Source organism: Stegodyphus dumicola, chromosome 2, assembly GCF_044657685.1.
Source record: "Stegodyphus dumicola isolate Sdum_Otavi_A_Nest chromosome 2, ASM4465768v1".
Lineage (NCBI taxonomy): Eukaryota > Metazoa > Arthropoda > Arachnida > Araneae > Eresidae > Stegodyphus > Stegodyphus dumicola.
The window spans coordinates 160,870,628-160,935,048 of NC_140769.1; the positions used below are offsets into that span (position 1 = coordinate 160,870,628).

The 64,421-nt window shown below is 30.9% G+C and overlaps 1 protein-coding gene across 1 annotated transcript; it reads left to right on the plus strand.

Annotated features, from left to right (window-relative positions):
- The first annotated feature begins 12,849 nt into the window (after positions 1-12,849).
- LOC146998629 (charged multivesicular body protein 4b-like) lies at positions 12,850-47,551 on the plus strand. Its single transcript, XM_085811384.1, has 6 exons — positions 12,850-13,276; positions 13,635-13,809; positions 26,464-26,578; positions 31,161-31,281; positions 33,931-34,009; positions 44,186-47,551. Exons 1-5 carry the CDS (start codon positions 13,093-13,095, stop codon positions 33,987-33,989), a joined length of 654 nt encoding a protein of 217 aa, XP_085667510.1. The 5' UTR covers positions 12,850-13,092; the 3' UTR covers positions 33,990-34,009; positions 44,186-47,551.
- The last annotated feature ends 16,870 nt before the right edge of the window (positions 47,552-64,421 follow it).

A 64,421-nucleotide genomic window follows, 5' to 3' on the forward strand; every position in this document is an offset into this window, starting at 1 on the left:
CTACAACAGCATTCAAAGAGCAGAGTAAATAATAGTAAATACGAGGCGCCTTCAGGGAAATGACGACATGCGCAGTAATCTGCGCAGATGTTCAGGGAGGAACCAGGAGGAAACTAGCGTCTGAGGGGCTAGACGCTTGTCAAATCGACTAGTTTCGCCTGGATGGTAATTCTTGAGCATGCGTTGAAGGGCGAGACGTAACATAAACAGAACTCTGGCTTGCGCTTCTAAACAGTCTTAGGTATATTGTCTGAAAGTGTATTCGTTTATGTAATTGCATAATTTTACTGTTTCTGTAATAAGAAAACTTCATTCAGATAAAATTTATTTCAATAATATTATTATCTGGTTATAGGATTATACGAAATGCTGAATATTCTAGGTACTATCTTAATCTTGCATAACCCTTCACATTGGATTTTGCCTTATCATTTTAAAATATATTGTATTATAAAGATTAAATCAAAGCAAATTACTTTGTTAGAGATGTGAATTTTCTTTTTATCACTCATTATTTATTTCCTCTTTGAAAACACATTCATATTTGACAAATAATTATCTCCACAGAAAATTTTTTGATTGTTTAAAAACCATATTTGTCAATAATGTAATAAAAACTCACTAATCTAGTGCTTCATAGATCAATATGACAACGAATTCAAAATGTTTTAAAAACAGTTCTTTAATCTTTATTTTGTAGATGCAACTAATGTCACAGAGAAAAAATATTTCAATAAAAAAGTTCTCCATGTTAATTCAATAGCAAAATTATTTCTATTTCAGTGAGAAATCCACTTTCAATGCTTATATAACATAAAAATGTAACATAAGCATTTTAGAAGTTTTAAATATAAGCTAAAGGTTTACTGTACAATTTTATGTAAGAAACGTAATAATTTACTTTCATTCCTATTAAATCAGCATATTAGTTTCCAATCAACTAAAATTTTTGGCAAGTTAGAGACTTAACTTAACATGCAGTATTCCGTCACTTAAAATATGAATTAATGGTTCTTATTCATTTAGAGATACATTGGAATTGAAAATACCAAAGGCAAAATGGGTCACAGATCCAACCTAATTCCTTATTTGGAAATTTTTCAAAAAAATTTCTGTCAATTTTATCATATGTTTTTTTTAAACAAGAAATCTGTATTATTTTCTTTAGTAAATTGTGAAAAAGCATGTTTCTGTTTTTTTTTTTTTTTTTTTTTCAATTCTCCTTGCCAAAGTATTGGCTTAGTTTTAAAAGCTTACATGAGTACAAACTGCGACACAGTGTGTCTAGGTAAGATTATTTGTTTTAAAATGTCTGTTAATAATTTCAAATATTTTCTCTCCAGTTGCTTTTCCTTCCCAAATATTACAACATAAAAAATATTCTACTGCATCGTTTTCTAAAACATATCTCACATAAACGATGAATTAAAACATTTTAGTAATGTTGGTAGTTTCATCAAGTTTTATAGTAAAGACTGGATTTTGTATTCTATAGTGTATAGATATGACAAAAATTTTGTGAGAAACAGTACCTTTTTTAATGCTATTGTTTTTAAATCATTACTACATTTTTCTGCGTGCATAAATGATGTCATTTTAATTGCTGAAGGAAGAATGAGCGATTCTCCAATTGTATGAGGTTTTAAATTTTTTGCAATTAAATATGAAACTTTTAAGGATGCCTGTAAATCCTTCTCAGGAACTGTCGTATATTTTTTCAAAAATACATTTTAATTTTTCATGCTCTCAGCTCATTTCTTAAAAAAATTCTTCAGATTTATTTACTTAATCTTTATGTTTAATTTCTGAGGTACTTTTCAGTTTCACTGGCGCAAATCTCGCCAACTACATAGAATTGACTTTGTTGACGACAACATACAATATACGCATAAAAAATGTTAACAAACGTTACTTCTAAGAATTTTTTATTTTGAAGGCACAAACATTTTAATATCTTTTAAAATTTTGTAAAAAGTCAATAAATAAAGATAATAAATTTGTAAAAAGACATTAAGAATTTACTATGTTTTCATGGTTCAACATCCTGATTTGCCGGTTCATATCATGTAACACCACGTGATCTCATCTCGTGTAAACAACGCTACAGAAATCTAATTCTCTCAGTAATTATCTACATTAATTTCAAGTTAAATCTTAATTTGGAATACAAGTTTAAATGCAAGAATTATTTCAATTCGTACAAATAGCTTATGTAATATATATATGTAAAACCGCAGTGCTTTACTTCGCTACTGCATTCTCATTAGAATTGATGAATTTAACCCTTGATTTTGCCTTTGGGTGAGTGGTGTGATTGCAGTCTAATTGTTTTAATTACAGCGAATGGTCTCGGGGCATAAATTTTAATTATCTTGTAAAAATTCTATGTAGTTGTATGCCAGTATTGAAAGAAACAATCTGATAAGAAATGGCTGTAACTTGTTTCGAAAATGAGGCGTAAAACGTTGGCAGCGAAGATATTCCATTTGGCATCAGTAGTATCGTTGTTGGCAACTTTATTGTTTGCGGTGGCAAAACGGGAAAAGTACCGTTTCTAAATGTATTTTTAAGTTCGCAGGTTTCATGCTTTCCACGTGCCAAGTTTTCACTGCATTTAACACACAATGGTTATTCTTTTTCCATCGATGCAACATGTAAAACAGTATAAAATAAACTCTTCTTGATATTTACTCAATTTTTTTTTTTTTTTTTTAGAAGTAGAAAGAGAGCCAATGGTTACATTTTTGTTTGCATTTTCATTAATAGTTTTTCTCTAAGTTTATTTGATGTTGGTGCATCCATCCCATTTCTCTTACAAGAGATTTTGGGCCATTTAACCATCATGAAAAAAACTACAACGAGAACAAAATTGTTTTTATTATCCTTTGAGACACTACTGAATTTTCTAATGCTTTGGAAATGTTATGTGCTTACTTGACAACAAATTTGATTAGAAATAAGAAACATAGTTTATAAATGATGCGTATTGCAATTACAAATTGCATGCAAGATACTACTAAGATAGCCGAAAAAAACTAAATCTTAGCTGCGCGTATGCAGTTGCTTTGAAATTTGATTCGAGCTGTTTGGAAATCATCAAACATAACACATGAATCAAGTGGAAAGCAATAAAATCAGAATTCAAATATGGAAATGTTTAATTTAAAATTCCTGGCAAATGTTAAAAAAATCCAAAATTCTCTTCAAATTCCGTATATCTTTTATTGTCAAATAAATTTCTTTGACTTTGGTGACCCCCCACAAATTTGTTCATGACTCCCAAGTTAAAATTTTGTAAAAAAAAACAATTTATCAATTACATTTTGAAAAAAAAAAAAAAAAAAAAAATCAGGCTTGTCTTCAATAGAACAGCATGCAATAGAGTATTTTCAAATTTATGGTTATGGGAAAGTACGACTTATGTGAAAATTAATAAACATTGGCTGTCCAATGTGAATTGCGGTTTAATATGTTATGTTCATAGCTTGTGTATTTTGATTATCTAACTAAATACAGAATAATCCGTTCCTTCAAACTTCTGCTGGAATAACTGCTAGAATATCTATCCCATTTCAGATGAACAGAAAGCAAGTGTTGTATTCTTATTCAACAATTACAATACTCTTGCATAATACTTACAAGGAATGAGTTAGGTTATTTAACTAAAGTGCAGTCAATTTTATTTCTTATTTACATGAATTATGTATCACACAATGCTGTGTAGGCTGATTACCTAGCGATGATGACTCAAAATGCATCTTTGCATTCAGGCATACACTCCTTATAAGAATATAACCACGCACTGGAGTCCTAGCTTCAGCAGGTACATTTTGTTGTGCTATGTAATCTCTGTGGGTCCTAAATTCTAAAAACTTTTCCACTCCTAAATTCCAAAAATTTTGCTACTTGATATTTCTGTAAATTCCAAAATTTGCACACCTGCCATAACTGCACTGGTTGTGGCTTCAGTTATCCAATGTTCCAACAAAATCAAATATTGCAACGTTATTTTAGACCAGACTTTCTTAAACTGTAGATCGCAACCCCCATCTACAGCAGGGGGTAGCAAAAAATTTTAGTAGTTTTGGTATTTCTTAAACTTAATATAATAATTTTACAATTACCCAATATTTTTACACAATCTATCTGAAAATAGATAAAGAAAAGACAATACAGACAAAGAGAAAAACAAAAATGTTTCAATGTATTCAGTTTATAATATAGATGTTCATTTTACTTGCTTTGCACGTGACGCTGTTATTTCGTCTGTTAATTAATTAAAATTTTCACATTGTTCTATGTCTTAAAATGAGAAATTAAAGAGAATGACCTAAAACTGCAATACTATCTTACAATACAAGTGAAAAAATTGACGGTTTCACTCGCGCGTGTGTCAGATTTTCGCAATGCTTATGGGGTCCTACAAAATTTTCATAAATATTTTGGGGTTGTGAAAAAAATCTATGATAAAAAAAGGGCCACGACTGAAAAAAAGTTTAAGAAGCCCTGTTTTAGACCAATCAGTTTCCTGATGCCAACCCATTTTTTTGCCTGTTTTGTTTCTCAGCCGAATTATGTCTCTGTGGGAATTTTTCTATATTTTTACTGTTTCAGCTGAATGGAAAAACACGCTAAAATGTTTCAAATGACTATTAGGGGAAGAGAATCAAATATCGCACATTATTATGATCTCTATTTATCTCCTGTTTTGATTCTGAGTTATGTTTTTTGATAGAATTTTTCCATATTACATATTTCAGTTCAACAAAAAATCAACTTTTAAAATATTGAGGAAAAGCATGTACTAAAATGTTTCAAAATGAAAATTTGGGATAAATAAATATATAAATTAGTTTTTTCTAGGAGTGTAGTTCTTATATATAGTACGAGTATATAAAGAAATTTAGAAACAACTTTTCACAAAGACTAAAAAATTGAAGTTCAAATGATCTTCATAAAATCCTATAAATGTGGAACAAGAATAATTTAAAATGTAAAAATTAACACGTTGACTGGCTCGTGCATTTTACGTGATTTGCGCATGACGCCAACTTGAAATTTTTATTATGCGATATACATTATGTCGAAATATCTACAGAACATAATGTTATATAATTGTGCTTCATGCTGGGGGTCACCAGCGACCTCCAAACATCTGTAGACCATTTTTGTGATTTATAATTTAAATTTTTATGATTTATTATTCTTCAAACCGTAATAGTAACAATGGTACTATTTAAAAATTTATCAGTATCAATATTTATTCTAATTATGTATTTTACTATTGGTCGCGTTGCGAGTGGCACTGACGGCGCTGTAGCCAAGTCGAGTGCAGGTCACCGGTGACCCCCATGGCAGTCAACATATTAAAATAAATCATCACAAGAAAAACCAAAAAAGTAGTATAAAAGAAAAAGAAAGGTGAGGAATCCAACCAATTTTAACATAATATCGTCAAGAGGAGGTATGTTGAATTTAATTACATTTCCCCTTCTAAAACAAAATCCTTGCTTTTCTGTATCCAGAATCAGCTGATGAACCATTTCAATATATTTTTTATCTTAATAGTTCACCAAAAAATTCTAGTCCTCCTCAAAGCGAAGGAAAATCATTGAAAATATCTTCCGATTTAAAAATATTTTTCTAATCTAAAAAAAAAAAGAAAGAAAACATTCCCTTAAAAATGTAGAAAAAATTAAAATCATGCAGTGGAAAATCTTTGAAAGTTCAAAATAATTTTAACACAAAACTTTACTAGAACCTCTTATTCAAACAGCAGTAGCAAAGGAAAATGGGGGGAAGGGGAAGTAAAATCATTAAAAATATCTTCCAATTTAACTAGTCTAAACAGGATTTTATCAAGTTAATTTGAATTTCAATTTTTATTCTTTCTGAAAAATTGGTTCTAAATTTCTTTCTTTATATATTTACTGATCAATTTTTAGCAGCATAATGCACAAAAATTTTGGAAGGATTATAAATTTTCCTTTTAAAAAATTATTTGTATATTCATAGTCCAAACACATCTGTATACAGTGGAATACGTTTAACGCGGAATATCGGTTAACGCGAAATAATGCAACGGTCCCGACAAACTACTATGTATTTTCATGCATTTTGTTTTTCTTAACACGAAAAGATATCCTTTCTGGAAATGAACAAAATACAGAAAACACTGGCATCGCTGGCGAGATTTAAGCGGGTTGTGAAATGAAAGAGAGGTGGTTTCACATGTTTCGTAGAAAAGAGGCTAATTTGGCTTTGAAATACCCTCGGAATAGCCTGTGACACGAGCCAGTTTTGTTTATCTACGGTACTTTCGCCTTCCACATCTACAAACGCCACACAATCATCTCATCTCTCAACAGTTAGCTTTGGAATTCAGTGATGAGTACATGGCAGTGTGAGTAAAAATTAGTGAGTTTGGCTCATATGTTGCACTGCATAGAATTCAGCAACTCCAAGGATGAATGAAAATTATTTTCATTACACACGATTCTCAAAAGTATCAGATTCTTCGGCGCCGAAAGAAATGGATAAGTAGGATATTGAAACTGAGCTGACACTTAATGAAGTGTTTGAGAAAGTTTCTGTATTAACGAACTGTCCTACTGTACTATCGGAAGAATTCGTTGCAGTAGTTTATGATAATGTGTAAACAGCCACAATTATGGCAGACAAAGTTATTTTGGAATTTGTTCAAAGCTAAAAAGGTATCATTGATACAGATTCTGATGACGAAAATAAAATGAATGCAGTTCTTGTTCTCACGTCATCCGAAATGAGGAATATTATAAAAAGTATGGACAGTTATTTAGACGCACATTCCAATGGTGAAATGAATAACAAAATGTTTGACATTGAACAATTTGATGCTAAAAAAGACAATGCAAAGAAAAATATCAGATTATTTTCCAAAAACTTGAAAATTTTGTATTAAATTCTATTAAGTTCTTGTGGATGTTTTTGTTTCATTGGTTTTTATTAAATACATGCATATATACATATCTATGTAAATAAAATGTACTCTAATAAGCTTAATTTTGTTGAATATATGCTTTTTCTTTTCAATATTCTTTAATACAAAAAATATTTCAGTCCCTTCAGTTTTGTGTTAAATGATTTTCACTGTATATCTGTTGCACATAAATCCCTTTCTTACATAAAATATAAATGCGTGTATAGAATAACTAAATAAATTGTAAAGGAAGTTTAATTAGCAACTATGAAATCTTAAAAAAGTACATAGTGTGAAATTTATAATGGCAAACATTAAAAATAGATGAAAGTAAATAAAATTTAAATTATAGAATGTACTTTATAAAATTAAAAATAAGTGGTTAAAAATATATTTTTTAATTACTTAAAACATGGAAGTTATTTGGCAGAGATTGTTGGATATAGAATTACTACTTCAAATTTTCAGATTACTATTGTTCATATTTAAAGTCTCAACTTGCAGTCTTAATCCACATAACAACAATTGTAAAAATCACCCGTTATCATATCCCAAAGATCAGCAGCATACATTTTTTTCAAAATTGTGCATAATATTAAATATTGGCTTTTGATAGTCAAGTTGATACAAATAAGATGAACTGTTTTTATGATTTTAGACTAGTAGTTTATTCTTCCATTCAGTTATTACAATATTTCATTTTTTATATGCTCGGCTATCCAAAATTTCAAGAGCTTTCCGGATATTTTTTTTGTTGAAATTTTACTATACATACATTTCAGCATTTACATTGTCAAAATTGCACAGACACATACTTGAAGTGAATTTACTTTTACCGCTAAACACAGGAACTCATAGACTCCAACCTTCAGCAAACCTTGTCAGTAGTCAACGCGCGAACAACATTTTTACAACTTTGAAAATGTGCGCGTAGCGTATGTTGTAATTAACCATTCATTAATTTTAAATTAATAATTAATTGTAATCAATTTTATTACATTTAAAATCCATATACATATAAAACTGAATAATTAAAAATATACCTTGTAAATTATATGCACATTTAATTAGAAATTTTCTTTTAACTCCTCAAGCATTCACTAATAAAAAGTACTTCAAATCACTACTAATCATAGAAAAAATCAGAAGCTATAAATCATATCTTTATTCTGGATATGATTTCTACAGGGAAATAAAATTTAAATAACCAAGAATGATACATATAAGTATTAAACAAAATACGCATAATTTATGAATGCAAAGATTTATATGTAGCATGCTTAGCAAGCTTAAGTTCTGATTTTGAGAATGTTTTTTTATAACACAGTTCTTCATTTGCCTGCATATTTATTTTTTCAATCAAAACTGCTTCAAGAGTTTTAAGACCTAAATTTGGTCGAAATTCCGTCTGATTTTTTTTAACAATAGAAAAAATTCTTTCGCAAGCTGCATTTGAATGAGGTATTATTAAGACAGCAAGCATTACAGAAGGCAATACTTTGTATTTAATACACCCATTCATATTTTTTAATTTGGCAATTTCTCCCCATACTATATCAATACGCAAATCTACAATTTCTTTCAAATCATCTACTTGATACATGGAAAATTCAATTTCTACTTGATTAAGACATTTTTCATCAATAATGGATGGAAAAGTATTCATCAAGTAAAGAACAGATGAAAATGAGACTTCAGTTCTCAAGTTGATGTCAGCAACTTCAGCATGTTTTAGAAATGGATCACTCGGTGGAAATTTATCAATTATATATGAACATGCAGTTACAAAAAAAGCTCGCACAGAATTGAAAAATGATTTCACTTCACTTTCATTCAACTTGGCATTTTTTAAATATAGTCTTGTTTCCGCACCAATCACTAAATTTTCATTTTCTTTTTGCTTACTATACTTCTGAAATGGAATAGACGTTAGAGTAACATCTTCATTTTCTTTAGAAATTACTGATGGTTTTACGAATCTAACAAATAAATTCATTAAAAGTTCAAAAAGTTCTCTTCTCAATTTATGTATATAAGGAGCTTGTTGTTGCAAATTAATATTTACTGTTATAAACAAAGGCAAAGTATTTTTCAAAAATAACAAGTACAATTTGGTGGTCGGTGACTGTAAAATTTTTTTAATGTTTTGCAATCTCTTTCCTTCATTCTCACTGTTATCTCCAAAAAAATTTATCACAGCATCCCACTGTTCCAAAATCCTTGTTATAGATTCTAAAAGAGACAACCATCTCGTTCTGCAATATTTCAAAATTTTATGAGATTTTGCATTCTGTCCCAAAATTTGTTGAGCAACTTTGAAGCTATGCTTCCGTTTCGAACTTTTCTCCAAATAAAAATATATATCTATTATTAACATTTCAATTTCTGAGCCAATTAATTTTTCAGTAGCTTTTTTTGCAGCTATATGCAAGAGGTGGCACGGATAACCTCGGGTGATTATACTTGGTTGATGCATTTTGATAAATGATGGTACACCTTTAAACTTTCCAATCATATTACTAGCATTATCTGAAGAAAATTATAAGCAATTTTTCCATTCTAAACCTTTGTTTTTAAAGTTTTCATTTATACAATTAAAAATACCTTCTCCTGTATTATTTGTGCATTCTAAAATAGAAATCAATGAAGTAATTATCACTCCCTTTTCTTTACTGTAGTATGTTATAACCAATGGGTACAGTTTGTTATCATTACTTCCATCAGTACTTAGAGAAAATGATGTACTGCACACTGATTTTATAATATCAGCAACAGTATTTTCTGCAAGCGTTTTCACAATAGCAGCAGTTTTGGTATGACCGCAGCTAAATTTTTTTGCTATGGCAGAATCCGGAAACATTGCTTTGAAAAGCTCTTTGGAATGATCCGAAACAGAAAGCGGTAGATTATGTTCAATTAAAAAACGAACAAAATAGCATTCGACTTTTATAGGATCTGTTTCATCATCTTTATTAAGAAATTTGTTATTTCTTTAGATTTTACGGTGCCAAGTTCTATGTGCTTTTGAGAAAACACATGCCGTTTACAGTCATCTTTTCCGCCATGAGCAACTGAGAAGTCTTTGTTGCATACACTGCAGTGTGCGTGATTCACAGAAATTTCGGACGCTTTAATGCATGGAAATTCTGAAGAATATGAATCTTTAAACTTCTGCTTTGATAATTTTGGCTTCTTCGTTCGAGGCAGCATTATGATTAAAAATCTTTCACCTGATTCACAGTTCACAAGACACACGCTAAGCTCTCGCCGTAAACTACACAATGCAGCCTAAACACGCATCAGCGAGGACCCTGGGAGACAGACTATTGGGTGGAACTATTGATAAGTCGTTAACAGTTGGAGTTACTGATCTACGATTGGCTAATTCTTCAAAACTAGGAACGCACTCAACACGTGATATATGATAACACGAGTATTCAGCCAATCATCGGATGAATTAGTTGGTTCCGTTTTGCGTACTGGTTCTCCTGCTCTTATTTCTGTAAAATCTGTAGTTTTTTCCATACTTTTCGTAGCTCGTAGTTTTTCATGAATTTCCGTAGAAACTACGGAGAATCCATAGTAGTTGGAGTCTATGGGAACTGGAAAACAAGAAAGTACTTATTTGGAGATTGTATTTCTTTTTCATTCATGAAAATCAAACTTTATTACACGAACATGCATTCACACTGCACAAGCATGTATGGAAATTCTTAATACATTTAGTAATCCTGATAATTGATTATGCATTTAGTAAATAAATCAGAAAATATTTTAATGTATAACAAATGAATAGTAAGTAATTAAGCTTTTAGAAGTAGTTAAGCTTTTATAAAACAGGGCATAATACCACAGTTACGAAGATATTTAATGTCATAAAGTTAGGTAATTTAGTAAATTTCAGTTGTTCACCAAAGGAATGAATTATGAAGTTCCTTGTATATTTTTATAAATGAACTTTATTGATGTTTTAAGCAATTAAACACTTGTTCAAGTTATTTTAATAATTTTGAAATATATACACTAAAAGAAACAATAAAATGTATTAATCTATTTGTCAACCTTGATTTTGGCACGAAAGTCTGAAGAATGCTTCGTAGTTTTTAAGCACATAGAGGCACTGCAATTCTTTCTTATTCCTTGATCTGAAGTTTTCTGCAATTGTTTTTTTATTTTTATTTTTTTAAATTTAAATTGCTGTATTGGCACACATACAATTTTTATCTAGTGGCTTCAGATGTAGATAAGTTTTTCGAACACTTTCGTTTGTTTTACTGGCGTCGCTGAATTTTGCGATGAAATGCAGCACATTTATTCCCGAGAATAACCTTCCAAATTTTTCATACTGTTAATGTATACATCAGCAGTGAATTATTCTCCTCTTTCCTCAAATACACTACGGCGATAAACAAGAACCATTCACTAAAGATTTTGCGTAAATTCCCACTCATAATAATTTAAATTGCGAAAATCTCACAATTAGCACCTAAACACACTATTCAGCAGCACAATTCTTTCGAAAGCGCGCCGTAGTAGCAAAAGTGGGGTAGGCGTCTTGCCAGGTGAAACTAGTCGATATTTCCGTGACGTCAAAAATTCGAAAAGTGGGGTAGGGTTTGGAAATACGCTTACGGGACAAAGAAAGTGACCCTGCGAAGCTGAAGTTTGATACATTGAGTGAGAAGAAATACTTTTCCCATCAGTTAATTTTCACTATGGAGAAATTTTTCTAAACATACAAAAGACATTTTTTAGGCTATTTATTTCAATTAATAATGAATACGACCGAATAACCTAATTTGAGAAACTTTTTATCCCTAATATTTAACACAAAAAGAAGAACACTGCGTTTAAAGAAGAGTTTAAAAATATTTAATTTTACTATATCCATCAGTTAAATTAAATATTTAACAGTTGGGCATAACAGGGGTATGTATATTTAACAGGTAAGAGAGGTATGCAATCTGAAACTAATTAGCTCATATTGTTCTATAATCGAAAAGATTAGAAACTTGTAATACTTTTTATACCATTATTCATGAATGATAAACTTCGTTATTTTCTGAACTGGAAGTTTGTTTATGCAAAATATTCTCAATCAATACAAACTGTTCTAAGCAGTTTAAAAGGAAATGACTGAGAAATTAACATTACTAAAATTTGAAATCCATAACTCATTATTAATGTTAAAGTACTTAACCTTTTTTATGCTGTTCATATTAAACTTTTTCACTTAAAGGATTGCTTACATTAACTGTAGCAGAACGTAAATTTCTGCTGATAAAATAAGTATAAAGACATAATATACTATATGTGTGTGTGAATCAACTGCAATGATTTACACTTCAATGCTCAAATATGCATGTTATTTTACTGCGAGGTGCACACACATGCTAACTATATAAACGAGAGAATAATTTTGAAAACATAAGCAAAATGTTCTTTACGAGGAAAAACGTAATCAGTTTCTTGAAATATTAAGAACAACATAGGTTCCTTGAAGCTCGTGATCTACACTGTGGTACACAACAAAACGTGTGGTTTGTACTTATTTTTACATAATGTTATAATGCTTGCAACAATCAACATAAATATTTAATCAGTTTTCGATTATAACATGTTTCAGAAACATATTCACAGACCAGATTACTGCTTTTTATGTTTCCACTTTTTAGCCAGTAGATGGCCGCATCAGTGGCTGGAATCAAGAATTACATTACGATATATCGGAAAGTTTTTAAGTTACGAGGAATTATGCAAAAATTTGAAAATGAAGATAGAAATTTCTAATTAAAGAAATGGTAAAAAAATAGTTTTTGAAGATTAAAATTTACTATGATTCACATGTTATGACACAAGTACCAATCCGCCATACTGTCCTTCGCATTACCGAGTTGAGATGTAATGTGATAAGACAATTGTTATTAAGTGACAACTATCAGTTTAGAAATAGTGTACTTTTAATGTGATGTAATTGCGCCTTATTCTAAGTCCTAGCAGAAATTTGAAACTATTGAAGCGAAATTAGCTACTCTTAATGTTACGTAGTAACTGAAAAACAGATTAAATTAAAGTGCTTGGCCTGTACAGTCTGTAAAGAAAATATTTATTGGTTTGTTGTATTAGAGGTAAAAATGAGTTTTTTCAGTAAACTTTTTGGGGGAGGTAAAAGTGGTGGAAAAGCACCTACACCGGCAGAAGCTATTCAGAGACTGAGAGAAGTTGAAGAAATGTTAATGAAGAAACAGGAGTTCTTGGAACGTAAAGTTGAACAAGAATTAGCTACTGCCAAGAAAAATGGAACTAAGAATAAAAGAGGTAATTTTATGGTAACCTTTTGCATAACAATCGTAATTACGAAAGCCTTTTTATGAATTAGCATTTCCCTTGAATGCTTTAAAGTTCTTTTTCGAAGTTGTCGGAAAAAATATGTAGCGATTTTCATGTTGGATTTTAAGCTCGATTTTTGATCTAACTGCATTAGTCTTTAAACATTTGCAATATTAAATGTTTTATGTATAATTATTTCTCTAATTAATATTTACATAATCTTCATATGAAGTAGAATTTGTGCATAAAATGTACTCTTAAAACAAACTTTTGTTAGGCTTCAAATAATTAATAAGTACCTTTCACCTATGATGAAGTGACAGAAAATAAGTCTTCTCAATTTCAGTTGCTTTACAAGCTTTGAAAAGAAAGAAGAGGTATGAGAAACAATTAGGACAGATTGATGGAACTCTTACTACTATAGAATATCAACGAGAAGCCTTAGAGAATGCTAATACGAATACAGAGGTTCTAAAGATAATGGGATATGCTGCAAAAGCTTTGAAAAATGCACATGAAATGTAAGTTTGAATTATGCTTTTAATGATTTAAAATGCAAGTTGTCATGGGGAAAGGGAAGAATCGCACACTGCTTGGCACGTTTTTAAGAATTGCACAAACCTGGTATCCATGCACACATTGATCTATTTTCACCTAAAAAAACATCAAAGAATTGCACAAATTCGGCATTGCGCACTCTCTTGACTTTGTCCATGTACACATTGATGTATTTTAAATTAAAAAATCGAAGGAACTTGAAAAAAATCCACTTTGGGTTTTCATCCGCAGAGAACCCGTTGGCGCCGTTGCATTTTTGCTCGCCAAGTTCGCGGTTCATCGACGGTGAGCCGAGCCGTAAACGTGATATTTTGTAAATGTGATTTTTAGTGCATGTAAATTCAAGTTAGCAGATAAAACAATATATTAAGCATATGGTAGTAAAAATTCACAGATAATAAGCATGTAGATGTAAAACTAACCGGTTTAACGTGATATACGAAAATAAATTTGTATTAAATTCAAGTTAGCACAGAAAAGAATGTATTAAGCATAAGACAATATATAAGCATTTATAACGGAAATAAAAAATATAAATTGGTATTAATATACTGAAATTAACCGGTTAAACGTGATATATGAAAAAAAATTGTCTTAAATTACAGTTAACACAGAAAACAATATATTCCTTACACCAGCAGTGGTTTGCTAATTTTGATGACCATGGTGATGCATCAAACTATTCTGTCATCTTAGGTAATCAAAAATAATATTTTTTTTATTTCAATTTAATCATCTATTTATGTCACACCTGCCATCCTCTGAAAGGTTATTGTTAGAAAAGCATTAACAATATATTATATTGTTAAAATTTTACGCCATAAAAATTGATTTATTCTCATAATTTTAGATGACAATAACTAATAATAAAAATAAAAGCATTACTTAATTATTTAAAATGCACATGCACATTTTTGCGGCCTACGGAAACAAATTATTTTAGAGGTTGGAAATCTCATGGTTCTTAAGAGTTGTTAATAATTAAGAACACAACGTGAACAGCCGTGTTACAAATTTGCATTCACCCTTCCCACCGTATTTTCTTCCATTCATCCCCAACCGAGAACCGGCATCTATCTACAAAAATATTTCTATCTATTCGTTAAAAAATTCAGAAAAAATAATAGTAAATTAGAGAATAATAATATAAATCTGCAAATGCGAACGACAGTGATAATTCAACAAAGTGAACGCAAGAGGAATGGTGGCAAACTTCGAACAGGCGAATAGGATAAATCCGCTGGGTTACCAGGTATTATCGTCAAAGTTGGTGATGTTTACATTTACCGGGTTCGGTGCTACTTTGGTAGACGGTTGCACGGATTTTTGGCGATTTACGTTGGCGCAATTGTTGGCGTGATTTTTACAAACGTCAGCCATCTTGAAAAACGCTGTTTTTACGCATAGTAAAGTATTCAAAACTTTTAAAAAAATAAATATCGTTAAAAGTAATGGATTAATTTTTTGTTGAAAATGTCTCTTTTTAAGATGGCAGCAAGGGTAAATAAATACATTTACTATGAGTATAAAATAGTAAAGTTACTATTACTTTCATATAGCAAAGAGAATAAAAACACCGCTATAAAAACATTGTGCCAATGTTTAATTAGATTAAAATATTACTGAAATTGAATATCAAATTAAAAACCATCATACCAACATTTAAAAGAATTAGAATATTATTAAATTCAAATACTTTAAAATATGTTATATAGAATATAATTAACATTAAAACATATGGACAATAATTATCTCAGCAATTTTTTAAAATAGTGCATTAATTTTTTCAACAAAAAATTGAAGTATACAATTATAAAATAAAGGAAAAATATGTACTTACATTTTTTTAGTCATTTAACCTATTGCTTATTGATAAGTACCACAAAAAAAAAAAAAAAATCGGAAGCATAATTTAAATAACATCTTTGAAGACATCTTTCAAGGAATTCGAAGATATGAATTAAATTTTAAAATGGCGGGGAAATGCACAAATTTTCAGTAACCAATCAGGAAGCTGATTATAGCTTGTTAATGCACAAATATTCTGTAACCAATCAGAGAGCTTATTACATCACGCCTCGAATTAAAATTATTTAAAAATTCATACATAATAAAATCATTTTTTAAAAAAATGCAAAATTAAATTGTATATTAATATTTAACAGCCATAAATAATGTTTAAAACATAAGATTAAATTTATACATATAAAAACCAATTACTTTTAAAGTAAGGTGACGTCATTGGTTACATCATCCACAATATAAAATTTCATAAAATATGATAAACAATAAAATTTTTATTTCAAATAAAAATGCAAAATTAAATTGATTTTTAATATTTAGAAGCCATAAATAATATTTAAAACATGGAATTTATGCACAATAAATGAATGTAAAATTTGTTTGAATGTAAAATTTGTTTGAAGCTTATATTGCTAAAAATGTTTACCATCTTTATTCATTATATATAAGAATTACAGTTAACTATTAGTCATCAAAGTCACAAAGAGTAGTGAGTGCTTAAAGTTTTAGTTATGAGAAATTGATTTATGTTAAAATATGATTATAGAGAACACATGTAGTACAATCCCTTCTGATGATAAGTTTTGCTTGGTATTTCCTGCCCCCCCCCCCCAAAAAAAGGTCTGAGATCTAATCTTGCTTAAAGTTGTATATGGGAGGTATGAAAAATTTAGACGAATTGTGTTAAGTAGATCAATTAAGCATCCAAAAAAGAATGTACGAGATTAATTATTGAAAAAAAATGATTTTAATGATGATTAATTGATTGTCAGACACAAAAAATGTAATTGAAAGTAATGTATGCCACAATATAAATAATAAGAAAATTTTATGTGATTAAATGACATTAAAAAGTAACAAATTACTTCAAAATAATGCTGAACTCGTGACATCTCAGTGTTCTGGAAAACTTATTGATGATAACATAATGCATCAAAAAATTAAACATTAACTGTTACTATGTAATAGACCTTTTTGTTGTTATTGTTGTGGATGAAGATAAGCCCTGGTAGTCTGCAAAGTGTTATCATTGTTGAGGTTCGGTCTGTTAAACAAGATCCCAGTTTTTAACAATTCAGCTTGGATGCCCCAACAATAAAAAATGTGTGTAATTTTCAGTTCTGTGTGTGGGCAGTTATCACAGTTTCTGTAGTTTTTCCTACCCTCTGTCAATTTTCTATCCTCTGTGATGGCCAGTTCTAAGCCTGACTGTGGTTTTAGTTATACGTCGATCTCCACTGATGTTTATGGACCTGGTGCTGTATTGGAATTGAATGTTCCTTCAGTCTGCATTTGGCTATAGGACTTATGATATTAATTTTGAGATTTCAAGCATCTCTTGCAAGTTTATCAATACCTGTGATCTAGACATGCTGTGGCAACCATCGAAGAATGCAGATCCTATCTACTTTTTGAAGCTTATTTTGGCAAAAATGGATCCCGATGATGATCAGAGAGCTTCTATTCAGAATTGCCTGTAGAGCTGACTTTGAGTCGCAGAAGACAAGTCCTTTTGCTTTTTCAGAAATGGGAATATATACATGTTAATTGCTTCATTGCCAGAAGCTTGCAAGGGAAGTTAGAGACTCTGACTCCATTGCCAATTTTGTATTTATAAGTAGTATCACATAGAGTAGTCAGAAGTACTCCAGAGCCTCCATTAGTGATTGGCTGATCAGATGAACCATCTGCATAAACATATATAAAGTCCTCTTTTGGATACTGTTCAACGGTCCTGATTTTTTTGTTTTAATGACGTAAGTCAGTTCTTTTTTATTATGTGGCTGCAGTAGGTTGAGTACTATTTTTGAGTTCATAGGAAACCTGGAAGGAAATGTTGATGCTTAGAAGATGGAAAATCGGCTGATCTTTGGAATATGGTAACTGGTAGTTTGGCGACGAGGCGATAAAGGTTACTACCTAGGACTTTGGTAATAATGTGAGAAGCACTCAGTTCCGATTACGCATTATTTTGTGCGAGGGAAATGAGAGATCATGAGATATGTCATGTGACATTAATGGACGAATTACAGTTGTTTAATCAGAAAAGGGGGGAAATCTGGAAATTTCGTATTTAGCTATATTCTGTGTTGTGTGAAACATGACATTAATGGACGAATTACAGTTCTTTAATCGGAAAAGGGGGTTAATTTCGAAAAGCTTCATTGTGTGTTGTGTGAAATAGTGTTGATTAATTTTCGGATTGCATGGCGCTATGTAAAGTGAATTCTAAATTTTTAATGCGTTTATCTGATAATAATAGTAAGTTAAGATTGTGTGAAAGGAAGGATATTACAATTAAGTTTAAATGGAGGTGCAAGAAATATGGTGAAAATGGATATTTTGTGAAAAGGAGTGTAAGGAAGGGTACGTGGTTTGCTGAAAGTAGTTTGAGTATAGGTGAAATTTTATTAATTTCTTATTACTTGGTGAATAGACTTCCAGTTGACTACTGGATTTAGGATTTAGAAATTAGCAGTAGTATTGCAGCCACGTAATGAAGATTCTGAAGAAGATTAGGTAAGTTAGTATTTTTAATCATTTTGAGGATATTATTTTTATGCATTGTTCTAAATAAATTAATGTAAATAAATTAATGTGGTATTATTGGAAAATTGTTATTAGCAATGATTTAGTTTAAAATAATTAGGATTGTAATCTAATTTTTATTAATTTAATGTATGTGCTTATTTATATTTTAAGTAGTGTTTTTTAATTTAATTATATTTTAATTTAATGATCGTGATTTTGTCAGTTATATATTTGTAGTATTTTGGAATATGTTTGAGTAGTATACGTTGAGTATTTTCATGCATTTTCATGAAATTTTTCTAATTTATGAGAAAAAAGCAGTGTACATGGATATAGTGAAGAGTGTGCGCAATGCCATGTTTGTGCAATTCTGGGATGTTTTTTTAAGTAAAAATAAGTCGATGTGTACATGGTTTAGTGATATTTTAATTAAATGATAGTTATTTTGTGAATTTTATGTTTGTAGGAATTTGGTATACATTTCAGTTGAAGTAAACGTGTATGGAAATAATTTAAATATTTGACACTTAAGTATTTGTAACTATTTTTAATGTTTCGTATAAATTCGTTAGTGACGTTTATAATATAATAGATAATTTAGAGGTAAAAGCTTTTGGATAGTTTATTTATTTTATATGTGGAAATGTTCATCCTTGGAAAGGGTGTGTACTTTTTTGCGATCAGGTAATTTCATATATGTGCTTTTTATCAAGTTTAAAGATTAGGAAAATTTTCCTGCATTTTCGTGCAAATTTTTGTAATTTATGAGAAAATAGCAGTGTAGATGGATAAAGTTAAGAGTGTGTGCAATGCCATTTTTGTGCAATTCTGGGATATTTTTTTTAAGTAAAAATAAGTCAACGTGTAAATGGTTTATGTGTATGTGCTATTCTGAAAAACGCACAAGGAGTTTGCGATTCTGCACTTTTTCCCAATTTTGCAGTTAATATTTGTCATGATTAAGTAGTTTTGTTACATAAAATTTCTAGCATCAGTGTAATTCGGCTAGTAGATTGTTGAAAAAAGTGTTTAGTAAATAAAAAGAAAAGAAACATGTCTTTACTTCGTGAAGACAAAATGGCGGCGAAAAAAAAATAGAGGGTTGCTGTAGCAGAGTTGGTTGCCAAATTTTCGCCAAAAAATCGCCAAGTTACCATAATCCAAAGATCAACCGGAAAATCTGTTGTTATCAAAGCCAAGAACTTCCTCTGATGTTTTTGTCAAATTGCATAGCAGATGATATTTTCAGTCTAGTGCTGCCATTATAGCTTTCATAGATTCTTTGTAGCAATTTCTATTATCTAATTTTGTAGCAATTTCAGAGATTCTTTGTTCTGGTACACAGCTTCATGCCTTTTTTGTAAATTTTATGGAACTACTCTTATATGCGCCTTCAGGTCGCCAAACATTTTTGCCGAGAAACTCCACGGTGCCATATTACCATCTAAATTTTTTGTCTACATTTCGAACTGGAAGCCTAAAATGTCTCCAAAAACGTGGTTTTCGCACATGCAGAAACTACATTTTGAACATACAATTTAAGCTAAAAATCCAAAACAAAAACAAAAAATTTAGATAGCAAAAACGTAAAGTTTCTAGCCAAAAATATTTGGCAAGAATCCATGTACACAACGATATGTTTTAACTTTAAAAAAAATCTACAAATTGCACAATCTAGGCAGCGAAAGAATCTGCGAACTACGCGCACCTCACTTTAATAAATTAACATAACAATAAATTTCAAAAATAAAGTGTACATGACATTCTGTTTCAACTTTAAAAAACATCTACGAATTGTACAATCTAGGCACTAGGCACTAATCAACAAAATGAACTAACTAAAATAAATTTCAAACAATTCAAAAAACTACAACAGTGACAGAAATTCATACTAAAAAAACAATGAACATAACATTCTACAAACTAAAAATAAAATAAAATGCACTTACCATGAATTAATGCTTTTTCAAACAGCAGAAATACCAATTTCATGCCACCTTCAACATACTGCCACATAATCACTATCGTTTATTTATATGACAGCCACACACTATCCAGAAAATTCATACTATGGTTCACAAATAAATGTTCAAAACCTTCTTTTCCTAAATCCTGTAAGATTTCGAGCCATCCGAAAAAATAGTTGTACAAGGCTCAATCCACTCTTTAATACACTGCATCAGCGTTTCCTTACTTCTACCGTGCACAGCCACTAAAAATAATCTCCCAGACCTTCTTGCAATCATGCCTCTCAGTGCAGTATAGGCCATTTCAAAACATGCACGACATAAACCAACGAGCAATTAAACCACTCCATCAAAAAAGTTTTTAACGTCAAAAGGGTTACATACAACACGCAATCGCACCAAAAACCAGCGCAGAACATATATCACCACATTTAGTGATCTTAGGGCACATATGAGAGTAGAGCCAATTTTATTATTATATTATACTGTCTTCTTTTTTCAAGGCCACATTCCTGAATTACTTTTAAATTTTTGATGGAAGGCTCTGTACCGGTAATGACTTTTGCGGCCTTTGCCTGAGCACTATCTAATTTTCCCAACAGAGTCCCGGAAGCATCAGCCCAAATAGAAGAATCATACTCCATGATCGGTCTAATTAGTGAGCAGTTTTGTTGGTCCCGGAAAACCTCCCCACTTTGTTCCACAAATACTTTTATGATTCTTAATCTTCCACAGCAATTCCTTTAATCATAGCTGTAGGAATGTAGAACATTCTTCAGTTCATTTAAAAAACAATTTATTACTCTCTTTGATATTGGATTTCTAACTTGGTAAATTAACTTCTAATTGAAGTCAAATTTTTTTTAAAGTAATTTATTGACAATTGAAACTTGCAAAATTGTGAACCAATATTTCAAACATATAGGTAAGTATACTTTTCAGAAGGCCCCAAATGTGTTACCATCAGGGGCCCCCAACTGGTTTAACCTGCCCCTTAAAATACAGTATAATACAGTTGTCTCAAACTGGCAGATCATGTGTGGCTCCCAAAGCAATTTTTTTGGCCCATGAATACATATCCTGTAATTTAATTAGTATTATTATGAAAAGTATTTTAAGAAGTAGTTTAAGATTTTTAACAGTTTAGAGTCCAGTTTTACATTAAACAAAAAAAGGGGGGAGTAACTGCCTGCAAAGTTTAGAAATGGAATTAATTAATTTACTGTGATATAAATCTTATTCAAAGATTTGAAGGCGCTCATTTGGTTTAACTTTTATTAGTACTTGTCTAAAGATAAATATTCTCAGTTACAAATTTACATTATAAGTGCTATGAGAATTTATTTGGGAGTACATTTACATGCAAACAGTTTTTTCATAACTGAAAATTAATAATTCTATTTAAAAGAACCAGCTGCTGAAGAGTATTTATTATTTGTGATGAAGATGCTCTCTAGAAATCTTCCTTCTAGATTACAAATTTTGTCAAAACTCCATGAGGCTAGCTAAAAGGTGTAGTAAGAAATAAAGAAGTCTATAATTATTTATGTGAATTCTTTTTTTCTTGTGTTGTAGAAAATATCATAAATAAGAGAAAGAGAATAGGTTTCATTATTTGTTAAGTTTTTGTCTCTCTTGGGAAGTTTTTGTATATTTCTTGAAGTTAAAAGTAAGTTAATGAGTATTTATTTAACAAAGTATTTTCTCCCTTCTTTCCTTATGCCTTTATGATGTAACTGGAAGCACATGCAGTGGGCATTCAGGAGGTTCGCAGTTCGAATCCTGGTTAGGGCATTGCACATTTTTCATGCTCCTACATCAATATAACCTAATGACTCTATAAGTGTCACCTGAGCTAAAAGGGGATGATTGATAATTCATCTCCATGAGAATTTGGCAATAGGGTGCCCTAATCCGCAGTTGCCCTTAAAAGGGAAAGTATACAGTCAAAAGTCTTTAATCCGGACTCGTCGGAACTTCGGCGATTCCGGATTATCGATTCTTCCGGATTATAGATTATCAGTTTAAATCTGTAAGATGGCATGCAGAAATTAAAAATATTAAATTAATTAAATTAAAAATTAAAAATATGAAACCGTCATTTATGAAATAAAGAGCAATTATGATCTAAGGGGTATCAAAATTTTTAAAAGGAAAAGCTTAATATTTATTTGTTTACTTTATTAAACATTTCTTTCAATGCACGCATGCGTTAAGCATACATTACGCATAGTCGAAATTAGAAAATTGCAACCAGAAAACTATTTGATGTGTACTCGTGATATTTATAATGATAAGGAATTTGATTTAAATCATATCAAAGATGGAATACATCGAGATGAAATACTACATTTAGTAAGGAATTATAAGCTGAATAAAATAAAAACATCTGCCCTGAAGATAAGGATAGTGCTGACAGATCAACTTCCAGTTCATTGTGTGCCGCGGCGTCCCCCCCCACCCCGCAGAGCAGCGTGAAATTGATAAACAGATTGTAGAGTTCCTCACTTTGGAATTCTAAGTTAATGTTCGAAAGGAGGAATCTAAGAACTGAAAAGCGAATAATCGCTAGAGTTCGGTGACAAGAAACAACAAGATAGAAGGGTAACTAACCCTTTATTATTCCAATAAGATTTAACAAAACTCCGCCTGGGAGTGTACAAGCAAAGCCCGCACTTGAACTTAAAAGACTAAGAATTAAACTAAAACTAAGATTAACTAAAAGAAGTATAGCCGAAGCTATCAAGGTTCAGATTGAGCTGGCCCCTTAACTTAATTGACTATGAAGCTTAGCAAGGGCCTGAATACGGCCGTGCGTAATAACAACTTTGAGAGGGAGAGTGGCCAAAAACGCAGACACGCCTTCTCAGTAAATATTCAGCAAATTCCAAAACTACGTTCTGGCCGGAAGTAGTAAGTTGAAGTTAAGAATTTGACAGGAAAGGAACTTAAAATTTAACTGTTAATAAAATTAACATAATCCTTATAAGATTTCGGAATGGTTAGAGAAACAAAGGATATGTTTTTATCCATTTTTTTACAGCAATTCCACTTTTTGTTTGATGGACATCGAATCATACTTTCTCTTTGTAGATCCTTCACATATTAGTAAATATATATCGGAATTCTATTTGGCATAATCGAAAGTTCAAGCTTACTTTTATAAAATTGCTCTAACAGTCTGCAAAAAATAAGCCGGATCCAATTCGAAGATTAAGGAACAACGCAATCTGCAACATTAACTGAAATAGATAATTAGATAATTTTAGCTTAGCTTATACCGTCCGTTATACGTTAAACACGCATGCGTAAACATATTATGCGCACACGCATATGCACATGCGTAAAATTATTACATTCATACGTAAACGCTTATGCGCATGCGTGAACGCATTATGCGTTCACGCATGCGCAGAAAGTTTGTAGCTTTGAGGTCCGGATTAACGACTTTTGACTGTATAAGGTATTTTCTCCCTCCTTTCTGCATGCATTCATGATATAACTGGAGGCATGTTTGATGTGTAGTCAAGAGGTCCGCAGTTCGAATCCCGGCAAGAGCATTGCACATTTTTCACATTCTTGCATTGATATAACCTAATGAGGTACTTGCATATTATCCCGTCGACCATGAAACTTTCGGAAAGCAGAGTGATTTAGCGCCATTTATGGATAAATGTGTCAGAACAAGGTACTCATAACATCTGACTTTTTGACTAATCCTAGATAACGCAGATGTAACCACAGCTGATTATCGATAAGACAGCTCTTGTTTTTACGAACAAGGATATAAATTGTTATTGCTGTATTTTTTGTTGCATAAAAAAAATTAACATTTTTGACCTGACTTCTACAGAATAACAGGCAGTGGATTGTTTTCAAAGTCATGATTCTGCTATAAAAAAAATTACCTTAATGGGCTTGGTTTAGTCAGCCGAATATAGCTGATAAAACAGTAATACATGTATATTCGAGCTACTGGCCTACGGGGAGTTTATCAAGTTTATTAATAAACCATATGAGTTTATAATTGTTTTGAGTTACGTTACCTATCGAGTTTATAAAAACAAAGTTTCTAACAAACTAGTAGAACTTGTTGAAGACCTTTTTATGCAAAATCTTAGGTTAAATAGTGATTCTTTATTATATAAATAGGCATCAGTTTCTTCAGAATTCCGCACAAATGATTGGCGCAAATTTGACGGTATTAACACAAACTTTCAAGGTTCGAACGTAGCCAAATTTCATGGTCGATGGCGTATTACACAAAGACTCCTAATGACTCTGTAACTGCAATATATTATTTGAGTGAATGAGAAATCAGAAAATTTTAACATTTAGCTGTCAGTGCATTTGTATTACAAATTGTCATCAGATATTTTTTGCAGGTACCATATTTAGATTTCGAGCAGAAAATGAGTATAAATTAGACTTTTTATGTTACTTTTATGCATATATTTTGACGAATATGCAGTGAAAAATCTTTAAATTTAGATAAAAGATTTTCTTTCTGTTAAAAAAATTTTTTTTTTCCTGTGTTTCTATCTTTTTGTTCTCCTTCTTTCTCTTTTTTTTTTTTTTTTTTTTTATTGCTTCATGTTGGCTGAATTCACTTTATACTTTTGGCTTGCACGCAATTTGAGTTTATGCAGAAAAGGTGAATCAGATTCATTAGTTTGTAAAATTCAGTTGGGGATAATTTCTAATCAAGTGACTTCTGTTACTTTGGGAATTTTTTTTTTTTTTTTTTTTTTTTTCCCCAGGAAAGAAAGTTTATTGCTCAAAATGTGGTGAGCCTTTTCATGAGATCATTCTCAAAATCCACTGCAGTTATGTTGATTTTTAAAAAAAGATGTGAAATAAATAAATGAAAAACGTAATAAATGAATGTGAAAGGTAATTTAAAAAATGTAACTGCATATTTAAATTCAATGTTTTGGCAGAGTCGCCTATAATGGTACAACTGATGCCAAACGGAATATCTTCGCTGGTAACCTTTTATGCTTCATTTTCAAAACAAGTCGTAGCCATTCTTTTCAGATTGATTGTTTCTTTCAATACTGGCATACAATTACATAGAATTTTTACAAGATAGTTAAATTTTATGCCCTAAGACCATTCGCGGTAATTAAGTCAATTAGGATGCAGTCACACCGCTCACTGGAAGGCGAAATTATAGAAAGACAAAATCAAGGGTTAAATTCATCAATTCTAATGTGAATGCACTAGCAAAGTAAAGCACTGCGGTTTTACATAATTTCTGAGTAAGCTATTCGTTCGAATTAAAATAATTCTTGCATTTAAACTATTATTCCAAATTAAGATTTAACTTGTAATTAATGTAGATAATTACTGAGAGAATCAGGTTTTTGGAGCATAGTTTACGTGAGATAAGATCACGTGATAAGAACCGGCGAATCAGGGTGTTGAACCATGAAAGCATAGTAAATTAAATTAATGTGTTTTTAAAAATTTATCGTCTTTATTTATTGGCTTTTTACAAAATTTTAAACCATATTAAAATTGAACCATATCAAAATAAAAAAATTCTTAGAACTAACACATTTGTTAACATTTTTTGTGTGTATAGTGTATGCTGTCGCCAACAAAGTCTGCTTGGCGAGATTTGCGCCGACGAAACAGAAAAGTACCAATGTGTTTTTATTGGTGTTTGTGAACAGAGTTTGTTATAAAGATGTCATACACTTTTCACCATTTCACAAAGTTGCCAGCGAGTTGGAGACTTTTTCTTGGAGATGTAGATAATCAGAAAGTACTGGCTTTTGTTAAAGTGTTTTGAGACGAATAATAATTTCTTAAATATAAAATGAACTGAAGTATATCAATATATGTTTATAAGAGTATATAATAAACTCAATGTAGAGAGACAACTACTGATAATTTCACATAGTTTTGATTGTCTGTGAAGTTGTTGTTTTATTTCACAGAATATGTCTTTTGGTAATGTTCAGTATTATTTATTAATGTTGTTTTTAGGAATATTGCTAACTTCAATGGTGATCATCCAAGGAAAGTGATCATGATAAGGAGTTTCATTGTATATATTCATAAGTATTAATTATGTAATATTTTGATTAGGGATGTGGATCAAGTGCATGATTTGATGGATGAGGTGCAAGAACAACAAGAAATAGCAAATGAAATATCTGATGCCATATCGAATCCTGTAGGATTTGATCGAGACTTTGATGAGGTGATTTTCATGTGAAATAATTCTGATTCAGCTTGACATTCTATGCATTATAAGTGAATGTAATACTTGTAACATGCTTGTACATTTACAAATAAGCTTCTGCATATATGTATATATATTTGTGTGTGTATATATATCTTATATATATGTAATAAGTAAAGACATAAAGTAAGAAATTTAGAACTAATTTTTCACTAAGACCCAAAATTGAAATTCATAAGTAATAAAAGTCAAATAATCCTATAAATGCAATAAAGAATTTAATAAATGTTAAAACCAAAACTCTTCAAACAAGCAATACCCAAATTCAAAAAATCAATAAAATTTAAAGAAAAACGAACATGATAAGCCAGAATTTTCAAATGAACTGTTATAAGTAAAATACATTGAAATGGTTCATCGGCTAATTCTGGATACAGAAAAGCAAGGATTTTTGTGGAAGAAAGATTTCGATTGATTTCAGTGTTCCTCCTTCTGATGAAAAGTGGCATCAAAGTTGATTGAAATCCTCTTCTATTATGTTCGTTTTTTCTTTAAATTTTAAATGATTTTTTTTAATTGGAGTGTTGCTTGTTTGAAGAGTTTTGGTTTTAACATTTATTAAATTCTTTATTGCCTTTATAGGATTATTTGAAATTTATTACTTATGAATTTCAATTTTTGGTCTTTGGGAAAAATTAGTTCTAAATTTCTTAATGTCTTTACTGATAATTTTTCAGCAGCTTAATGCATGAAAATACTAGGCATGATTATATATATATTTTTAAAGTTTTTAATTATATATATAAAGAAAGAATTTCAATAAATTTTAAAAAATCCTCTAAATGTATAAAAGACTTTAACATTTGTTAAATTGTTAATTTATTAACAATTTAGCAACTTCAACATATGTTAATTCGTTAACAATTTAACAACTTTAGCATTTGTTAATTTGTTAACAATTTAACAACTACAGTCAAAAGTCATTAATCCGGACACCCATAATCCGGAATGATCTACAATCCGGACCTCAAAGCTACAAACTTTCTGCGCATGCGTGAAAAATAATAAGCCGGATCCAATTTGAAGATTAAGGAACTACGCAATCTGCAACATTAACTGAAATAGATAATTAGATAATTTTAGCTTAGCTTATATCGTCCGTTATACATTAAACACGCATGCGTAAACGTATTATGCGCATGCGTAAAAGTATTACACGCATTCGTAAATGCCTATGCGCATGCGTGAACGCATAATGCATAGTAGTATGTATAGAAAAAGTTTAAAAATACAACCAAATCTTAGAAACAACAAAGGTGTAAATAATACAAGGTATGCCCATGAAATAACTGGACATTTTATTATAAATAAAAAAGAAATTACTAATTTCCAAATAAATTTATCTCCTTCGAAATAATCGTCAGAGGATTTCGTAGAATTTTTCCAACATTTCTTCGGGTCATTGAAACGCTGTTTATGGGCTTTAGAACTTGTCGTTCACAAAAGATGCATAATATTTGATTTAATAATCTGAGACATTTTCAAATTTCTGTCCTTTAATAGCCGTCTTAAGCTTTAGAAAAAGGAAAAAATCAGCTGGTGATAAGTTTGGAGAATTTGGTGGTTGATTTATCTTTCCAGTTGAATGCTTAGCAAGACATTGTTAACTCACCTTATCCTGTTCCTTAAACAAAAAAGCATTTCCTTGTAAAAAATACTGGACTTTCAGAGACAAAGTCATGGTAAATAAGTTTTTTGGAATCAGAAAATGCAATCAGCATCACCTTAGTCTTTGATTTCTGCATGTGTTTTTTCGTGTATGGGATAAGACAGTCCTTTCCACTGTACGTTTTTGTCATTTTGTGTCAATTTTGTTTTTAGGTCATCCATTATAATATACTCTAAGAAATTGTTGTCCTATCTCACAGTAGATGGCAAATCTTGACAGCAAGCTTTCCTGTTTTCATTTTGCTGTTGTATCAAGTAGGAGACACAAGTTGAAAGAAAACTTTCTTCATTTTCAATTAAAATAACCTACAGCTTTCTTTGCTTATCTCAAGCATGTCTGAAAGTTGCTGAATTGTTACATGTCTATCAGTGTTTACCAAAAAAATAAATTTTTTCTGCGTTTTCCTTATTCTTTGAAGTTGAAAGATGTCTTCGGTTCATCTTCAACGCTTTTGCGCCCATATTTAAAATGGTTGTACCACTCACACGCTTGTATTCTTGATAACAGTGCACTGCTATATATTGTTGAATCTTCTCCAACATTTTGGTAGTGGATTTACCCAATTTGTATTATAATGCTATTTCATCTCAAAGCAAATTTTTTGTATTTTATTTGTTATTTTGTATTTAAATTTGTAACCAGTTTAAACTGATTATCAAGAGTTAAGATGTCACTCTTTTTAAACATATATTTATTTTTTCACTTTTATATTTTATTCTTTGGTCTTTTAATTTGTCTGGTTACTTCATGGATGCATCTTAGATAACTGCTACGAAATATGTAGAAAGGTTATAAATATTTTATTAAAATAAAATGGGTGTCAAATAGTCATGATTGAGTAAGTTATCTTTTAATATTTGAAAAATACAATTTTTTATATTTCATAATTAAATATGGGATGTAGTAATATTTGAAGCTAGTCTTACTGCTATGAAGATGTTCAAAGACATGTATTCTGCTTTCTACATAATTTATTAGCAGTCTTCTGTTTGTTTCCCACTTTTCAAAATATAGTGGCATTATTTTTTAAAAGAATAAATAGTATCTCAGCTACATGAATAAATATAGAGATAGAGAGAACAATAAAATGCAAAAACATATTTTTGTTCACTAATTTTGGAAGTACTTTTATTTACTCAATGTCAAAATGAAACTATCAGAAATTTTAGTAAAATTCTTTAGATTTCTCAGGTTTTCTTGCATCAGTGCTGTAATCAAAAATATTTTTCCCCTTGTGCATCAAATATATGTAGATACACACACATATATATAAGCTATTGATATTGATATTCATATATTGGTTGTTAAGATATTTTAACCATTAATAAATTAACAACAAAATTATGAAGGAATATTGTGACATAATAAATTACAAGCCTTAAATCTTGCTCTAATGCTTGAGCATAAATAATTCTAGCCTAAAACTGTATTTGTGTGAAGCATTATGCTTTTTATAGAATTAACATTTGAATACAAAAATTAAGCAGAATGAAATCATGGTTGAATAATGAATGGTAATTCAGAAGAAGAGAGAGAATATAATAATCCTGTAATTAGATAAGCTGTCTTTTTTATAAATTTTAAAGGATCTTTTTTATTTTAAATATGTTAAAAATGTAATGTATGATAGTAATATTTTCTTTAACCCCTTGAAGACCAGCATGCGGAGAACAAAGCGCACTGATGGGACTGCCCCCCGAAATGGAACGTCACCACCAGCCCACGCATTTTCAGCAGTAAAGCCTAATTTTACAAAAAAAAATTAATATAAAAATACCACATTAATAGAAATAAATGAAACATGCAAAATGCTAAAATTATAACTATACACAAAATTGTAATTTTGTTTCAAAACAAACAAAATTACAAATACGAATTTTAAAAGAAAATTAAACAATAATTATCTGTAGGTAATTAAATTCCAATTTAAGAATTCTGCTGTGTGTGGAATAATACAAAATAGGGATCAGTACACAGGACAAGTATTGCTTTTTTCTGAGAAATACCAAGCAAGTAAGACGCATCACGAATGGAGAAACCGATGTCTTTCACCTTCTGTAATAATGCTGTAATGTTACTTTTTAATTAAGCAACAATGCCTATGTTAAATTTTAAAATAAATATAAAAAAGGACAACTGGTCTGTGTTTTTCATCATGGAAGTTCAGCGACGTTCCTCCTATAGTCAGCTAGATAACTTTTCTCACATTCTAACAAAAAATAGCAAATAACATAAATGAAAACATTAAATTGGATCCGCATTCTAATAAGGAAAAAGCAGAGGACGAAAACAACAACAAAACACACACACACACACCCCAAAAAAAGAGAGAGAGAAAGAAAAGAAAGGGGAAAAAAAATTTCCTAACAAAATTATAAACAAAAATGCTGGTGTTCCTTAACTTACAGAGCTGTGATTCCCAGTTTGTTTACATCAATAAATCTATCAAAACCAGAAGCTCAGAACAGAAACTGATGCACATAGATGAAGGTCAAAAAGCCATACGTTTCAACCAATGTGAAAAGCCATTACCATTTAGTGCCATCTACTAGCATTAAAAATTCAAATAAGTCATTCCATTTTCAAATTATGCAATGCTGGGCTGAAGAGATTGGTCGGAGCTCTTCGCGTAGAGGTGACGCTGGGCTGTTAAGAGTGAAATCGTTTTGTTGCGCCTTTAGCACATTGGTCATGAACGAGTTGTTAATTTATGATGAAATGTAAAGAGAAATTCAGCATAAAAGCATTAAAATCTTGTTGGAATGGAACAATTTTTAAAGTATGCTGTACTTTTATTTTTATCCTTTTTTGTGTTGTAATTATAAAACTTGTTCTAGAAAGATTTCTAAATAAGTAATTATTCTTTTACAGGATGAGCTCGCAAGAGAGTTAGAAGAATTAGAACAGGAAGAATTAGATGAGCAACTACTTGCTGTTGGGCCAGCTGCTGCTGAATTACCAAACCCTCCAACTGCAGAACCAAGTCGTCCAGGTATATATAATTCTGACAAAGAAACGGTCAATGTAATGATTTTTTTAACATAGGAATTAATTATATTATAAAAAATAAATTGGTTCTTCTAATTATCTGCAACCCCACCAAAAATTCTTGAAAGTGTATTCAGGAGCAAAGCAATAAGTCACCAAAAAGTATTTACATAGCAATTTGATCAATGTGCAGTGCCAAAGTTGCTTGATGCTGAGTTTGTGAAAATCTCTGATTTATATTAAGTGAAAACAGATTGCTGTATTTTTGCCTTTGTATTGGATTGAATGCACACAAAACCAATGATAATTTGATAAAATTTATTCAGACAAAGGAAACACTTCACAGTTCTGGAACTTTTTTCTCAAAAATATACGTAAAACTCTTCTCAGTGTTACAGAGTACAATCAATAGTTACAGTTCAAACTACTAAACAGCCCATCTGAAAGGCAAAGCTTACTCAGAGATATTTCTGTACTCCATATTCAGTACTTGAACTAAACAACTATTGAGCTGCTGATGCTTCCTCCACTCATATTTTTTTCTTCTAGCCTTTGAGAAATTAGTACCTTCCACTTCTCGAAATTACAGGAAGGCATGTGATGGCTGGATTCAGTTACTTATATCGATTAATTACATTTATTCATTCACAATGCCAATTACAGTTATACATCACCAAGTTTGGTGGCAAAAATTAACCTTCGCAAGTTTGGTAATATCTTGCCAATTGGTACTTTTCCTTTATATGCCCGCAATATCATAAGAACAAATATGATGTAATAACACTTAATAATAAGACGATGAAAAAAATTAATTTAATTTTAAAAAGGGTAGAAAGGGCATTGCTCATGACGGTTAATGTTAATTTAGGGTAGAAACTGTTTGCTATTACCTCTGTAATAGAATCAAAATAATACCTTCTGCTTGCTTCTTTCTCCAAATAAATTCTGACAGATAGAACATGAGATCTTGCCTAGCACTACCATGTTGTATTTTATTTCTTTGTTTAGCCGATCCCATAAATGCTGAACAGTTTGTGTATGAGCGCCTGTTTCCGGATTGCCAGATTTTTGTGCAGGTAAAGGAAAAGTACCCGCCAATTTATCAAGATAGCCATTTACTCAATGTTAAATAGACTTGCCCTCATATTCTCATTTTTCCAGAGCATCTTCTCTTTTAAGCATTTCTTGTTACATTACACAAAAAATATTATAATTCCACTAAAATTATTAACATGTGTACAAAATTCATAACAGCTTATATAATGAGAAAAGCACAAAAAAGGTAGTGTTTCATTATTGATATTTTTTCTTTTTTGCCTCTTTTTACAAAAGTAAAGGAAGAATTTTAATCATGAAAAATTTCGGATATCAGATTTCAACAGAAATATCCATTTTGACTATTTTTCTACATGATGTCTGGATGTCTAGACAGAAAAGAAAGTACTCTTTATAAATATAAAGAAATAATTAAAAAATTCTTTATTCTGAAATGAATTGTAAAATGGGTTCAAAATTAATTTTTTCGGGACATCTGTACATACATTTCTCGTATAACTAAAAAATTATTAGCCGAAAAACATTGAAATTTTGTGTATGGGACTGCTATAACATCTAGTTGTGCATCTCCCTTTTTTTATTGGAATTGAAAGGACCAAATGTGTATATATATATGTGTGTGTGTGCGCACCCTTATCCGATCTTTATTTTCACAGTTGTTGGTTATAGTCATATACTTCCAATTACAGACATGTTTTAAATGATGAAAATATTCATGTTTTGGCAATGCCAAATTTAGGGGGAGAAAAAAAATTGGACAAGTAATGAAATCCAGCTTTTACTGTGGTCTCCTGGTTCTTATATTTGAGAAAATTTTATACTCTTAAAAAATAAAAATATAAGGAGTTTGTTTGTCTCCCATTATGAAGCGTTACAAAAAAGTTTGTATAATTTGCATGCAAGAAAGTCATGTGGTGTCCACATCAGTTTTTTTTTTTTTTTTTTTAATTGATTGATTGCCCCTGCATGGAATCCTAGTGTGCTACCATTTTGAAAATAGCTGCTACATTTAACATATTAGCATGGCAAAAAAATTAGTTCCAGTCAATTTGCAAATGTTCTACAGAGTTGGCAACCACTTTACGACTTTTCAGTGGGGCTGCAGATAATCAAAAAGTAGCAGTAAATATTGAGTATTTTATACTAGATGCTATTGTTTGCAGTAGTATAACACACAGGCATTTTAATTTCAATTTAACCATTTTATGTCAGTAATTTATTGTACAGATTTAGCTATATATATTTTTTCTGTATGAATGATGAATGTATAAAAATTATTATATCAGACTTACGTAGTTGGGGAAAATCGTCTGTTGTACACTTGGAGAAAAATTTTTATCATCTTCTTGGTCATGTATGGCTAAGAGCAGGAAGCTCTTTCAAGCTTCTTGTTAATGTGTAATCAGTGAAGATTGATATATTCTATTTTTCTGTTAGATACATACTAAAGTATTTTGGTGTATAAAATGTAAACTGATGTTTCAGTCTCTTACTTTAGTAATTCCAAATATATAGAACACAGTTATTTTTAGTATTAAATACAATACTGTTTTGTTTTAGCACATAAACAAATACCTCCTTTGTTTTATATTTCTAGCAAAACGCGAAGAGGAGGAGGATGAGGATATGAAGGAACTTGCTGCTTGGGCATCGTAATAGTATCAGTAATTGCTTATGTAAGTTCCGTATGATTTTGGTTTTTTAAGGAGATTTTTTAATATCTTTAATGTGTAATTATTGTACAAAATATAAAACATTTGTATAATAACTGAAAATAACAGATGTGTATTCTGTTTTTTAAAGCTAATGATTATAGTTATTTCATAATGAATATAAATGCATGATAATTTAAGTACTTTTTTAAATGTATTTAAAGTCTCTTTTCTAGCTCCTAAATAATTAACTAAATTATTTAGTCTGTAACACTCAAGTGTGTGTACGTGCAAAATACTGGTATGTCTTATGTAATTGAAGTACTTTTAAATGGGAATCTTAAGCCCTGATCTAATCAGTTTCACCTAAACTTTCCATAATTCTAATTCTTAAAGAGAATATATTTGTAGAAGTATTTTATACATTTTACAGAAATAACCAAGAAAGTCAGGAATTTCCTGATCGAATCAGTTATACCTAAACTTTCTGCAATTTTAATTCTTAAAGGGAATATACACTCATGTTAAAAAAAAATAAGTAATAAATGCTAAAAGAAAAAGTACGAATGTAAAAAGGGGGAATTAAAACATGCAATTTAAATGAGCGGTAGAGGTTGCATCGCCGAATGCAAAAAGGCAATTTGGTTTAAAAAGTGGCATGCAGGACCTATGTGTGTCAGTTTGGAAGCAGTGGTAGTTCTGTGTAATCCAAGATAGCCGAAAGCATGAGCTGAAGATGCCATTTGCATGATGCAATGCGTTTGGAGGGCTGTCAGGATGTTGCAAGCTGATGCAAGGTAATCCGCTATCGCGAGAGAGCTGAATGTGCACATTAGTGTCATCAATAGGCTGTAGAATCGTTACCAAAGGAATCAAAACCCCTGTAGAAGACATGAGTCTGGATGCTGAATTTAGCATGTGTGTTACTTGAAACTTTCGCTTGCTTTGTTGTTGGTAGATGGTTGAATGAAATGGCAGGCTTTTCGGCAAATGAAATAGTACTTGGATTATTTGCACATCTGTTATAGTACTTAGATTATTTACACACATGTTATTTAAAACTTTAATTAATTTACTTTCTGGCTTATTTTTGAAAGATGTTTGCTGTGTTTTTGAAAATATATTCATTTTTTACAGTTCTTTTTTAACTTTCAGTATCTGGGCAGAATTGATGTACCTAATATGCTTTCACTTTTTTAGAACTTTAACATTTTTTACATACCTATAAGAATCTCCTTAATCTTTATGAAACTGCTTATGCAGAATTTAAGGGAAATGGGTGAGGTCCAAGGTTTTGCTTTTTCTTTGCTGGTATTGAGTATTGTTACATGTATTTTGTTTCTTCTAAATTTTTATCTTGCATCAACAATAAAAACATATATGTTTTTAAAGAAGTATTACAATAAGATCAGCTGGCAAGAATTCAGTGCAAAATAATATGTCACAGAAATATCAAATAATCATCAGAGGAAGAAAAAGGAATGATCTTGATAATCACTAGATAAATGCTTAGATTCTTAGTTAAAATTTCCAAGGGGCTGAAACTCGTACAGAAACTTTCATCAAACATCATTAGTACTTTTCTAAAACAGACATGATGAAATAGAGAAAATGTCCTAAGTGAGAGAAAGGAAATTTCAAGTCTTTTTGTGGTACATATTCACTATTTTATATAAATAATTTGTTACATATTTGGACTATTTTTAATATGTACGTATGATAGCAGTTTATTTAATATACTCTTAAACAAGTAATACTTCATGCAGTAGAGCATTGAAAGATTCAAAGTTCATGTGTGCTGTCCCCTCACTAGTTATCATCTTCAAGCTGTTGTGAGATCAATCAGTAAAGATTTATACACCCTTCCTGTAGTCTGGTGCAAATAGGGGAGAGAAGAGTTCCCAACTGGAGACCCTCCATATTAGGCCAGGAGGTGGAAACTAGTCGTGAATCACCTCGGAAAGAGAATAGGACAAATTTCTTATTGCTGCGAGATGGGGCTTTCAAACCCAGAACACAGACTTACTCAAAATAAATTCTCTCAGAATCCAGTTGCTGAACCTACACATTGGGTGCATGTCAAACTTTAACATGTTCATGGCCATTGTGCTACCTATTCAGATGGAGCAGGTAGTGTAACAGCATATTGATTTCACTATGGAATAGCATAAATACATAAAAATTCTGTAATTTTCTGCTGGTGTGATACAGATTGCAGGAAAGTTTTCATATTTTTGTACAAAAACTGAAAAGATTCCATGATTATGTTGCACAGTTTATATAAATAAAAATTTATTAATGACACACATCAAAGGCTTGTTATCCACTGTTGAAGGAATTTTCTTTCTGTATGTGACATTTCATCAATGTTTTCATCAGCAGCAGCAGAAGAATCTTTGACATCAGCATTTCTCATTTTAATTTCTGTCACAATGTCTTATCACTTAGATTTTCTCGTGTAACATTATTATCACATGATTCATAAAACTCCATATCACATTCTGAAAATATTGAAATCACATTGTTTTGGAGCACATTAGTGATAGGTAAATTATATATATATATATATATATATATATATATATAATACTGTATGAACTTAAATCCATTTAGTGCGAATACAAGTTATTATTACTTGCGCAATTGCTGCAAAGTTAGTTAATAATAATTTATTTCCTAAACAGTATTGATTAATTGATTATATTATCTCCTAAGTTTAATTAAAGTAGAATCCATACTGGTAAGTTATATTTTGAAAGATGTTTTGAAGTAATTTGAAAGCAAAATGTTAATAATGTTTTAACGGGGACTGGAGTTAAATCATCACGAAGAATAATATTTCAATTGTAAAAGGATAAATTAAAACATGTAATTATTGTCATTGATCAGAAATTAGTTGACTTTTCAAGGGGAACAAACCAACTCCCGTTCAATGAACAATAATTGATAAAAATACGTAAATATGAAAGTGTTTCGTCTTTACTCGAGTTATAAGTTAATGCCAAACCGGCAATTCTAGTCAGGCCAAATGTTTCTGCGAATAGTTGCTACTCAAAGAACTTATTCTCATGAAGCATTTTAGTCAATTCAATTTGGAGTAAAAATCAATTACTGTAGAGAAATCCTGTAAAACTTGAGTAACCGTCCCCGACACTATCATCTTTATGTATTTGAGTACTATATTATTTGTAGAAATTAAACATTGGAAATTGTCATTATGAAATCGAATTCAAAGTGAAGTTGAAATAAACATAGAAGATTATAAAAAAGATAAATAATGCAAACTTTGTAAAAACAAATCAAAGAAAACATAAAAATAATATAGAAAATAATATAAATAAGATCAGTGCATGTACATGAAGATATAAAGGCCAGAAAGGTATTAAGTAACTTACATTCTTTCTAGTGGGGGAGTTGGCAAAGTGTTCTCTTCGTGTCTGACTCAGAAGTGTAGGGTGTCCGAAAGTTCTTAGCGGCAGTAGGGGCTTTGAATAATATCAGTCGGTAAGTCTTGGGTGAAGTAATTTATGGTAGTGGGTGGGACTTGGAATTCTTGAGGGATGTATTTTGTGGAGTTCTTATCTGAGAGAGACCATCTGTTCAGATTTTTTTGAAAATACTAGTGAATGGAAATTAATTAATTTCTGGCTAATTGTCGTGTCGCAATGATTAAGAATTTAAGAAAGGAAAAAGGCATTTTCGCTGTCCAAGAGCTAATAGACAGTCTAAAGGCAGGAAATAGGCCCATTTTTTTAGTAACAGTATAGTAATAGTATATGTCTGAAGACAATTAGCTTTTTACAATATATACAATTGAGTAATTACACTATATACAAATCTTTCAACTGACAGTCATCCAACTTATACCGCCTTCTCAGGTTTAGGAATAAATTATCATATCCCTATCAGTTAAATGATTTAGAGTGAGTATTTAACGCCTGCTCTTTTAAGGCAATGGTTGATAAATTGAAAGGGAATTAGATTATTTTTGAGAATTTTGATAAGGATCAAAATTTCGCGTTGTAAATCTATTGTATCTGTGCATATAGTTTTAATTCGTTGTATTTGATTAATTATAGTATTGTTAATTACTTTTTTGGTTCTAAAAGTTCCAATTTATTAATTTGTTAGTATTCAAATTGAAGTTTCTTGTTTTGTCAAAAAGTAAAATTTTTTTGTAGTTAATGATTTGAAGATCTAGAAAGTCTATGCTATTTTGTGAATTATTAGTTTTATTAAGTTTAAGACAATTCGGATAAATGTCGGAGTTTTCAATTTTACCAAAATTATTAATTGTAATAAAGGTCATCAATATATCTGTAGGTGTGTTTGTAGTAATTTAACTCTTGTGGTTGTAGATTTTTTTGGAAGTTAAATTCTTTGACAAATAAAAAGATATTACAGATCGAGGTGCTGGAATGTAAGCCCATTGGTAATCCTCTGACTTGTTTAAAAAGTTGATTTTGAAACTTGATGTAGTTATGAAATAGTGTGCATTTTAGGTAGGTTTTCCATTTGTCAAGAGTCATGATATTGAGTATATTAGGGAAAAGTTTTGGTAGATCAAGTAGACTGGTATAGATTTCTTCTAGAGGAAGTGAGGTACATAAGTTTTCAAAATCATAGCAGTTAATGTTTTGGATGTTAATGGTATGAATGGTATTAATGACAGGAGTGTTATTATGAATGATCCAGCAATAGTTATGATTAGTGTTACAATCATTGAAAATAAATTTACAGATTTTATTAAGTTGAATTGAAAAATAATAGTCTATATTTTTCTTGTAATTATTAGTTCCATTAGCTATAAATCTAAATTTTAATGGTGTTTTATGGAATTTGGGAATCGCATAAAGATTAGTAAATCTGTTGTAGTTTCCATTTAAAGTAATATTGAGTTTCTTATGAAAAGTTTTAATGCTGTTTATTATAGATGTTTCTGTAAGGTTGGCTGATTGATAAGTAGTTGCGTTGAGAAGTTCTTTATGAATAATCTCAGTGTAGAATTGTTTTCATATAATGCTAAAGTTATTAGTTTCTTTATCTATTTTTGTAATAGTAAAAAGCTGTTTTAATTTACTAATATCTGATGTAAGTTGCGACCAATTCAGTGTACTTTTAAATTTGAGGTGACTGATTTTCGTGGATATGCGTTGAAGAATTTTAGCTTTCCATTTTAAGAAGGTATCTATGGGTAAATTCAGTTGATAGCTTGCTTTAACTATAAATTCGTTGATGTTGTTTTCCAAAGTCTTGTAACAGTAATTTGTAGTAATGTTTCTGACTGGTCTAAATTTTGTACCATAACTCATTAGTGTTTTTAGTTGATGGTTTTGTATGATATTCAGGTTGCCAGTAATTATGTGCTGGTGATGAGAATCTATGTAATTGCTGTAAATTGGTGTCTTACAATGTCATTCTGCAGTTTCATCTATTTCATGGTGGTTAGTAAGCAAGTTGCTTAAGGTCCTTTGATATTTAAATGCAATTATTGGTATTGTGTCAACTGCGGGGAAGTAATCTTTACAATCTCTGATGATTCTTGAGAAATGAATATTGTCAAACTGCGGATGCAGAAAATTGACTTTAAAATAAATTTTGCGTTGAGTGAGACTATTAGAGAGTCTGAAAAGACTAAAATCAAGAATCATGTCTTTAATGATTTGTATGTCGTCGTAGCTTTCTTGAATGAATTTTTTTAGTTTGATAAGGAATTTATTAGTACAGGAGTGTAACCAGTTGAGAAGTTTCTTGGGAAAGCAGTCTGAGTCATAAAAACATTTCAATTGTTTTTTCAATGCAAGTGTATTCAAAGTGGATAAAAATCTCGCATTATTTTTTATTTTGCTTCCTCTTTTTCCTCTCTGCGTTTTGATGCTGTAGAGTTTAAATTGGCTGAAAATAGACTTCTTAGAAGTATCTCTATGACTATGTATATAAGTGTTAAGTCCATATGGATAAAGTGAACGTTGTTTTAGTATATAGAGAGATTCCTGAAAAATTCGTGTTTTGTGATTGGGTATTATATCTAGTATCTGAAGTTGAATAGAGTTGAAGTCATGGTGTTTAAAGTGTTCTAATTCTGCTGTATTAAGTTGTGATGGTGTACTTATTTTAATCCTATTTTTTTGTGCGTTGAATTTTTTGATTTGAGCTCTATGGTTATTGATTCGAAAGTTAAGATTGTTTTTAGTCTGTCCTATATATTTAATATGTCAAGTACCGCATGTAATCATGTAAATACAGTTAAATGTTTTTCATAGAAATTGTTTTTTGGGTTTACCTGTAGCAGGCATGGCGTTAAATTTTCAAGTTTGTCATCTAGTGGAATGACATTTAGTGATTTCAATATGAGTTAAACTAGCAAGATATAAAAGTAAGGAGGCTGCTAACCTTCAATACAGTAAAGTTTTTGTATAAGAACTTTAAAACTTAAAAAGGATGGAGATAATATATAAAAAGTGGGTACATTAGGTAAGAGATAAATAGCGCTAATAGCTGCTATTTAGCATATCAAATGTTGTATGAACTTAAATCCATTTAGTGCGAATACAAGTTATTATTACTTGCGCAATTGCTGCAAAGTTAGTTAATAATAATTTATTTCCTAAACAGTATTGATTAATTGATTATATTATCTCCTAAGTTTAATTAAAGTAGAATCCATACTGGTAAGTTATATTTTGAAAGATGTTTTGAAGTAATTTGAAAGCAAAATGTTAATAATGTTTTAACGGGGACTGGAGTTAAATCATCATGAAGAATAATATTTCAATTGTAAAAGGAAAAATTAAAACATGTAATTATTGTCATTAATCGGAAATTAGTTGACTTTTCAAGGGGAACAAACCAACTCCCGTTCAATGAACAATAATTGATAAAAATACGTAAATATGAAAGTGTTTCGTCTTTACTCGAGTTATAAGTTAATGCCAAACCGGCAATTCTAGTCAGGCCAAATGTTTCTGCGAATAGTTGCTACTCAAAGAACTTATTCTCATGAAGCATTTTAGTCAATTCAATTTGGAGTAAAAATCAATTACTGTAGAGAAATCCTGTAAAACTCGAGTAACCGTCCCCGACACTATCATCTTTATGTATTTGAGTACTATATTATTTGTAGAAATTAAACATTGGAAATTGTCATTATGAAATCGAATTCAAAGTAAAGTTGAAATAAACATAGAAGATTATAAAAAAGATAAATAATGCAAACTTTGTAAAAACAAATCAAAGAAAACATAAAAATAATATAAAAATAAAAATATAAAAATAATATAGAAAATAATATAAATAAGATCAGTGCATGTACATGAAGATATAAAGGCCAGAAAGGTATTAAGTAACTTACATTCTTTCTAGTGGGGGAGTTGGCAACATTGTGAAAAAAACATCAAACAAACTTTCGCAGTTTTAGACAATTCAATTTAAATGAAGTTAAAGCAAAGTAGCAGGCGATGACATGGCGAAGGTAAAAATTTACTCTTACGAACATTTTTAAAAAAAGGTAAAAATTTGAATAATATCATCTATAATTTAAAAAAAAAAAAAAAAAGCTTTTCATATAGTATTAATAAATATTACGTATCATTGAGGGAAAAAATTCATATAATTAATCCTTTTTAAAAATTTATTTGAAATTTAAGGTTAAAAATAGCTGTGACAATTCGCTGTAACAAAATCCATAACCACATTTGGTGTTATTATCACTCAAAAAAAAAAGATGCCAAATTTAAAAATGCGAAAATATGTAAATTCGTGTATATATTGGAAAATTTTGAATAAAAACTCTAATTTTTTGCAGGTATGCTTAGAACTACACCTACTTTAAAATGATAGTAAAAATTTTATAGGTTATAATTGAAAAATTTTTTCGAAAAATTTATAAAAATTATTTTAAAATACAAATTTTAAAAACAAAACTCAAAAAATGAGTGAATTTGTTTTGGAATGAATCTAAATTTTGAAATGTGAAAGGAAAAATCAAAGACGTTTAATAAAAAAAGAGATATTAATAACTATATGCCAAATTCAATTAACATTGAGGAGCTAAAATTTTGAGAGCTAATTTTTTAAAAACTACTTGTACGATTTTTACAAAACTTGGCACTCTGTCATAATTTGAGTCGTAGAATCGAAATATGTAAAAAAATTGGTATGTTATTTCAGAAAAAGTTCGATTTTGTGTCAAAATACCTATGTTAGAATAGTGCTATATATAAATCTAATATATATCCTCTGTTGCGCTTTCGAGATATGAAGCACAACACTATTTGAATTTTGTCAATCGGACCAGTAGAACAGGAGATATAGAACTGTCCCTTTTTTTTTTAGCAGTGTACATTAGAGTTGTTAGTCATCTTTTGCTTTGTATCCGAAACATTTGTATTGTACTTTTATAACTCTTCTTCAGACAGCTTTGATATCATTCATGCCTTACAATTAACTTTATAAGAAGTGGGAAAAGTTTTCTCATTTTTAATCATCTTTCCATTTACTAAAAGCCTGCAAAGCTTAGTTCCATGGTCCATTCATATTGGCAAATGCTAGAATTGATGTATGTTATAAAATTTTGACAATTTGTGCTAGTTCATGTTTGGTCTTTAAATTGTAACATTTTGTTTGGCATCATGAGCTAGAATATTGCAGCTTCAGATATGCTTTGAAAATATCTTTTTCCTGATATTGGAGAGAACAATTTTCCAACAATGAACAATTTTCCAACAGTTTTTTTTTTAAGAATTTTTTCCATTTCTTAAACCTATCCAGCCCAGCCATTTGAGCAAAAAAAAAGGGGGGGGTAGTTTCATTAAACTGTCTGGTAAATTCATCGGCCCTTGTTTTGAAGTCTTTATCCAGGTGTTGGCAGATTACAGCTTCTTTGAATGGTGAACCATTTCAGCTGTGTTTCTTCATCATCCTTATGCTTAAGCTTTATTGGTTGTTTCATCATATTTGAATTTTTCATTAGCACAAAAAGTCAATATTCGATTTTTGCTTGTTACGATCAATGGATGTGAATAAATTTCATTCTCTGCAGATATCAGTTTGGCTGCACCAGCACAGGTTTTATACTTTTTGAATAATGTAGACCTTATCTTCAGTGCAGAACACTTGACATTTACAGTTCACCATTTAAATGCATTTTTGATCCATCTAAAAAATTCAAATTCCCTATTTGGAGGGCAGAACTTGAAGAGCAGTTATATTCAAGAAAAAGAAATTGTTTATGTTAAAAAAATTTCATTGGCTAAAATACAAAGCAGTTATGTAACCACAACCTCATAAGATTCACTACTTCTGCTATAGTGAAATTTTAAAATTTCCATCATAGCATCAACCTTGAATACAGCTCTATCTGGCTGCTCATTCAAAGAATTTGAGTGGTATCAGAGAACCTATTTACAGTTTTTGCTTCAGTAGTCATGTATACCATATGGTGTACTAAGATGCATTTATTGTATCCTCTTTTTTTCTAAAATTGGGTATCATACCTGTCTTGCATAGCTTTTGTGTTCTGAACATGAAGAAAAGTTGAGTTGATAAAAGTGACATAGAGATGCTTTCTTATGTGGATGATTTTAAGGCTTAGTAATTTTTTTTGCTCAGCCTTGGAAAAAATCTGAAAAAAAAAAAAAAAAGAGAGAGAGAGAGAGAGAAGAAGAATACTAAAAGTTTCAGTTGAAGATACCCATGCAGATATTTTAACTGGAAGTTTGCCATAGTATAAATTAACATTATGTGTATAGAGAATTAGATAAGATCAAAATTTTCATTCGTTATATCTGGGAGTTCAGCTGAATTTATATGTTTGTGATGATGTTTTTGCTTTTATTATGTATTTCTGTTAATATTTTCAAGTTCTGACTCGTATGACTTTAAAATATTGATTAATTGTTATGGGTATTTGCCATCCCAAATGTAACTTTTAAATACTTTATGATTATTTATTTGTATTCGGTGACTATAATTAGAATAAAAATTATATGTTTTAAGAATGTGTTAAGGGTGACTTTCTAATAAATGCCTCATATTCTTAGAAATGTTTCTGTTTGTAAATTGAAACTCCTGAATAACATAACTTCATTTCAGACTATTGCTTTTATTTCAATAAGTATTCATTATCTGTAATAAAACTTTTAGAGCATTCATAAAAATTGATGTTTTATATATCAATAAAATATGTATTTTGTTTCCTAGGTATTAACACTTTCGTAAGGACTATGATTAAAGGCAAGTTTTGTAAAATAAGATTATGAAAAGCTACTTTTGAGGTTTTCTTGTTCCCTGTGTAGTCCAGTGTAGATGGTTGACATGATCACTCTATAGTTGCTGCCTTTGATCACCTCGCAAGATGTAAAATTATGTATTTTAAAAATTAAATTGTTATTTTCATTTTATTATTTTGCTTTCATACCTGAAACCATTTACACACTATTTTTAATAATTTCATTTAATTTGAAAATTTTTAAATCTAGTATGTAATAAGTGATTTTTATAAAATCCTTTCTTCATTTTTTAAAAAAGCAGTTGGACTGTTTTGGAGGAAAAAGCTATTTTTGAATTGTGTACTTTCTCATTCTTTGGTAGCTTTTGCATAGTTTGTGATTATAATGTATAATTTTGATTTCAAACTTGATTTTGGTAATGAAATATTAAAGCAACAATATATTTTGCAGTATATTTATTTTGGCTTCAGTTGTTGCAAAAAGTATTTCTCTCATCCAAGAAAATATTCTCAAAGTGTATATTTGAAGAATAAATTTTCATAGATATATGAATACTGAAAGTAATCTTTGTAGTTAATATTTTCAATCAAATGAAAGATATTTGTATCAAATGTGCCACAATAAAATATATATGCTGACTTTTCCCCCTAGGCTTAGATTTTAATTTACAGTTGAATATGTAAGATATATTTTTCTTTCATTACTGTCAAAACAAACAAAATTATAGAATTTGATATAAAATCATCATTGTGCTAGAACATAATAATTTTTTCATAGAAACCTGCTGAAAATCGCATTTTTAAAAGGTATAATCATGTACTTATGCATAGTTAATTAATCACATCTGTCCATTCCTTCAGAAATTGTAACTTGTTTAGTTTTATTATAAAAAAATCTTTATTGCTCAAAAGTACATGCTACAGAATAATGTGTATAAAGCTATACTTGGAAATTGAAAAGTTTCCTCATTTATAACTGCAGAAAATTACTTTAATTTTCAGAAATTTAGTGCTGCGACTGACTGTAAAATTATATTAATTTGAATTTTGTCATAGAAGTAAGTAACTTATTTTTATTAAGAATATGTGTTCTGAAGCTGTTCTCAAGACAATTAAAATTATTTTTGCAATGTGTAATTGCAAGTGCTAATTTTTAAGAACATATTTTCATCTATTTGAGGTAAGTGTCATAGCTTATATTATTTTCTTGACACTTGTTTGTTAAAGTGGCATAAGCCTGTGACATTTAAAGGCTAATGTGAATCTTGAAATTTACAAGTTACAAATTGGGCAATTTAATTTGCTAATTTTGGCAACTACTTTAACAAAGAAGTATAATTTTTATGATTCACATTCCGATGCACACATTGACTTGTGGGTATGTATAATATATATAACTTTGAATGTACATAAAATTTCTAGACTTTAAATGTGCTGTATGCCCTGTGAATTAATTTGTATAACTAGTTTGTGTTAGTGAATTTAATAAAGTAATAGTGATGATCATTACTTCTAACATACTGCTTTGATTTGAAGCAGATAATAATTATTGTTTTTATATACAGGATATTTGAAAAGATGGCTATAGGCTTTTTTAAGTATTGATCCTGCACATGTATCTTCATTTTCTCTAAATAAGGTGGAAAACTTTATGACAAGCATTTCAATAGTGTGAATGAGAAGTATTTTTTTATTTGTCCTGGGAACAAAAATTCCATTTAACAAAACATTTGTTACGCTTTAATAAATTGATACAAAATTTGCATAGAGTAATTAATATTAATGTTGAGTCAGAAACATATTTAATATCAAATATTGTTTTATCCAACACAGAACCTAATCACTAAAATCAGGAAATTTTAGTTAGTGTATTAGTTGCTTCTTAAATTTGGTTGAAAAGTCATTATGTTTTTTTCATGAATCTCTAAGAATTTGTGTATACAAGTATGTGATTTTATAAGAATTTCAGTTTTATAAGTAATCCTTCCACTCACAGTATTGAAACTTTCATAAAATTTTGTACTGTTCTTTAAAATATTTCATTAGTGAAGGTAAATGTGTAGTATTTAATAGCCTAAAGCTTCTACAGACCTTTCTGAAACTCTTGGTATAAACCATTAACTGTAAACTTTCTGTATTTCTTTTTATTTTATTTTTACATTGAATAAGTTAATAAGCAGATAAACCTTCAGTGCAGATACCTGGTATAAATTTGCTAAGTTGAAATTAATATTGTTTTGGGTATATATATGACATTAATTTTTAATCCTAATAATAGTATACAGAAATAGAAATACTTAAGTTATATTTTAGGTTCTTGTTTATCATTGATTTCCATATTTAAAAATATTTGTTTATAAATAGTTAATATTCTAATTCGTATCTCTTCCGCTTGTTATTCCTTATGCATAATTTTAAAATAATTTAATGATTTAACAAATTCTATTTGAAATATTTTTTATACATGCCTTTAGCTTCTGTTTTACCTATATTCAGTTTCTTATTACCTGTTTCTGTTTACTTGTACAAAATTAAAATGTTGTAAAAATGGGGAGCGGGAAAGTATATTGGAAATCATTTTAAAAATAAAGAAAGGTGTTTAAAATAATTTAATGATTTAACAAATTCTATTTGAAATATTTTTTATACATGCCTTTAGCTTCTGTTTTACCTATATTCAGTTTCTTATTACCTGTTTCTGTTTACTTGTACAAAATTAAAATGTTGTAAAAATGGGGAGCGGGAAAGTATATTGGAAATCATTTTAAAAATAAAGAAAGGTGTTTTCTAATGCTGATGAGTCTGTTTTTGTATCTTGCAGATAGTATACTGTTATAATAAACCCACAATTTTAAGCAAAAAATTCAGGGTTTTTCACCCTTTAGAAAATATATTTGTAATTACATTAATATTATTAAATGTTCCATATTAGAGCTGATATTTATATGCATTGAAGCATTCAGGTAGAAAACGAAGCTTTATTTTGTTTGAATTTCTGAATAATAATAAAAGTGCATGTGTTTAAAACTAAAATTGAATTTTATAGGATGACTTTTTAAAATTTTTTGGCAAATGCCTGTAACCCCTCTCCCCCCCCCACATTTTTTTTTTTTTAATTAGTGGAGAATAAACTTAAATTTCGATATTTTTATATCCTTGTGGATATATGTACGTATATATATATATATATATGCTGACTGCAGCTTGCATATCTGGTGCAAATGGGAAAAAACATGCTAAAAGTGTGTCTTGTCATCTGAAATTTTATTTTTTATAGTATAATTTGCTTGAGAATATAACTTGTATCTTTTGAATAAAATATAATGACTATATATTTATTGAGCTTAGCATTATTTCTTTATTTACAGTACTTTATAAGTACCCTCCCGATTTGAAAATATTTCTGACATTTAATATCATTTTCATAATTTATGTAACTAGAAGGGTGGAAGGCATCTACAATATTTTGTTATTTACTTGAAGTTATCCATGTAGAAAAGTTCGATTTATCAAACATCCTATCATGATTAAATTGTCTATTTCACTCTTTTCTGCTCATTTTAAAAGAAGGTTTTCAGAAAATAGAATATTCTCCAAAAACTGCTACATATCAATTTTAGCTCTTTTGCTGAAAATCATTTTAAATTTATATCCGTATTTTGAATACAATTCTATAAAAGTTTTCACTTCTGAAAAAATAGTTTTTTTATTTAGCACATTGACTGTGCACATCATAAAATATTTAAAGTGATATGATTTAAGAGTAAAATTTGAAACACAAAGTAGAGTAGAAGTTATTAGCACTTCTTGAAAAGTTATTTTTTTTTTTAATTCTGTTTATTGTGAATTACTTTTAAAAGTTACTAGTTTTACACTGTGGAAGAATAAAACTTTTTGCTGTCATTATGCATGTATAGGTAAGAATTTTATATTTTTTAAAGAAAAACATAAACATATTTTATAAATGTTAGTAGCTACAAGAATCGGGTCTAATTTATTTTCATTTTCTGCACATTATTTTACCGGACCACTAAACTGTAATTTGTTTTGAAATCTGTAATGATAAGGCTGACAATATGCAAAATATAGACTTCTGGGCAACAATTAAATCTCAACTGATATTAAAACTGCGCAGTAAAATATCCACATTCATTTTTAAAACAAAAATCTGAAAAAAATCTAATTATTATTAAATAATATTTTTATGTATTGTTAATAACAAACCTTATTGTAATTTGCAAAATGATTTTCTGGCTGTAAAAGCTTCAGTACATTAGCGGTAAAAATGTAAGTTCAAATTATTTAGAATTTTTTATTTTAGTTGATACTGAACATTTATCATGTCAAACTTGTGCTTCTTGTGTCCTTACTTTTTTTATCGCCTGTAATTGAAAGAAAATGAATAGCTTAAACTATACTGACAACAAAATTTGGGTGTCTAGTAACTTATTCAAAGTTTTGTTTTTTTATTTATTTTTTTCTAATGTCAGACACAATCATCATCATAGAGGTTGGCCATTATTAAGGCCAGAAGCAGTGGTCACTTTATTATGGAGGCACCTATTAGGTGGGCTACCTTTATTTCCTATGAAGGGACGGATAGTTACGATCATGCCATCTTCGAAATTCGAACCCGGGCTCTTTATCACAATCTTCTCTAACCACTATAATTTTCTTGGGCAGCACTTATCTGTCTTTAACCTTTTCGCGACGGCGCACGTTTGTTTAAGACGCTCGTGCGGGACGGAAGAGAATCGAAGGCAGTCACCGTACAGGACAGAGGTTTTGCATCGCTAAGCCTAATTTTATAACAAAAATCAGAAAAACAAAAGTTTCGCTTCTAGCATCATAATTTTTGGTATCATTTTAGATTATTACTTGAGCTCTTATATATGTTAAAATTAGCCCTTAAAACATTTTTTTCTTTATATTACATGAAAATATACTTAAAAAATTGCTTATCTTCTAAAATTGCGCTTTTCAAATTATTCCAAAGTTGTAATTGATAAAATCCATCAATAAAGTTTAAAATTAATAAAAAGAACACAATAAAGACTATTTACAGTAAGAAGTAACAAAATTTAAAATGAAAACAAGTGTTGTCAGTCTCAAAGCACAGAGAAGTATCACTTTTTAACTCTTTAGAAAATGAATCAGTACTCTCATTTGCGTTAGTAAATGGTTCACTAACCATACTAGGGTATTCTTCCTCTGATAAATAGCGCCTTCCCGCCATAATAGACTGGAGGTGAGGCTTTATTAAATAAAAAAAGAAGGAACGGAAATATATCTGAAGGCAATGCAAAACGTAAAAAAAACTCCGCACAGTAACCCTAAAAGACCATACATAGAAGAGGAAAAAAATAGAATAAAAAAAGGAATTGGATATAAATCAGATAGGAAAATGTTTTCATTAGCACGCAGCGATTTAAAGAGCCCACCTCTCTTTACGCTTTCCCTCCACCCTCGAACAGCTGATGAGTAAAATACCAAAGTGAAGCAGAATATATCAAACTCAAGGTCAGGAACCTAAAACTGTGTTCATTTCAAAAGTAATGGACACAGGATGCCATCTAGTGGCCTTCAGAAAAACGTTCCACCTTAAAATGCGTATACGCATCACCTGTACTCTGAATGTGATCTTTACTGATGCGTGGATGGGACGCCTGGCTGTAAGAGACGTTCTTAATGAATGCTTATATGGGACGCCCGTCCTGAAAGGGTTAAGCTTTTTACATAAAGTTTTATGATAAAATTTTATTATGAAAAATAGCAATTTTCAGAGCTTTAATATCTAGATGTGACATTGATATTTTTGAAAAACAAATTTACCCCTTTCTTAAGTTATGTTGAGATTGCAATAGAGATTTTGGAGAAGATTTCTCAAAACAAAAGAGTCATCTGCGAATGCTGTGTTTTACTGGAAGCAATTTAGTTTAGCATGGGAATAAGGAGTACTCATTTTGTTCACTCATTTGGATTTTGGCTTACAACAAATATGTCGTGTAAAAACTGCAGTATTCTAATCTTAATGTAGTATAACCTGAGAATAAGGATTATTTTATTTTCATTTTAACATAATGTGTATAATTTAATCTCCAATATTGCACGTAGTGTTCTACTTATGTTATATATCATTAGAAGAAAGTAAAATTATTAAAAGCTGCAAAATTCCTAGCAATTTACAGTGAATTCTTTTCTAATGTTTGAACAGACTGGAACATTGATAGAGATCTCTGTCACGGTTGTTTGTCATAAACCATTATTAGTGAAATTTTTCATATTATCCAATGAATATGAAACATTTATTTTGCAGGAAACTGCACTTTGGTAGAGTTTATTGCAGTATAATATTAAGTAACATTCAGTGCAAAGTCTTTCATGTTTATTAATTTCCAACATTACGGCCAAAAGAACTTTTGATTAAAGCACTTTTCTATATTTGAATTAAATGGAGTTACTAAGCAACTTAAACAAATGCCCAGTAATAAATGAAAAACTTGGAGTATGGCATGTGGCTAATCTAGTTTGATTTGTGTAATATAATTTTAATTCCATATAGTTGACCTGATTGTTTTTGCTAAAAATAGTTTTGCATTTATTAACTATTTTAATTTCATGTAAAACTAATCCTAATCATTTTACCAAAGCTAAAGCTCAGTATTCATGTCATATTTAAAGTTTGGGTCATGTTTCTTATATTGTTAAGTTTGAAGGTTGCAGTTGCCTAGCCACAATTTACCAGGCAACAGACCTGACTACTAAAAGAAAAAGAATACATGCAGCAGTATTATCATTATAAAAGGAGGCAACACAACATACATATACTTTGTCATTTTAATCCTTTGGCAGTTATCAAAATCTGTCATACATAATATCCCATTGCAGCAATAAGCAGAAAAGACATCTGTTTATTTTCCCCCCATTTGCTTTAATAAATTTAAATTTTTAATGACTGAAAAAATGTTAATTTTTTTAAAGAGATATATGCCATAATTCTTAATAGAACTCTTATCTTTTATTATTTGTAGTGTCTCTAAAATGTGTTCAGAGTTAAAGGATAGTAAACACAGTAAATTACCTTTGAAATAAGTTTGTCTTGCTTACAAATATGTACCAAAAACATTTTAGAATTCAAGATCCTCATAATTATGTGTTGAAATCGGAGTTTAATTTTCAGAAGAAATAAGTAGTGATGCATCTGTAGAAGTATTAAAGTAAATAGTTTATTTGGAGTTCAGTGTTTTATTACTTTGTCAGTGAAATGCAAAGTAGTTAATTTCCTCCAAAAATTCAGTTAAGAGTGAAGTTTTAATTGCTGATATGGTGTTTCAATGAATTTTGTTGCTTCTCTATCATGTTAACTTAATAAGAAAAATGAACATTACAATTTATTATTTTATAAATAACATTTGTTTTTAATCTGTCTGTTTAAATGTTAGACTTTAGGAAAATTTCAAGGTTTTAAACATGTCCCACTTAATACAATATTTTATTTCTTTTCTTTGTCTTATCTTTCGAAAATTGAAATATATAAATTGATTACTTATACAGTACATGGATATATGAATAAAATACAACTAATGGTAATATGAAATAAGGAAAAAAAATTAATTTATTCCAGCCAGTTTTCTCCACTATGAAGGAAATCCTGTTGAGAATACTTTATGTCCAAAATCTCACTTTTTCCTGATACCATTTGCAGTATATTAAATCTTGTGTGATAGAAAGGAATGATTATGAATTCACCATCATGAATACTGAATAAATATATTGTTACTTTTTTAAATCATACTTTATTATTAAAATATGATATATGTCGAAATAGGAGAAAGCTTAACTAACAGCACATGTAAATAAACTGTTGAACTTAAAACGAGCTGTACACTGTAAATGAGAAAAGAAAATAGCTCCAACACTAAACTTAAGTATGTAATTGATGTTATACAATCTTATTTATTTCAACAACTGAAATTGTTATGACTTTGAATTCCACAAGAGTCCTTTGCTTTTACAATGATTTTGTCGTATGTTCTTGCCTTCTCATCTGGATCTCACCCAGAGCTTGCCAACAATCACCGATGATATCCAAATGTATAAGAAAATAACCAAATGTTAAATTTTTTACCGATGTATTTGGTGTATGTTGACATTTACCGGAGAACGTCAAATTCTCCAGTTTCAGTCTTTCATGATAATGTGTATATGTATATATTTTTGTTGGTTTTAGAAACAGGCTGATGTATTTGCTCCTTTTGTTGCATCACTCCCTGATGATGATCCAGCAAAATATGTACATTACTTCTTTTTCATATTTGTTTTTGGCATTTTCATTGCCTTTCATGCAGTTTGCCACTGTGTTCCTGGTGTTCTGCATATAGTCTGATCCTACTTGAAAATCGCATGAATTTTAATTTATTCAGGATTAGGTTTTGAACTGCTTTGTATTTTGTGTGTGTACATATGTAAAGTTTAAAGTCTTAGTTACTGATGTGAAAGCAAACCTCATAGCAGCTACACAAAAAAATTTTTAAAAAGTAAAACTCTTAGGAAAGTTTCAAATTCATATTTATTCTGTATATTTTGAATCCTAAAACATAACCAAACACTTTCGCAAAAGATACATCACTGTTGCCACAAAAATTGATCACCCTGCCACCTTGCAGTGCGAAAATGAAATTGAACTTTGCAAAAATATAAAGATGGAAAAGCAAAAAAAAAAAGTGACACTTAAATTGCGTGTATAGGTGGTGAGGAATACCAGTAAAATAATATAATACAAAACAATAAAAATACAAAAAATGTAAATTACTATCACTAAGCAAAAGATTAAAATCAATAGTATAGGAAAATAAGAAAAATAAAGTTCATGAGCCCAGATGATGAGTAATTTGAACTGAATCTAGTAACTTTTGGCTATTTATTTTCCTTCATAGAAAAATCTTTCTTTTGAGGCTCAGTTGTTATTCCAATTGGAACTTCGATTAATAATTGGAGAAACCTCCAATGGATAGAGATTTTGAATGTTCAAAATAATTCCCAGCACTTGAGTTTAAATTCGGGCATGTTGACTTGCTCTATCTGCACAAGGAAATTCAAATATTTTACCACAAGGCCAAAATATCCTTTTTTTGTCATAACTGCCTACTAAAACTATGTCGCCTCTTTTAAGATCACAAGCTCTAGATGTCTTCTGTGCTATTTTTAAAGCTTCAAAATATTCTTGGCGAAATCTCCTTCTAAACGCTTGCGCACATTCTGCATGAAACACAATCTGCATAGTTTAAAATTGTTATCAATGTCATGCCAAAAATTAGTAATTTAATCATTTTTGGATTTCTTTTAAGAAATTGGAAGGTGTTATGGCTGTAAGATTTGAGTCTATCAATTCGACCATTAAAGGTCTGTCATAATTGCATCTAAGTGTTCATTTTCTGAACACTTATATGCAATCAGACTGACTGACTTTCCCAAGGATTTTTCTTAACGTGCAAAACGGGTTTAGGATTGCCAGAAAGTGCATGGTTGCCATATTTATCGCAAAACCGCTCATTTAGCGACAAAATCGGGGATAAGCCATAGATGATAGAGAACATTTTAGAAAGAATTCTTACTGGTTTTTCCGAGAATGTTTTCAAAGGCAGGTTAAAAGCTATATATACGAGGCGTATTCGAAAACTAAGTACCGTTTTGAAAAAAAAAAAAAAAAAATAGTAAAACAATTTTTTCGAATCCAATTTTATTTTTACATGAAAATACATATCTTAAACTATTTTTCAACGTAGTTTCCGCCAATGATCAAACACTTGTCATAGCGGCTGACCAGTTTTTGTATACCATCGTCAAAGAAACTTCCCGCCAGTTTTGATAACCACGGCTCCACAGCATTTTTCGTGTCATCGTCAGATCCAAAGCGCTTGCCACCAAGCTTGCGTTTCATGTGCAGGAACAAGTGATAGTCGGACAGCGTCAAGTCCGGGCTGTACGGCGGGTGATCGAACTGCTCCCAATGAAACTGTCAAATTTACGATTGAGTGACACCAGCAGTATGGGGCCGAGCATTGTCATGGAGCAACACAATTCCTTTACCGAGCATTCCTCTTCGTTTGTTTTGAATGGCACACCTTAGTTTTGTTAAAGTCTCACGATATCGTGCCGCATTAATGGTTTCACCTCTGGGAAGAAATTCAGTAAGCAAAATGCCTTTCCTATCCCAGAAGACAGTGCACATGATTTTTTTGTAATGACATTGTCACTTTGAACTTTTGTTTTTTCGGAGAATGAGTGTGTCTCCACTCCATCGATTGTTGTTTCGAATCTGGTGTGAAATGACACACCCAAGTTTCGTCACAATTTGGTTTAAAAAGTTTTCTCCCTCATAACTGTACCGCGTGAGAAATGTCAGGGCACTACCAAGTCGCTTTGTTTTGTGAACATCAGTGAGCATTTTTGGAACCCATCGGGAACACAGTTTGCGGTAATTCAAGCGGTCAGACACAATTTCGACCAAAACAGTACTTGAAATTTGTGGAAATGCCTCTGAAAGAGTTGTCATTGTGAAGCGTCTGTTTTCATGAATTGCTTCATCAACTTTCCTTACCAAATCATCAGTGACAACAGAAGGCCGACCACTCCGAGCCTCGGCATGGACATTTGTTCGTCCTGCATTAAACATTCTTACCCACTTTCTCACCATTCCATCACTTATCGTGTATTCACCGTAAACTTCTGTCACTTGACAATAAATTTCGGCCAGTTTAACATTCCTCGCGTTCAAAAATTTAATCACGGCACGAATCTCACAGTCAGCGGAGAACTAATTGTCTTAAACATTTTTAATGTGCACAGCAAACTGAAAACACAACATAGAGTAACCAAAATGGCAACAATTGAAAGTCAGTGAACAAGAAAGACTAGTGCGCATGCGCGGGACGCCTACCACAGCGCTGCGACGGTGCTAGAATGAAACGGTACTTAGTTTCCGAATACGCTACGTACCCTGCATATAGGCGAAGTGGGTATGTTGAGTTCAGAGATTAGCTCAAAAGTGATCAACCGATCCGGAAGCTGTAATTTAGTGCTTTGCCGTGAAGCTGTCTTCACCGTTATACTCTGATAGCCTGAAGGCTGTGTTGCTGATTGTTTCAGCGTGTTTGTCATAGTTTTTCGATGACTAGCGCGTCTTTGGAACTGTCCTGTGGAATACTGATGAATAAATTGTGTTTTGATTCTTCATCAAGTGCTGTCACCAATCACTCCAAATCCATGAACCCATAGAACGGAACAATACCAATCAGATGCCAGATGCCCCTACAGTGGGATAGTAGGGTGCATAAATTTCCAGGTAATGTGCTCAGCATCCATCTGCTTACATACATATTTGAAATCGATTAAGATAAAAGCATTACTTGCACCAATGAAATTATTTCCATTGCCTGTTAAAGCTACTGAAGGTCTTCCATGTCTTGAAACAAAATGAAACCTATACAAATTCTTCTATAGATATAGGAGTTGCAAGTTTAGGTGATTGCAAACGGTACACAGCACACGTAAAAAGAAAAATTCGCTCTTTCATTTTGCCTCTACTGGCAGTGGTGGTACTCGAGGATTCACATTTTTGACAGAATAGTGTTTACACACAATGCAAGTCTGTATAACAGATGAAAAAGTTCTTCACACAGATTAAATTCAGTATTTTTCTCTAAGGGAATTTAAGACTTGAGAAACTCCAACATGTCCTTTTTTCTTATATTCTTCCATTACTAAACTCTCACTGAAGTGTAGTTGCTTGTTAAAATGGCTTGGAATTCTAAATTCAGATGTGTTATTGCAGTTTTAAAAAGTATTACACATCTTTTACAAAAGGCAAAAAGTCTTTTATCTTTTATTCTGGCAAAAGTACTGTTTGGAATAAAACGGATAATTAGTTACGTACATCTTTTAGTTCAATGACAGTAAGCCGACATTTCTCTTGTTTTTGCAGTTACTTACAAATCAATAAATCAAACCATCACTAACAATTTAGCTTGAAAAATAATTATGTAAAAAAAAAATCACAGGAATTGATGGTGATCAATAGATGAAACTGTCTTCCTTTCCTTTTCTTTAGCAGTTTCTTCTTTGTTGCTAGTGAAATTATTCCTCGACCACTCTTCTGATGGTAAAAAAAGCCACCTAGGGTCCCTCCCATCCTTTTGATTCCATTAAATATTAAGCAGTGCACCTGTGCTAAACAAATCTGCCGGATTTAATGTTCCTGAAACAAGTCTTCAATGTTCTGTAGAAATTGTCTAATACTCTGTTATGAGCAATTATATCCCCATATTTCATTGTACTGTATCTATGCTGGTATGGTAGATGAATCAAATGAGATATAAACCTTAGGAGATGTGAATTCTTTCAAAATATTTGTTGGAAGATGTGCTGAAATTGTAGCTCTAAGTAATTCTAACCATGTTATTGACGCTCGCTTTCCACTCTCACTTTAGCTTGTAACAAGGGAACACGAACAAAATTTTTAGTTTCTACGCGAATAAAAGATGCTAAATATGCAATTTTACTTGCGTCATGAGAGCCTAATTTCTAAAATTAGACGTACCGGAGCACTATAAAAGGCTATCAGAACAGGCAAATAAAAATAAATAACTAAATAATTTAAATTAAATAGAATGTTAAGAGATTGCTAAAAATTTAATAATTTTTTAATTGATGATAATTAGTTGAAGAAACAAAATAACCCATTTTATCTTATTTGAGCTGTGGCTAAAGTTAAACCCTGAATGTACAGTGTAATTAATGTTCTATTTCAGAGGATTATAGAAACAAAGATGATCCTTTTTCTAGCACACCGACGAAGAAGACTAAAACGGTGAAAGCATCACTAATAAGAACAGACAGAATGCTAGAAATGGTATGAGATTCTGGAAGAAAATTTTAATGGAGATGTGTAGGTGCGAAAAGCAAGAGAGATGAGTTCAACGCATTCTGACCACGATCCCCTATCGATGTAATTCTAGCTGTTGTGCGCATTGTCACAAAAGAAAAAGTTTACTCGATTCCAAGGGCGAGGGTTAATTATAAGCGAAGAACAAACGTAAATTTTTCTACAACTGATCATTTTTATTTCTTGTATTTAGTGACATTGTTCCAAAAAGTAAGCACAAGCACTTTTCCAAGAAAAGTCACTAGTACCAGACATTTTTGAACTGTTTGTCTTAGCACTTCATTATATTAAGTCCATTGTAACTTGAAGCGGTAATACGAATATAAACAATGGATCTCTTTTTTCCCGCTCTATTGTAAATCACGAATAATTGAAACCGACAATACTAAATTAATGGATGTGGTAGCATAAACAATGGATCTCTTTTTCCCGCTCTATTGTAAATCACAAATAATTGAAACCGAAAATACCAAATTAATGGATGTGGTAGCATATAAACAAGGTGATCATCTCTAGTACTTTCGGAAACGAAAAATTTACCGATTCTGAAACAAGCTCTCATAAATTTATTTCACTTCCTGGAGAATAAAGTTTTGGAATGTGAGTGGGAACTTTTAATTAAATAAAAGGTTCAACATCTGTCCAAGGATTGGCTTCCTAGGCACGGAAAGGTATGTATCAGAAATTTGAATCTATTTTTGAGGCTTACTTATTGCTGAAATAAAATTTTATGGCATGAATTGAAATTTTCTGCTGAAATTATGTTTAGTTTCATAAAAGAAGTGCACCGGAGCACTCTTGTTTAGGGCTTCACTGCATTCCGGCTAGAACTGCGGTTTATCTCAAAAACAGAAGGACCGGAACCGGGCTCTGGCATACTTTAAGCTCTATAATAGTGCAGAACTTTTGCAACTTCTTATTCTGTAATGAAAATACTGTTAATAAACCATAAAATAAAACTAATACAAAATACAACAAGATTATATGTCATAAGTTCACAGTTTTTAGTCTGTATGGGAAGAGAACACAGTTTCATGATAGGTCGTTTTATGACACCATGACCAATTTTAATGCTAAACTAAGCTCTGCACCCGCCGTTCCAGAGGAGATGATGTTACAAACAAACAAACAGACGCGCACAGATTTTAATATATTTAGATGTAGAGATATAGACAAGAGTGCTCCGGTGCACTTCTTTTATGAAACTAAACATAATGATGTCTAGGTGTATTCCATCTCCTTATTTTCAACTTTTGCAGATGGTTTAAGTTATTTTACAACTTAAAGAATTCGGACTAGGTTTCTGCATTAGCTGCTTGATCCCAAAATAGTTTTCCTCTCCCTAGGCATTGCAGTAAAAGCATAGGTGGTAAAGTAATGCTCTACACGTCGTAGTAGAAATGTAGAGATATAGGCTTTACTTAAATGTCTAGGTGTATCCATCTCCTTATTTTCAACTTTTGCAGCTGGTTTAATTATTTAACAACTTACAGAATTCAGACTAAGTTTTTGCATTATCCTCTTCACAGGCATTGCAGTAAAAGTGTAGGTGGTAAAATAACCGAAGAAGTTATTTCTAACGGATCAAATACCTTACGAGTAGATGCTAAAATTGTTCTTTTAATTATCTTTTCAAGTAAGTCTTCAATAACCATGGAAATATGCAAAGCTTTTACCTTCCTAACCTAGATTGTAGCAATCCAATCTAGCAGATTGGTTGGGTTAGAAGAGTCCTATAAATAATCTGTATATTCTCAACAACGAAGATCAAATATTTTATTACCTAATATAACCGTCTCAGCTTTGTACAAGTTGACCAAGTTCCTCATCGCTGTTGATGCTAGTTAAACAATTGTCCACATAAAAGCTTTTTTTTAGCTGTTGTATAGTTTCAGAGGATGCTTATAATTTTTTTCACTCATTCTGTTTTAAAAAGGAGTGAAAAGTCCGAATGATAATGAATCATGGAGCCATGTAAAAATAGGCTACACGAAACGTCTAAAACGACTCTAGAATATTGGAAGTACTTTAATAATCCATCAGATTTGTGCCACAAAAAATCTGTCTGTACGATGGATGCTTATTTAAAAAGCTCTGTGAATATAAGACTAACTCTAATTTGCCTCATACAAAATCTAAGAATTGAAGGAATTAGTTCAATAAAATTCATCTCCTTTTCAGCATGATCATTAAGACTAGGTTCGACTTTATGCTTTTCTGAAATATCGAAACTAGGCCTAATTTTTGAGATGGTATTTTTTTTTTTTAAATATGCTTATGAAGTAAATAATAACACGGATCTTTTCTATTACTCCCTCTTGTTCTCACTCGTTTAGTATTTCCTCATTAAGCTCATATAGGTTTCCCGATTTTAGTCATTTGATTGTACTATTTAATCTTTTAGTAGCTAAACCAAAATTACCCAGCCATGTTAAGTTGACTTGAAAATGATGTTCATCATTCACCCTAACAGTGCTTAGGAAATGTTCTGTTGCAGTTTTATGCAACTCTTTAATTGATTCAGAAGGCTCCAAAATCCCTATCGAATCAAAAGACCATAAGTCGGATGTTAAAACTTCTTTATTCAGCATTATACTGAGTTAATTTCAGATATGTCATTTTTACCTACTGCAGTCCAACCTATTTTCGTCTCTGTGATCACAAGTCCCAAAACAGGAAGTTGAAATGCTGTTGTCATTAATTTAACCGCTATATCAGTTCCTGTTACGATTTCAGTGGGCCAGAATTTAATCATTAATAACATTTTCGACTGACTATCCTTTCGCCTGTAACGATTGGAGGCACAGTACTGCAATTAATATCTTGACAAAGAGCCTTGAAATTGCAAAGATAGCTTCTATCAGTTTTGGACACAAGTACAGTGAAAATATAGTGCTCCTTCATACTTGTGAAAAGTTCTAAACAAAGTGTGACAATTTTTCTTTACTACTATTTTCGAAATGCTTTCTGGTGCAGCGCAATGTAAAATATACGATCGTTGGAAAGCAGAATCTATTATAGCCCATGTTTGACGTTTACAACGATATCCTTAAGAGTAACTATTTGAAGTTTGAAGTAGAACGTTTGGGAGCTTTGAAAAATTAGTGAATGTTTCATCTTTATGAGGAATTTGACTACTCTCTTCTTTTGCAATAATGAACTTCGATGTGATCATCGGCATGGATGTTTTTACACAAAAGATCTTTATTTATTTTTTCCCCCACAAACAATACATAATGCTTTTTTTTTCCCCTGTCCCTTGACCCTAATCTAAGCAAAGTAAACAACTATTCTGTCTTCTACTGTCATTTTTTCGAGCTATTATAGCAGTCGTATGATTTCCGAATGGCGATGGAATTTATGGCTATTTAACACGAGTTTTAAAATTAGTAACTTTTGAGCTATCACTTATTTTTTCCAAAACATGTATACTTAGTACAGACACTCGTTCTTCTCCCCCAGTTTCATCAAACAAAAATAAAAATAACCCATTTAAATCCATTCGATAGGAGAAATTTCTGTCATTTTGATCACAGTCTCCCTCATCTCTTTTAAATCCTCTAGGCTTTAGATTAAAAACAGTAAACTTTATTTTTGAGCAAAGAGTTTTGTTAGGTAATGACTCCATAACATCGTGATGTATCTATTTCTCGCAACACTGACAAGCACGAAGTTTCGATTCCAAATTGTGGTATATATTATTTTCTCAAATAAAACTTGTTTGAATTTTTTTTAAGACCAAAGAAAGCAAATTTCTAACATACATTTATATTCGGAGATCTTTACCATAACGCACTTGTAATTGCTCTAAGATAGGGGTCTTCAACCTTTCACGCCCGATGGCCACATCAATAAATTCACATAGATCTGCAGTCCACATGTCTGTCCCCCCCCCAAAAAAAAAAATGTGTAATAAAAAATTTATGTAAAAAAGTGAGGTTTGTTTTGCAAGACTACAAGTGATTTTAAGCGAAGAGATAGTGTTACAGATTTGTATCCTATATATATGTGGCTTAAGTGTTTGTTGCCGATAGTTTATTGGTTGCTTGCGTAACTGTACTAGCCAATAATCCAAATTCAGAATTTTCTTTTATTGTTGCCAAAACTAGATATGAAATACAATGTTGCCAATAAATGCATTAAAATTATTCAATCTGTTTTTGTATTTTAAGCTGAATTTTCAGCCGAACGCAAATTGAGCGTGGCAGGGGGAATGTGAACATTTGTTTGCATTGGCAATCATCTGTTTTTGAAATGGTTTACAACTGTAATTATATCTTTATTCCACGGAATCTGTTCACGAGGATATTTGTTATTTAGTATTCTTGCCAGAGTGGGATCAAGAATTTACACTTTGCATTTTAAACAAAAATTCATTTTGTGCAGTAAATAAACTAATTCAGATTAATTCAGTTTGAATTAGCAGACACCTTTGCACAAATCATTTTAAATACAATTTATAATATCTGGAACAGCGGTCATTTCGTACGACCGCCGGGCTTTATATATATATATACACATTGGTTCCAAAAAGTCAACTGGAAATCGAATTAAATTGTATTAAATCTTTTTCTTAAAAGTATAAAGATAAATATATAGAACGATGTTACAAAATGCATTTGTAATAAAAAGAGGAAAGAAAAAAAACTTACATTATTGGCAGGAGATGGTAGTTACTTTAATGTGAAATTTGACATTGTTTTTGCTTGATTAAAGCTTCAATTATCCGGTTAAATCTGTATTATTGCAATTCGTAAAGTTTCCTCCAAATGTTTGTCTATCAGCCGTGTTCTTGGTTTTGATTTTATTATTTTCATTTTACAAAAAAGCTGTTAACATATGTAGGTACTGCTAAAGATAGAAGGCATGAAGAGTGCATGTTTACGAATTCCTGGATACTTGTCTTCGGCCACATACTTCAAGGAAAAATCAATTAATGTAGGATTTTCAAGAAACTTGCATTTTACTGCAGAGTCATACTGTACATCTATAAATTCTAATTGGAGTTGGAACAATATTACAAAAGAAAAAGTGAAATTTTTGAAAAATTCGTCATTTTCAGAAAATTTTATCTCAAATATCAGGCATGTCAATAAAATGTTTTAAATATCAAGAATAAGAAAAAGAAAAATGTTTTTACGGCAAAACACTGACAAGGCAATTTTTCTTGAAATCAAAATTTCTTCAAATTCAAATATGGGGCCACCAAAATACCTTCAACGGGCCACCTGTGGTCCGAGGGTCACGGATTGAAGACCCCTACTCTAAGGCATTGTTATCACTTTCATTAGGAGGCAAGGGGGAATACTTTTAAATATCAAGAATAAGAAGAAAAAAAAAAGTTTTTACGGTAAAACACTGACAAGGCAATTTTTCTTGAAATCAAAATTTCTTCAAATTCAATGTGGGGCCACCAAAATACCTTCAACGGGCCACCTGTGGTCCACGGGTCACCGGTTGAAGACCCCTACTCTAAGGCATTGTTATCACTTTCATTACGAGGCAAAGGGCAATACTGAAACATAACCAAAAGTTCTCTCGAGAGATACATTGCTAATGCCACAAATCTTTAACATGAAAAATCATTTGTCATGGTATATTTATCCATGACATTATGACCACCTTCCATCTATAACAATGAGCTCTCCCAGGAACAAAACCACTGCACGTGTCCTGCTGATGTTGAAATACAGGGTGGTTATAATTAAAGTGACCCTATTTAGACTTCTCTAAACCTGTTTTACTTATTAAACTTTGATGAAATTTGGTATATATGTTATATGGACCATGGGGAAACGATTTCTGTAATAAAAAAAATAGTTCGGCATGGGCCTTTTTCGCAATCCTTTTAAACGACAATATTCATGCAATGCAGCTAAGCTATTGCTGCCGTTCTGATAAAACAATCTTACCAGTAAAGCTCTATCTTTTTTCTATAAGGACATGATTAACGATGCCAAAGGCACTCAGAATGATTTTCTAGCTCTGATTGCAAGTTCTCTTTATAGGTTTGACTAACTTGCATAAGGAATTTTTGAAAATTGCTATATGGTGTTCAAAATTTGAACTATTTTTTATCGCAGAAATCTTTTTCCTATAGTTCATATAACGTATATACCAAGTTTCATCAAAATCCGATACGTAGAACAGGTTCTACGGGGTCTGAAAAGAGTCACTTTAATTTTAACCACCCTGTATATAAGGCGGCTATGCATTGTCTTTTCAAACATATTCCGCCCCTTGCCCCATATTACGTCCAAAATAAAAGTCTTCATTTCAAGCTGACACTTGAACCAATTAAAGATTTCATCAAAAGGATTAATGAAAATGTCTCCGCAAGAGCTTTGATAAACAACCCAGCGAACTTCGCCGAAATGCTTTCCTACAAAATCCTTAGCATAGACAAACTTCCACGGCCATTTGCCGTCCACCTACTGCAAACAAATCAGGCCAGCCAAATGAGTATGCAAATAGCCTCCTATAGTCATTGGATTTAATTAACGTTTTTTCATTAATTAATGCACCACAACTGACTACAAAGTAATTTTAAGACTGTTTATTCCTTTATTGTGATTTTTGATATACTGGACTTTGACATGCCACCACTCAGCCAGGCAATCTCCAGACCCAGCAGCCTGAAAGTAACAGCCATTTCATTGCTGTTTAAGAATATTTCTTCACCATATAAATAGTGTACATAGCAATTTCTAAATATTTCATGTAATTATTTTGAATTATGTGCATATGTCTTTTCAATTACGGCAGTAGTTGGCAAACCATCCTCTTCGTGACGTTAGATTTGCTGCTTTAGGCCATGTGAGCAGATAAAACAGTGCCTCACCACAGCCCCCTCTACAACTCCATCCAGTCTTGGCATTTTCTCGCAGGAAGCAATGAGCTTCAAAGTTTTTCCCACCTCAACTCATACCTCATCTGGAGAGTACTATTTACAGACTTCAAGTTCAAGTAGCGCGATTAACGTCATAATGAGAAAAGCAGCTGATTTATCAGACTTCGATAAATGGCAAATCGTTATGGCTGGGTGACTGGGAACATCAATATCAGAAACGGCGTATTTAGTGGGCTATTCACATGCAATTGTTGTGAGCACATTACGAAAATGGTGTATGGATGGTGAAACAACGCCAGCCAGCAATGTGCCGTTGACGACGCACTGATTCCATAGAACAGTGTAGATTGCTATGCATTGTTCGCCGTAACCAAAGAGCTACAACAGTCGCAACCCAGGTAGTGTTTCTCAACAC

Coding starts and splice junctions, on each gene's coding strand:
- LOC146998629 (XM_085811384.1), top strand. CDS start 13,093: ATGAGTTTTTTCAGTAAACTTTTTGGGGGAGGTAAAAGTGGTGGAAAA. Junction 13,277..13,634: donor TGGAACTAAGAATAAAAGAG/GTAATTTTATGG, acceptor TCTCAATTTCAG/TTGCTTTACAAGCTTTGAAA. Junction 31,282..33,930: donor TGCAGAACCAAGTCGTCCAG/GTATATATAATT, acceptor TTATATTTCTAG/CAAAACGCGAAGAGGAGGAG.